Genomic DNA, 56,105 nt, shown 5'->3' with positions numbered 1-56,105 from the left:
AAGGGTTACCCGTTTCGGATTTGTCATAAAAACCTGCATCAGTTAACCTAAATCCAGGATTGGCAAGGATTAAGTATTAATGTATATTGTGCATTAATGTTAATAAACTCGACTTTTGATGGAAGAAAGTTCCATACCTTTTCATTGCTAAAAACAAAGGAAAGGGTTAAATTTCTCGTATCGGACAAACGGATTTCTTCAAATTTACAGGAGAAATTACTTACCGAATGCAGTGTCTTTGAGGAAGTTTAGAGAAGTGTTTTCTCGCATCGTTCATTGAATTTTGCCGGTAAATCATCTATTTTTCGATATAAATGTGTGGCCGATGCACGAAAGCTCTTGCATCCATTTACTTCCAGGTGGATGTAGCCTATGTGTGATGACGTAATCCCGGTCAGTGTTTCCAAACACGTGTTTTTGTAACTGAACAAGGTACGTTTCCGTAAATGGTTTGTGGGGCTATGTGTCAATGGTTCGTGGGGCTATGTGTCAATGGTTCGTGGGGCTATGTGTCAATGGTTTGTGGGGCTATGTGTCAATGGTTCGTGGGGCTATCTGTCAAAGGTTTGTGGTGCTATGCGAGAATGGTGTGTGGGGCTAAGCATGTTCATTTCGAAACCAATCTTTAACAATTGTAACCTATACGTGACCCTACCTAACCTAACCTTCCCAGAAATGGTTCGTGGGCTATGCGTCAATGGTTTGTGGGACTACCTAGGTATTTTTGGGTGCAGTGGGGGTGGAAACACTGCATGCCGAGTACGGTAGTGAAACTTTGACCGCCATTTTGCGTGTTTCTGAAGGCAAAAAGAAACGAAGAAAACTTACTCGATATGTCGCAAATAGAGCTTATTTCCGTGAAATAAGCAAACTGCCACCTTCAGCAATGTTTCTCAATGCAGAATACGTTAGTACGAATATTCAAATTAAATGAACTAGCAAATTTCAGCCGTTTGTCCGATACGAGAAATTTACCAGGAAGGGTATTAAAATCCCACACCAGTGACCAGGTTAGGGTCTGTAAGATAGTTACCCTAACAGCTATCTGAGCTATCGATCCGGGGTAACATAGTAATTAACGTAGACCCTAGAAGACCGAGAAGATGTGTGTCAATCTGAATGTTTACACTGTATGACAAATGTCTTGGAGTTTAAGACTTAATGCATATCATTATGGACGTCCAGGGGGAGTGCAGGCCGAGGGAGGGGCACAGCTTCTCTTGAAAATGGATGTCAATCTAAAGTTATATAATTTCATTTCAGTCAGTAATTTATGTTAATCAGTAGAGGCGATTAGGGGTGTAGTTACCCCCCGCTTTTTCCTATTATTGCCCCCGCACTATGCTAAACCTTATCTACCAAGAGAAAGTAAACTGTCCTTGCCACCCCCCCCAGTTTTTAAAGGTTGCATGCATGTTTTTTTCATTTTTTCAGCGTCGCCCCCCCCCTAAATTTCTTTCCGCACCCCCTCAGCACCCCTAGATGGTTCATCCTGGCGCCACCGCTGTCTCGCTAACTCCACAGAGGGTCCAGTTCTAAAATTTAGTTACCCGAGTTCGAAGAGAGTGACCAAGCCGTATCCTGCAGGGAGTCCCCCTGTACGCTGCAAGAGCTGTGCTGCCTCTGGTGTGTAAACATGAAACTAAATTACCGTATTTGCCGGCGTATAAAACGCAAGTTTTTATTTTAAAAATAGGTCTGAAAAACAGGATGCGTCATGTATAGTTACGGACACTGCCGGCATGTAATAAATACATTGACTTTCAATGGAATCGTTACAAACCGGCAGTGTCCGTGACTGTACGTCCATACTCAGTTTTTGATTATCTTCTTTCCTGGAAATCTTCTCCATTATAGGCGCCGACTCCATGGGGCTTGGGGGGGCTCGAGCCCCCCCCCAATGTTAACGATGTGGGGGCAGAGCCAAAATATAATTTTGCTTAACAGGATCTAATGTATTATTTTGAATCTCTTGTAAAGTTTACTCCGAATTGTGCCACATGAACTTAACTTTAAATACACATTTGAAATGTTCTAGACCATCAATTTGGGGGGCTGAGACCGCTAAACCATCAACTTTGGGGGCTATGACCAGAGAAAGGAAAACACATGACTTATTACTGCATACTAAGTACATAATTATGAGTATTGTTAACATTTTTACTAAAAAGAGTTTCAAAAGACGATGTGCATGAACTAGGAGAGTGGATGGGACGTTCGGGCTACAAATGGCTCTCACATGACATTCAGAACGAGATCATTGATATATTAGGGAGATCTGTTTTGCGCTCCGTGGTAGCAGATACTAAAAGTCTGGAATATTTTGCTATTATGGTTGACGAAACTTGTGACATATCCATCCGTGGACAATTGACATTTTGCATTCGAACTGTACATGTAAATTTTAATATTTTTGAGGAATTCATGGGCTTTTATGAGATTCGGAACACTGAGGCCAAAACTTAAAAAAGGGAGAGGGTGAGTCATTCATTAATTTAATTTATTTCAGTGATCAGAGCCCCCCAATAATTTTGACAAGTCGGCGCCCCTGCGGCTACATATTACATTATAAATTAATTATAAATTCAGCGATGAAAGTTTTTTCCATAAAGAAAAAAACAACAACAGGTAATTCGTGTTTTTCCCCCTTTGAGAACATACAAATGACGCCATTACAGAATACTATTCAAGTAGAAGAAAGAATTCATGTTTTCTCTCCCTTTCCCTCTTTCTCTGGCAAGTGGCATTTCCAATCATCCTCATCGTTGCGATTAAGAGAGGCAGAGAAACGATACGAAATAAGCTAAAATGCAATTGCAATGCAGGAGCTGCGGGGTGTTGGACACACACACGGGACACGCGGGTTCAGTTCCTTTTATGGATAATCTCTGGTTTATTCTTTATATCTTATTGAGTGCCTCGGTGATGGTGCAGTGGTAATGCCGTCGCCTTGTAATCAAGAGGTCCGAGTTCGATAGCCGATGTGTGCACATTGTGGATAGGATCCCACTTCAAACTGTAGGTTCAGACCCAATTAACCTAATTATGAATAAAGTGGACCTATTACACTGTACAAATTTATGTTAAAGCGATACAATGGTCCCAGATTAATTACAGCCATTTGTGTATTATTTTAATTCATTATTTATCAGTGAAGTTAAATGTTGACAAAAACACGATTTGGACTTTCTGAACCAATGACTGTCGCTATAACACCAGTGTTTCTTTCTTCTTCAGTGTATCATCCTTGCTTAAGCCTCTTAACAACTAAGAACAACCCTGATGGTAGGGTTGATATGGGTGCATCGACACATATGGTCATTTGCACCCTTCAAAGTGTACGAGGAGAAATCTCGTTATTTAAAATCCTTACCTTAAAGTTAAAAAGGGAGTGTAAAGAGCCCTTTGAGAAAAGTTTTAAGTGTAAGGTTGTGAAGAGACCTGCAGAGGACAAACACAACACATTAAAAAGGTAAGGTAAAAAATGGTAAAGTGCTACCCCGTGCTTAGCACCACGCCATGAAGGCGTATAGGGGGTGTGGGGGTAACGCCCCACACTTTCTTGATCCGGTCGTGAGTGGGGGTGATGTGATCAGCATCACGCCCTTAACCGCCTTTACCCCCCAGGGTTTCCCCCAGGAACCCATGTCATTCGACGCTGGGTGGGCGCCAGGGCCGCTACAAACGTTAGGGTAAAAACACAGTGAAGCACATCGCTCATCGCACGTCGCCAGAAACTCGCAGGGACAAGTTTCCAGTAATTCAAAACCATGGAGTTAAACGAGGGAAAACATAGCGGAGCCCCGCTCATCGCGAGAGGTTCCCGAGAACAAACACGGTTTGATCTTGGGTCCCTTGTTTCAAGTGGAAGGCTCCGTGATTGGTCCACTCAAGGTCAATTCTTCCTTTTTTGGAAGACACCCTCCTTTTTCCCCACTTTTTTTTGACAGAGTTGTCCTTTGCAAGCTTGTGCGATGGTGTTGAAGGTGCCTGTCCGACAGCCGGTTCATTCATTATATCCTGACATTTTTATGACTTGACCGGACTGCGTGCAATGAGCAAGGGTCCCTGGGGCTCACCGTGTTTTTACCCTTAGAAAAGTTCCCGGACTTGAACCGGCCGGGGATCGAACCCGGGATCTATAGCATGGTAGTCAGAATTAAACACATTAAAAAGGTAAGGATAGGCTACACTAAAAACTTCTCCAGAGACAGTGTAAGAGAGCCACTTCTCAAAAAACATTTGTTAAAACACTGTTACCATCTCCCAACATGGATGATAAACAGATGGGAAGATTAAAACTTGAGAACAGTGCTGTTTCATCACCTTCACCATGGTCGAGACCGTCAATATGTGGGTCTATTTAACACCTGCTGTACTTTCATGGCAACGTTCAGTGCACATGGTAGAACTTTGCAATTGCAATACAAGTAGCTCATTGGCTGAGACCAAGACTTGGACTAGCTCACTACGACACGTGGTCCTAGGCTATGGATGAAGAGAGAAGACTAGGCTTACGTAAACGCCCAGTATAAGTGGTTAGACACATCCATTTTGTTAGCTCTTAACGTCTTCAAGGAAGCCACGTTGCCATCCCGTCGGCAGCCAGGTTGCAAACTCTTAAGAATTCGGGTTGCCAACTTCAGAATCGCCACGCCACTATCTTCTTATTGAAATTAGTAAATTTATTCACAGTTTCTAATGTTTGTAATTTTTCTTCTGGATTTTACTCTCTAGGCTTCAGGCTTCGCAGATAGCACGTTCCTGATAATGACTTACATTTGATTTCGATCTAGCATGACGGGAAGCACCATACGTCAAAATGGTTGACACAAATATGTATACTACTAAGAAAGTCAACTTTGAAGTGAAAATCATTGTGTACTATTCTTTCGCATTCTCAACCTGCAAGAAATGTGTCCCAATATCAACTCCCATGCAATACGAGTAAAACAACCATTGGAAAAGAAAATAGCGATTTCTACATGTCCAGTAACGATCAACATTTAACCACATCGTAAAAATACGTAGTTTAATTTGTTTTCTTTACACCAGCGGATATGATTAAATGTCGAACATGTTGCTTTGAAATAATGAAATTAACTTCTGCGTAAGAGTCTAGGAAGAAATTATTTTAAATAATGTAATTGCTTTCATTATTTCCCCCCTTATTATCACGACATATTCATTATGGAAAATAAGTTTCAACGAAGAATGTTTCTACACAATACACCTAACAATTTTCATACCATTATTTTCCCATATTTTTAATATTTCTCATTGCTGCATATTTAACGGTTTTATGTGAACATAATATTAAAAAATCACCTGATTGTCGTTTGTTTGTGTAATCTAATGCTTTGACATGAGCAAGATGTAATAACTATTTGGTGTTGGCATGATTTACCAACCTTGTTTTCAGTATAACGTATATTTTTCTTCTCTTTTTTTAATGTGCACAGAGAAACAGTTTGTTTGAACAGCCAAAATAGCAGTTTGGCAACCAAATATTTGTTTAAATGGGCAAAAATAAAATGATTGTTCACCAGAACTAAATTCTTCTAGTAATCTATTTTAAGTTGAATTACCAAGGAAATACCAAATTTAGTAAACGCTACTAAATGTTTTGTTCGTATAACTTAACCCACAGAACGATCCTTTCAAACAAATCAGTTTTCTTTCTGTGTTGCAATGAATCCGTATGTCATTTACATGTATGCTCAAGTTCGAGTTTTAGAAAGCCGTTTTCTTAGATTGCTTTACGTCACTTTCCTACCTCTTGAAGATGACTATGATGATGAATCATGAAGTGGATTAGGCCTATGGGACAAACGCAATGATACTTATATGGTATACGAGGTGTGGCAATAAAGAAACCGGACTGTTTTTTTTCCCTCAGTTCAGGTCACGTGACTCGCAGGCAAAGTTTCACGCACGCGTAGCGGTTAGTCTGGCTGTGACCATTGTTAGAAGAGGATCGTGTGTGTGAGCTCCATCGGAATCATGCTAAGTGCTAAAGAGGAACAACGTGTTAATGTCACAAAACTTGGGAAATCCGCCACGGAAACTTACAATTGAAAGAAATTTTGTGGGGATCAGTGTTTATTTCGCACACGAGTTTTCGAGTAGTTTAAGAAGCTTAAAGAGGGTAGAGAAGGCGTCGGGGACGATCCACGATCAGGCTGCCCTTGCTCTTCGAAAACTGAAGTCAGTATCGAGAAGGTCGCTAAAATTGGTCGTTGGTTGGGTGCCTGAAGGTCAGACTATCAGTCAGTTGTATTTTAAGAATCTCTTGGGAACCCTTCATGAACGGGTGAGAAGAAGGAGATCAGACATGTGGACACAACGGGATATCTGTGAAGAAGTTTTTGGTAAAACACAACATTCCAGTGTTAGATATATCCACCGTACCCGCCGGACCTGGTCCCGTGCGACTTTTTCCTCTTCACAAAAGTCAAGTCTGCGCTGAAAGAAACCAGGTTCGAGTCCGTGGATGCGGTGAAAGCAAAACCGACGCAACTCTAAACAGCATAACACAAGATGACCTGCAACACCGCTTCCAACAGTGGAAAATTCGCATGGAGCGGTGTAGGGATAGGGAAGGGGACAACATTTCAATTGTCTGACTTTTTTCATTAAAGGGTTAGAGCATGAGTCCGGTTTCTTTATTGCCACACCTCGTATAAGCCTTACCAAGTGTTCGAATCTGCGACCCATGACTTCCTAGCGCTTTGTGTTGATTATTCTACGACAGGGATCGGCCGCAAATGTTCTGAAATTCTACTACATCCCCCCCCCCCCAAGAAAAAACTAAATATTCAAAAAAATAAATGTAACTATATTTGGAATTATATTTATTTCTTTAAATTCAATATTGGATTTAAAAAAATACATCCACTGCTTATTCTATCTTGCCGTTCATCTCGAAGCAAAATATCTTTTTTCTTTGGTGTGTACCTAGAAAGGTAATCTTGTACGATCCTTTTCCAACAAAGGAAGGAATGTTCTGTTTGGAGATAGCATATTGCATATCCTTCAGCCAATATGTACCCTGGAAAGAAACCACAAACATGTGTTTTATATTCTGTAATTAATAAAATTATTATTATTTATTGTGAATATAAATTAAGAGTATTTGAAAATAAAATCCTTAGAAAATTATTTGGACCTAAAAGGGATGAGGAGGCAGGTGAGTGGAGAAGGTTGCGTAAGGTAGAAGTGCATAATATGTACTCATGTCCAGATATTATTAGAATAATTAAATCAAGATGATTTACATGTGGAACGAATGGGAGAAGAAAGAAGAGTTTGCAGGATTCTTGTTGGGAAACCTGATGGTAAGATACCGGTATGAAGGGCAAGACGAAGATGGACCTAAAGGAAATTGGTAAGGATGGAAAAGATTGGATTGATCTTGCCCAGGATAGGGACAGATGGAAGGCTTGTGTTGCTGCAGCCATAAACCTTTGGGTTTACCAGAATTTTCGCACCAAAGGAGAGAACCAGTATATTATTCAAATGCATGTACAAATTAACATCGAATCCCTAAAGACAGGGACGAAGAAAATGTTTACGAATCATGAAACAGTAGTTAAAGTGTCCAATTCAAGACGAATCAACAAGTACTGAACGTCTCTAAAGAATAATAACATTCACGTCATATCAAACTATCATTTACAATATATTACAAACCTGTTCATTCAATGAAAGAAGCAATTGTTATGTAAGCTTAGTATTTTTAGCTAATAGTATGGGTAATCTTCATACCTTTCTAATGGGGCATTTGCAGGGGAAAATCTGTTTATTTCCTTTTGACTTGCACATCCACTTAAACGGAGATTGTCTACATATGTCTTCGTAATAACATGAACCTTCTCCTTTCTTATTACATGCAACTTCAGACTTTCCTTTCAATACGGTAACCGCCATCTGGAACATACATAATGGTGAAAAAGGATGATGCTTGTGAAAAATACTTTGTTTTTATTGCAATATTATGTTAAATTGGGACTTCAATTTCATATATATGTATATTAACAGTTGTGTCGCCCCTGTCAACACATTCTTTTCCAAGCACAAAACTGCCCGACCCTGTGGCCGAGTGGTTAGCACATCGCGCTGCGACGCCAAGGGTCCCGGGTTCGAATCCCGGTCGGGCTTGGTTGTTTGTGAATGTCCATTCATCAATTTCATCATTTCATCACTCATCCCCATCTTCGCAAATTAGCCAAAAGGCACAAAACGCGAAGTAAAATAAACTAAATCAATCAATCAATCAATCAAACCAAGCACAAAACTGTTCAATCTGTATTGTATTAATCTATGTTGGAATCTTTTCTTTAAAAATGTGTTATTGTTAATGTTACAATAGGTAATGAATTGTTTAACTTAAATCAGGAAAAAAATGCTGAAACTATGGAAATATAAAACAACTATGTAGTAACCATGGTAAATTGTAAGCAAAATTATGATATAAAAGAGCTAGACTTTTGTAAGCCTACGGGACATTCTCCTGGTTGCCGTAAGGCTGATGGTTCAGGGGACGTTGGGTAATATCTTGCTTCAATCTTCGGATTGGCTGGTGTACTTGTACTCCATTTGGCAGATATTCCACAAACCCAACTCTGAATAAGGCGTTCTCCTACATCATCAAAAAGACCAGGGTTATAAACTTTGGTACAACTAATAGGTTTAGGCCAACAAGTTGTGTCGGGTGAATTGTCTGTTTGAAAAAGTGTTTGTATATCATCGGAAGTTTAAATAAATCTTCGAGTAAATTATCTTAATGATCTTTCATTTCAAACCTACATAGGTGATAATTAAAAATAAATCCTGCTCCACAGACCTCGCAAGGGCTTGATCCTACCAACCCTTAGTAGCCTTTGAGAAGTCCGATAAAAGGGTTGTAACCGACTAACATAAAGCCCTAAAGGCAGAAGGTGCGTGTCACAGTTATGTCCTTAAAACATATTTATTTCTGTATTGTGATAAAACCCTTGCACTGAAATGTTAAGGGTTTCCATATTTGAGCAGTGCTTAAATAATAAATAGAATTTGAACATGTTCTAACTGTTAGAACTTTTGAACTCTTTTAAAAAAACACCTGGAAAGAGCCCATCTCCACACGAATACTTTCAGGGGTATGCACTTATACCCTGGTACTTGAAAAATTTTAAACCAGTTTTTTTCTTTTTTGTCGAATAATGGTCTCCTAATTTTTTGGTTGCCCTTTATTGTTTCATTTTGGGCTATGCATTTGCCAGTTGTAGTACCTCGCTTGTTCTATTAGTGTTAAAGTACAATAGATACGATTGTATTATAGTTTAGTGATTATAATAACAACTTATGGTTGTCTGAAAATTGTACGAAAGACTTACCCCTATAGGACCATTGTAGTTCTTTCTAGCTAGTATTTCGGCTGAAATAGTATAATCTCCTGGGATTCTTGCAGGCTCTGGATTAACATAAAGATTTATAACACCTACAGGAGTTGACAAAGGTCCACAGTTAGACCAAGAGAACCCCCGAATTCTGAGCGCTGTACCCTGAAACAAATCATAAAATGCAGGGAAAATGGGTTTTTATTTACTTTACTGCGATTAAATTTCAATATGTATATACAAATTGATAGAAAAGACGGTAGTATACAAGCAAATTTTTGGTCGGTGTCACAGCGTAAATTCTCCCCCTTGGTAAACGCTCCCCCTGAAAAAGCAAAATGCCCTCCTGGAAGAAATACTATATCAGATAGCACGAAAGCTTACTTGTAGATTGTCAAAGCCAATTTGCAAGTTTGAATCAAGTTGAGAGTTGGCTTTGAAGAGCTTGTTTCAAGTATGCAGCTTTCTGTGACAAGCTTGTAGCCACTCTACTGTCCAGATTTATCCCCGTGATTATTTCCTGTGAAGCTGCTTCTGCCGAAACAGGAGGGGGGGAGATGGGCCCGGACCCCTCCAGGTTTTGTTTCGACGTCCCCTACAAGGGGCCCAATGTATAACTTTCAACATGATTTCATTTTATAACTGAATATTATTTGTGGAATGGAAATTTCATAATTTAATTAAGGATTATGAATGAGAACATCTTAAGACCTTATTTCTTCACATTCTAATTTGAATTACTTACATTACACATAACTTTGCATACAAAGCTTCAAGAATTAAAAGAAAACTCAAAACAAGCTGTGGAAAACTTCTGCACCAGCATACATAAAAATCCATCGCATAAAAACACATACGATGTAAGAGAAAATTAATGAAAATAATAATGGACAATTTGCCGAACAATGCTAGTGGATCCCACTGTACGCTTTAATGATCTATTCTGTATTACACCTTTCATGAGATACTATTACCAAGACAAATTAATTCAACTTACCTGATTCACTATTATAAAACAAACAATACACAGGATAATTTTGCAGTGCCTCATTGCAATGTGCTAGAATATGCACCATACGTTCATTCTGATAATGTCCATCTCTTCAAAATTATAACTTCGGGTTTCTTCAAGCTGGTTTGTCATTCGATATGAGCATTTTTATTGCACATTAACGACCATGTACATGTTTTACTAGAGATTGCATTACCATTTCTGCATCCGTGATTGCCCAAAGAACACGTACGATCAGTGTTGTCGGTCTGGGTATTAAAATACAACGGTAGATATTTTCGATTTTACACTCTGTGAATACCTTTCAATTGCATCGAAGTAAGGAAAATGGCCTTTGTATTGTTGCTAGCGCCTTTGTTGTTTCAGGCTGATTGTCAGCACGGTAATAATTATAGATCTTGTTCAATTAGAGAATATTAAAGTAATTACTGTTTCTTCATTGTTCTTTTGTACCTGATGTTCACACGTAATCGATTTACTGTGATCGAGTGCATCATTAATAGTGATATGTTACGTTGTTATCCTTTGCAAATAACGTTCAAAAAATCGTGCAAAATCAACAATGTACTTAATAGGACGATTAAAGTACTCTACTTATGTCAGCTTGGTGTGATTATAAATGCAAAGATGGGTGATAGAGATCATTAAATTGTACGGTTGACCGCAAAGGTTAATTGAATTGATTTTTTACTTCGCTTTTCTGCCACTTTTGGCTAATTGCAAAGATGGGGATGAGTGATGATATTATGAAATTGATGAATGGTCACTCACAAACATCCATGCCTAGACCGGGATTTGAACCAGAGACTTCTGGCGTCGTAGCGCGTAGGCTTACAAGGATAATGATAGGTAACTTGTCCATTAGTGTATTCAAACATTTCTTCTTAGAGAGATTTCACACCGAAGTGACACGTATCGGTGGAGGGGTTTCACCAATAGAATGCCGGCTTGCGCAGTCTGTCATGCTACTACGGTGTGAAACTTTGCTGTCAATTGGACTGTTTTAAAGCGACATGTGTCGCGTGCCGCTTCGGTTTGAAACCTCCCTTATATCTCATGTCAGGAGATTTCAGACCAAAGTGACACGACAAGTTTCACGTATCGCTCGCCCTGGGCCGTTTTTCAATACCGTGCATCGTGTTGCTTTGGTCTGTTGTCTGCGAATGTGCAGTGAATGTCTTGCTTTAGGAAGCAAAACAGATCGAAGCGACACGAGACACATGTCGCTTGGGAACGAACCAATCTGTGTATAGAGCGACCACAAGGAAAAAAAACCTTGGACGCAAAGTCCCCGCGCAGCTTTCCCTTCTTCCGTTCAGCTCGGGCCATAAGGAAGCATGGTCCACTCCCCCCTCCCCTCCTCGCTGGAGTACGTTGCACAGGAGTCGCGGGTCTGCGCAGGTTTCTTTGCTTGTGGTTCCACTATAGCAACGCCGCGCATAACGGCAGTGAATGTGGGAGAAAGTGAGTAGGCGGAGCAAAGCAGTGCGCGTTGCTGCAAACGATTGGTAGCTGCAGTCGCGTTGCGCCCTCGATGCATTCCGTATCCCTCTCACGCTTTCATTGGTAGAGCTCTCTCGAGTCACTACTTACGCAGAGGACTTCGTTCGCTTACTCCACAGACTCCTTGGACAGAGCATAGAAGAAGAAGAAGAAATTAAAAATTTTAGAAGGGTAATATTTAATTTATTTCACACAATTGATAACATTCACAATAATATTATAAGCAATACAATACTTTATGTATCTAAATGATAAATGTTTCACATTCAGAAATGATTGAAAATGGTTAGAGTGCCTAGAGTAAAGTAAATATGCCATATTAATGAAAAATAGAGCCTTAACTTGGTAGTAACAGCAATCTTTCAACAATCAGTTTAGTAGTTAGAACTACTCTATTGTTAGAAGTATTTTTTTCTGAATTTAGCCTCAGAAATAAGAATTTTAAAGTTGAATCGAGAATTTAGAACCAGAACTTAAGTTTCCCATGTATGATGTTGAATACTCGTATGTACGGACATCATCAAATTTCACAACTTTTACAAGTACTCAGCACCCACTAATGATTACAATTTCATATTCCCATTCAATTCTTGTGTTTACGGAAGGAAGAAAGATAGCAAGATATCCACTACATACACCTTTGTGTGAAAATCTATCTAGACCTGGATTCATATTGAAAAGGTGTGAATACATGTCGCTGCTAAACAGTAGATTACAATTATTTTCTGTGTCTCAGTGCAAAGCATATGCTCAAATTATTTAAACATTAAAAAACGTAAGTTATGGTGCTTTATTGCGAGAAATACCAACCTATGGTCACTATATTAAGATAGAATTGGTATTTTAGTTAATCAACATAAGCCTGAGTTTTGGAAAAATAGGGAAAATGCATTTGGAATCGTTCATTTTTGAACAGATCAAGGCCATCACTTAATCCTACTGCAAAGTGAATCCAAATCTAAAGCAAGCAACGTTCTGGTCGCCTTGGAAGTACCTGACGCGTCCTCTGTACCTTCCGGACATCATGAATGCAACCGACGTTGTATTCACCTTGAAGCGGGCGCCAGATACGGAGTACTTGCCCTACAAGAAACAAATAGAAATATTAAATGTTCTCTTTTAAATGATCGATTCATTTATTTTACTTCGCTTGTCTGCCAATTTTGGCTAATCGTGAAGATGAGGATGAATGATGCTATGATGAAATTGATGGAGGGACACTAGCAAGGAACATTCATGGCCAGGCCAGGATTCGAACCCGGGACGCCTGGAGAAACATTGCTTAACATGTTAGCACAGACTACATCCCTAAAAGAAAACTACCCCCACTCGTCCTTCTTGGTAATGCCTTTCTGAAGCAACAATTTTTAAAGATTTCTGTGACTCTGAATATATAAAGTTGGTGGAGGAAAAAAGTAATGTAGTTGAACTAGCATTCAGAAGTATTGCTAATTATACTTATTATGAACATATTAGGAAATATGGCTAGGAAGTCATTTCAAAGCTAATTACAATGCGACACTACACTCCGTCCCAGGAATGTGTGGAGCAAGTTAACGAAAACACGTCTCTGCACAAGTAATGATTCGAGAGGGCTCTATAGTGGAGCCACAAGCAAAGAAAGACCTGCGCACCGTACTCCCGCGTGGAGGGGAGGAGCAGTGTGGACCATGCTTCCTTATGGTCCGAGCTGAACGGAAGAAGGGAAAGCTGCGCCGCAGGTTCTTTTCCTTGTGGTCGCTCTATACCAAGGAACGCGCGAGAGGGGAAGGGATTGCAGGGGGGAAACACAGCTGCAGCTACCAGTCGTATGCAGCACCGCGCACTGCATTGCTTCGTCCAATGGCTTTCTCTCCTTCACTACCGTTATGCGCGGCCTTTCTCCACAACTCCTGGGACATAGTATAGTGTCGTCGTGTAGAAAGCATTACTCCAAATCTAATTTATTATAAAATATTGCTGAAAAATATTGAAGATTTCATCTTCTAATATACGTATAAAAATGGATGTATGTATGTTTGTTCCAGCATAACTCTCGAACGCCTGGAGCGCTTTCAACCAAACTTGGTACACATATCACTTAAAATCTGGAAAGAAATAGTGTTGGGGTAGACACCCCTGGCACCCCTAGGGGTGGGGTGAAAAGGGGTGACATGTAAAAATAATCGAAAACGACCGATATTAGTGTGGAATCCATAGTTTTCGGGGTCGCTAAGATGAAGAGTGACACTCCCAATGCCGTTCAACTCCAAGTTCATTTTACACTATAGTTAGAATTCATTATAATTATCATTATCCGGGCAACGCCGGGCAATGAGCTAGTATTTAATAAAACGTTACGAACACCGTCATTAGGGGAACACAGGCGAAATTGGCGATTAACACTCACTCTATTTGAATCTTTGTATGTAATGGCATATTTGTGTGTGTGTATTCAGGTTATTTTACTTCGCTTTTCTTCCACCATTGGCTAATCGCGAAGATGGTGATAAGATGAAATTCTTGTAAGTACAATCTGTCGAACACATGGACAGGTCACAACAAAGGCCCCACAGATATAGCTTATGAGTCCAGACGCCAGAGCCTCGATAGTCTGCAAAATGCAGTCCAGGGTGTACTACGTGGAAGGAAGATTGATAGTTAGGTGTCTTCAAAAAGGGTGAGCCCTTATACCCCAATTATGAACTGGGACCTACATTATACAATAAACACAATTAAACGTTCATATCTTATTTGAGGTTCGCACTGAGTTTTAGGTCATAAAAAAATATATAAATTAATATAAAAATGCATTTGCAAATAAATACTCAGTCTATTCATAACTGGTGCATATTTTAATGTTTTCATGCACACTGAGAACTTTACCTGCGGTACAGGACAGCTACAAGGTAGTTCATGCTCCTGAAGAATAGGCGGGCAGCTTCCGTCGGGAGGGGAAAAGCTGCACAAGTCATCATATGTGCAGGAGCCAAACATCTTCCTCATGCATCGAATACCAATCCACCGGCCCAGTATTTCTCGTTGCATGGTTACAGCGACCTGCGGAACAAAAATGGAGAAAACTTCGATTAGGATAGTACATGTATGTATATCTACACACACGCGCGCGCACACACACATCAGAATTGCATATTTCACGTCAGCTAGGTTACGTGCGAAGCCTGAAGCCCAAAGACTAAATTACAAAACAACATCAGATTAGAAATTGTGAATAAAATTGTCCATTTCAATTAGATGATGAGTTGGCAACCTGATCTCTTATGAGTTTGCAACCTGGTAACGTGGTTTCCTTCAAGACGCAGAGAACGAGGCAAATGGATGTGTCTAACCACTTGTCTTCACCCTTTCTCCATAGTGGTTGGGATCTCAATTTAAACTGTAGGTCCAGTCCCAATTTGCCTTACTGTGCATAAACTGGACTTAAAACAGCAAATCAACCAAGCAACCTTTCTCCATAGTCTAGAGCCACGTATCGTAGTGACATACGTAGTCCTGATCTTGTACTCAGAATACGCTCATACTATTCATCAGAATGCTACTGATATTCTCTCTCTCTCTTTCTCTCTCTATGTATGCCTTTATTTATCATGAAATCTTTGATTCGATCTCTGGTCCAGTCACACAGTGTTTCACTTTAAACTGTAGGCGCAGTCCCGATTAGCCTATCTGAGCATAAATTGAACTTAAAAGAAACTTTGACCTTGTGCGCGATTGATTGATTGAGTTTATTTTAATTCGCGTTTCTGACACTTTTCGCTTAATGTGAAGATGGATGAATGATAATAAGATGAAATGGATTAAGAGACAATCACAAACACATATGGACAGAACACAACACAAGTTCCAAAGAGAATTATACTGACCATGGATCCAGACGACAGAGCTTCGCTAGCCTAAAAAATGAACTCCTGGGTGTACTACTGGAAGGGAAGTTGACATTTTGGTGCATTGAGAAAGGGCCGACCCCCTTACACCCCGACTTTGTGTACGTAAATGTATATGTATGTATATGTGTGAATATGCAAGCCTAAGCAATCCGCTTATGATTGTTGTGGTAATTTTACGCCGCACCCATACCTGTGTAGATTAATAGCGGTGTTGAGGATAAATCGTGAACTGGTGGAATACGAGATGGACACTATTTGAACTTCCATATCATACTTGGGACTCGAACCTATACACCCAGGTTTCGTAGCACGATACGCTAATCACTCCTCCACTTTTAAGCTATCTCAATGTCCGTATTTTTTTTTCTAAAAATTTCAGGTGAGGATTTTAGTTAACGTTTTTTTTCCCTCGTACACTTTCAATGGTGCAAAGTGGACATATATTCTGTCAAAAAAGTACCGGGAATTGTTAAATAAAACGCACAATTTTCATTTATTCATCACTATTTATTTTGTCGTCTTCAAAGTAGGCCCCATTTGATGCAACACACATATGCCAGCGTTTTTTCCAGTCTTGGAAACACTTTTTATAGGCTCTTTCCGGTATAGCCTTCAGCTCCTTCCACGAATTTTGCTTTATGGCTTCAATCGAGTCAAAACGGGTACCCCGGAGCAGCAATTTTAGTTTTGGAAACATAAAGGAGCCAGATCTGGTGAATACGTTGGTTGATCGATGGTATTTATTGTGTTTTTGGCCTTAAATTCGGTCACAACTGTCGCTCTATGCTATGGCGCATTATCGTCGTGTAAAATCCACGAATTGTTTTTCCACAAATCTGGCCGTTTCTGACGGAATTTCTCACGCAAACGCTTCAATGCGGCCAAATAGTATTCTTTATTGACCGTCTGTCCCTCTAGAACGAATACATGATGCACCAACCCACGAATATCGAAGAAAACAATGAGCATCACCTTGACTTTTGAGGACTTTGACGTGTTTTTTTTCGGTTTCGGCTCGTCTTTTGTCCTCCGTTCTGATGACTGTTGACTTGTTTACATGTCAAACTCGTAAACCCATGTCTCGTCACCAGTTATGATGCATTCCATGAATGTGGGATCAGAAATGGCGCGATCCAGCATGTCTAAAGAGACCTGCTCACGGTACTGTTTTTGAAGAAAATTCAGCTCTTTTGGAACAAGCCGTGCGGCGACGCGTCTCATGCCCAAAATATCCCAAAATCGACCGAACAGACCCGTGAGAGATGTTAAGGTCAGTAGCTATCTCTCTTAAGCTGGAATGGCGATTATCGAGCACAATTTCCTTCACTTTTTCGATGTTTTCATCGGTTGAAGAGGTGGAAGGTTGTCCAGAACGAGGCATGTCTTCGATGATCTCTCGGCCCTCCTTGAACGCTTTGTACCAATTGTAAACCCGTGTTTTTGATAAAACTGATTCACCATAAGTCTTTTCTAACATTTTTAGCGAGTCAGCACACGAAATTCCGTTCGCAACACAAAATTTAAGGCAAACTCTTTGTTCAATAATTTATTGAAGTGGACTGATTCAAACAGCTGCTGTAAACAAACTGGTTGATAGATTGCACTCATGTTTAGCATAGTAATTAAGTACAGAGCTACCAACTTACGGAAAAAAAGATTTTAAAAAAATCATTTGCGCGGGCCTTTTAAATTACAAATTCCCAGTACTTTTTTGACAGAAGGTATATGCTGAATCACACCCAAAAGCTTAACGAGCTCATTCATTTTCAATTTGGAAATACTGCATTTGATGCAGCAAGGAAAAATACGTTACACGGAAATGTGTGCGACACAACACGGTGCTAACACGATGGGATCATGGTGGAAATGTGGCACATTATGTGGAAATGACCTGAAAATATTACGCATCGAGTAGAACGGGAGACAGGAAAGGAAACTTACCTTCAGAGGAGCTTCAAGATCTCTCAAAACCATGGCATTCCCAGACACAACCAAATCGCCATTTTTCGCCGTGGATATGCTAGCGTTTCTCACTTTGATGACGTCATTATTGTCCGCGTTGCAGTTGCTCGCGCCAAACTTCTTGATTTTGATGTTCCTCTGTGAAGAGATATAACTCAATTTCAACATATCCTCTAACAGCTACAGGGTGTTCAATAAGTCACTCTCCAATTTTATTTTAATTTACTCATATTGAGCTACAACACAACATATACTACTTTTGTGAGCATGGACATAAAGCTTTAAAATTTCATGCAGACGGATCAACGGCTGACGGAATTCCCTGCTGAAGACGGACCTTCCATCCCCACAAGAACAACAGGAATAACTTTCATGAAAATCATGTAAATTTTCTCAGAATTGTGAGACACATCCAAGCCATTTGTTTCAATATCCGAGGGGGTATCAAGAAGATTTGCCTGTTCAGGTATAATTTGTTTAATGATGGAAAGATTGAAACAATGAACATGCATATAGTTTGCATGTAGTGCCCTCTACTCAGAGTTACCCTTCCATACAGTTGCCATCACGTTCGATGCATTTGTGCCAGCGTTTTATCCAGCCCTCAAAACCAGTTTGGAAAAAATCCACAGAACACTCCCTACCTCACCGTTTCAAAGCTGTTTTAACCCCTGTAGGTCCTCTAATCTCATGCCACGAAGCAAAGACTTAGCTCAGACTTAAGTAGTTAAGTTCAAAGTGGGATAAACCGAAAGTGTGGACATGACAAGGAGTGGCAGGCCATCAACTTCGTTGACCGACGACAACCGCCGCAGGGATGATGAGCTCATTCGAGAGGATAGACGCATCACCATCCAGGAAATTTCTGATGCAGTGCACATGTCCTGTGGGTCAGCAGATGCAATGATTGAGAGTTTGGGATACCATAAAGTCTAAGCTAAGTCTGTGCTTCGTGGCATGAGATTCGAGGACCTACAGGAGGTTAAAACAGCTCTGAACAGTGAGGCAGGGAGTGTTCTGTGGAATTTTTCCAAACTGGTTTTGAGGACTGGATAAAACGCTGGCACAAATGCATTGAACGTGATTTCAACTGTGTGGACACTACATGCAAACTATCTGTATGTTCATTGTTTCAATCTTTCCATTATTAAACAAATTATACCTCAACAGGCAAAACTTTTTGATACCTCCTCGTATTTCATATTGGCTCTTGATCAGTTCTCTTCAATCAGTTGTGGATGGCCGACCTCCATGGTGGGGTGGTTATCACAGCGCGATAGGACTCCCGAAATCCTGGGTTCGAATCCCAGCCTGGTCATGGGTGTGCCTTGTGAATGTCCCTTCATCGATTTCTTCAAATCACTCATCCTCATCGTCGCGATTAGACAAGAGAGGCAGAAAGGATGAGTGATGGTGATGTGATGAAATTGATGAAGAGGCGCAAAGAGTACCCATGCCAAGCCATGGATCTCATTTTCATATAGGCAACTGCGTTCTTTGTTGTATTCTACATCTTTCGCTTCTTCCAGTTTTCCATTGATTATTTCGTACTGTCCGAGTTTTATGTAATTGTAGGTAGTCTTTGTCCCGTCCACTTGGATTTATCGAGACTCGACTGTACTTGTCACTTGCTTACCTTCAAAGCTGAGCAGTGTGACAAGTTATCATATTTTGTTGCCAGATTGAATGGAAATGTTTGTTTGTTTTCTTTCTTTCTTTATTTTACTTCGCGTTTCTGCCACTTTTGTCTAATCGCGACGATGAGGTTGATGACGATAAGATGAAACACAAGAAGGGACAATCACACACACAACGGTGCAGTGGTAGCGTCGTCGCCTTGAAATTAAAAGGTCCCGGGTTCGATACCCGGTGGAGGCACATAGTTGTACGGATCCCACTTTAAACTATAGGTCCAGTCTCGATTAGCCTTACTGGGTATAGTGTGGACTTAAAACACCAAATCAATCAATCAACAGACACAAATGGACAACGAACAACACAAATCCCACAGAGGCCTTGGGCCCAGACGCCAGAGTCTCGTTAGTCTGCAATTTGCGGCCCAAGGTGTGCTACGTGGAAGGGAGGTTGACATTTGAGTGATATGGGGAAAGTCACCCATTACACCCCTGAATGGAAAGAGATAGGCTCTTGCAACAGTTGAGCAAATGCACAAGGCAGAGAGATACTTTGTCTGTTCGAACACTACGGTATGATGGGGAGATACAGAGAGAGATGAGTCAACTAGTATGTTTTGAACGCAGCATACGTAACCGTGAACGCTCTATTACTCATAATTTCCAAAGAGTTCAGGCATAGTTCTGTGACTTGCCTGCTGAATTTCATTATAATGAGGCTTATCTGTTCTTCCTGGCAGGATATTTCGCAAAAAACAGGAAATGGGGAAGCGAAAGTTTAAAATCGCCCTTGTATTTTAGATTTATTGTCATCTAGATTGTCTGGAACTGCATCCTGGCCTAACAAACATTGCTCATACAACCAGGGCTAATAAATAAGCGCCACAAGAGCTTGTGTACTTGTGTGTAGACAGTGGAAGATCGTAAAGCATCATGGGAAAAATGGCGCTGCCCACTCTTCTTCTCTTGGCCAGCTACTCTGCCGGCGTCTTCAGCGCGCAAGATCCCGAATACTACAAAACAAAGTCCAAGGTGAGTAAAGCTTATCGCCCACTGAGATGCCGAAAAAGTGCCATCCTGAACCTTGGAGTGGAAAATTGCATGCCATGTGCCTTTCCGAGGGTAGGTCGCCCATGTACCGCGCCGCCGAGGAACATTTTCCATGCTCGGCAACAGCAGGGCCGAGCGTAACGCTTGCCGGAGCTAAACGAAGAGACGCGGAATTACACGAGAGGGCATTTTGGAGATGCGGCCCAACGGCCCACCCTAGAAACCTGCAGACTTCTGGCACGGAAATACCGCGCTTCGGTTCAGTAAGTTTCGCTGTAGAAGCAATAGAAGCAGACAACAGAAGTTCTCTTGCCACGTTTCCCCGCGTCTCAGCGAGCGTTAAGCTTAATCCTGTGTGGCGCTCTTGTTGTGTCGTCCATATGAGTTTGTGTTTGTAGCTTCATCCATTTCATACTATCACAATTCATCATGATCTTCGCGATTAGCCGAAGGTGGCAGAAAAGCAAAGTAATTTGAAACACATATATGAACACACACACAAATATACGTATATGTACACACATGAACATGCGTGCTATTTTATTATTTTTTGTTTCAGTGTGGAGACTACGAGCTGGAGATAGAGTCCATCAGCTTGTGTGACGACATAGAAAATCCACTGATTGAGCTCAATGACTTCAGGGTGAGACTGAAGGACTGCATCATCAGCCCAGAGGGAAAGCTTAATCTTACTGGAGAAATAGACGAACACGTGGCAAGTAAAAAAATTCTTATCCAAGAACGTTTTAGTAAGTCATAAGTAACAGTGGTCTACACGAAGCATTTGCAACTACGATTCTATCACTGCATAAACGCTTAGAGCTTAATGCAAACAACATTTTCCTAATAACATTGCTTTGTTTGGTATCTCTTTTCGAGGCTACGAGCCCTCTACGAACTTTATCCCGAAGGTGTATGCAACCGCGCCAGGTGTATGCAACCGCGCAGCACAGGCCCACATTCTCCACTAATGGATTGATTTTTCAATTGCAATATACAAAATGTACTACTTTTCTATAAATAACCAGGTTGCTATCCGCCTGGTACCAAAGTTAACCGGGAGCCTCTGACACTACGGACCAATCAACCAAGAAAACTTCAAATTTCTCGTTTCTGTCTTTTATGCAGGTATATTCTACAGTAGCTTATATCTGTTTGTTCCCTCGGGCGTTTAGTGTTTAGAACTAATTTACATATATTTAGAGCTAATTTACATATATTTGAAACTAATCTATATATGAATGGCTTATTGCAGAAAGGGACCTGAGTCACATTTTTGAGGTATCGGAGTTACAACCTTTTCATCTCCACTGTCGCTAGCAGCATACTGCAGGGGGGCGTATTGAGGGTTGCAAAATTAACTATTCATTATGCTGAAAATGTGAGCCAACAACGGCACATTTCTTTCTTACACTATCAATATTATACGATTTTTCTTGTTTTTTTCTCAGAATTGTGCAAAAGTGACTCAGGTCCCTTTCTGCAATAAGCCATTCATATGTTTATAGTATTTTACATATTTTATATACATATTTATAAGTTTTATGAGTCTATGAATATTAATCTATGAAAAATATGTAAATTATTATAAATATATGTAAATTAGTTCTAAATATATACAAATTTAATATATGTAAATTAGTTCTAAACATTAAACGCCCGAGGGCACAAACATCCGTTAACTCAGATATAAGCTACATACTACATGTCAATTTTTGTCTTTTCTAGATCATAGCGAAAACCGAAGGCTCGATCGAATCGGCACATGAGTTCGAGTACGGCTGCAGCTCCATGCAGCAGATTGACGATTCCCAATCCAACCGTGTGAAGCGCCTTATTATTACTACGTTGGGTTTCTTTCCAATTGGCCAATGTCCGATCCCTAAGGTGAGTCAAAAATGTACAGAAGGGCAGTTAAGTTCTTACATCGCCGAAGAGTCAATGCGGTTGTAGGCACCTTACATGCATGTAGAATTTCTTGTCATTCCACGGAATGGCATTTATCCTCCTTTCGTCAAACGACACTTGATGTTGTTTCGCAAATGTAATTAACCGAACCACATTTCCTCATAAATCAAAGCAAAATATATGGTTCAATTAAACATGGAGATAATGAAACTACGCTCCGCTCCGGGAATCTGTGGAGCAAGCAAACGTAAACAAGTCCCTGCTCAAGTAGAGGTTCGACAGGGCTCTACCAGTGAACGCGTGAGAGGAGAAGTGAGTTCATGGAGGGGAAAACGCGGCTAGTTTTCTCCCCTTCTTTACCGTTATGCGCGGCCCTACTCCACACATTCCAGAGACAGAGTGTAGATACATTTTCTTTACATTTCGCCACTTTTGGCCAATTGTGACGATGAAGATGAGTCGTTGTTGTTGTTGTTGAGTTGGCATTTTAAGTCTACTTTATGCACAGTAAAGCTAATCGGGACTGGACCTACAGTTTAAAGTGGGATGCGAACCACTATGTGCCTCCACCGGGTATTAAACCCGGGACAACTTGATTACAAGGCGACGACGCTACCACTACGCCATCGGGGAGACCCCAATGATGAAGATGAGTCGTTAGATGAAGTTGATGATCACAAATAACACCCATGTCCAGGTAGTGATTTGAACCTGGTTCCTCGGAGTGAATAGATCTAAAGTAGACGACTTAACACTCTGTGCCACCTAGATGGCCCATTTGACACATTTGAGGATCAACACTTTATTTATGTTTCAGGGACTGCTTGAGAAAGACGCCTACCATGAGGAGGATCTGACAGACTTGAAGAACCAACTTGACATGTTGGTGGGGGAACTCATTTTCCGAATTCGAGTATACGAAAGTGAAAACAAACCCTTATCGTGCATCAAGGCCGTTTTCCATGTGAGCAGCATGGAACCATCTGCAAGTGCTCGCTAGAAACTGAAGTTTCTTCAATTTCTAGTTATCCAATGCCAGATAACGCTGGCTTGATGACACACAATGGAGAGAGATTGAACGCTTGCAATTTAGTTCAATTTTCACGTGTTTGTTCTTTGATATTCTCGCACTAATAAAGTTGAAGAATATTTCTTAAGCACTACATAAATGGCCTTCTTTCTTTAATTTACATTGCCAATATGATCTTACAGTGTAAGAAAGTTGACGTACAGCCACGGACAGTTTTGGGTTGTAACAACTCCATCAATGAGATCATTATAACCCAGAAGTGTACGTAGCTATACAATAACATCAAATATGATTAATTGGTAACACTCCTGGTGTTAATCGGCGTTGTACAGTCACGAACAGTTATTGCCTGTAACGATCACATTGAGTTCCAATGGGTTGGTACAACACAGAAGTGTCCATGACTGTACAACACTATACTTGGTGACTTCTTACGTCATTACCTTCAAAGCAGCACCACGTGAGGAAGCCTGTTGTATTCAAATTGTGTAACACTGGTGACTACTATGTTGTCCTAACTATCGTTGAATATTCTTTAGAGTATAGTAGAGGAACACAAATTAAGGCTATTTGAAAATAAAATTCTCTCAAAAATATTTGGACCTAAAAGGGATGAGGAGACAGGTGAGTGGAGAAGGTTACATAATTTATTCATCTCCAGATATTATTAGAATAATTAAATCAAGAAGACTTAGGTGGGCAGGCCATGTGACACGAATGGAAGAGGGAAGAACAGTTTACAGGATTCTTGTTGGGAAACCTGTTGGTAAGAGACCTCCAGGAAGGCCAAGACGAAGATGGAGGGATAACGTTGAGATGGACGTAAAATAAATCGGTAAGGATGAAAAAATTGGATTGATCTTGCCCCGGATAGGGGAACATGGAAGGCTTGTGTTGCTGTAGCCATAAACCTTCTGGTTTATGAATGCTAGAGAGTTAGTTAGTTATAGTAGAGGATGTCTTAGTAGGCAAGATTATGGGAGAAAATTAAGAGAAAATTTAGTCTTGGGATTTTAGAAACTAATGGCTCAGACTTTATATATCTTTGGAGAGAAAGATTGGTATGAACTTGGTGAGTGAATGAGTGGGTGAGTGAGTGAGTGAGTGGGTGAGTGTGTGTGTGTGTGCCGAGACAGGAAGAGAGATACCTGCTTGGCCGGCCTATGAGAAGTCTCAGTGATACGTGAGAAAACCTAGTTCGATTCCCAGCGTGGTTGTTTTAGGTGGGAACTTTCCCAACAATATCTCGGCATGAAGTAGCTCTGGGGTTCACCTAGACTCTAATAAATAACTATCTGCGGGAACTCTTGGGGTTAAAGGCCGGACGGAGCGTGATGCTGATCACATTACCTCCCTAATGGCCGAGATCATGAATGTGTGGGGCTCTACCTTCACATCTCTCCCATACGCTTTTACGGCATGATGCAATGTGATGGACTCTGTGTGTAAGCCTTTCCACCCATCTGCCTGCGAACTGAGGGCATTGTCGAACTTTTTCTCTCATTAGTATAAACTTGCTGGTGTGCTAAGCATGCACAGAGATATTGAATTTTCATTTGCCGAGAAATTTCTGTAAGCTTTAGACTTAAAAAAGGCAAGTGTGTACAGGAGGCGCCATCTTTAAAATAACAAAAATGGCGTTTTGAAGCTCACTTGTTGCAGCCTTGAGGTCGTTTTGTAAATAACAGTTAATACCTCGTGTAAATTTGAGCTGTACACAGTCTGCCCTACAATTTTTATTGTGATAACCACTCTGCCAGGAAGGTCGGCTTGTATATACAGGGTGTTTCTAAAGTTCGTTTCCAGCGCGTAGGAGGTGTGAAGTGAAAATAAACACAGAAGTTCATGTGCCGAAAACGGTACCCATTCGGATTTATTGAAGTGGGAAAAAGTGCGAAAATTATGTTTACAAGGAAATAGTGGCACAGCGGCCAACCATACGACCGCGGCGAAGGGCGTTCCACAAAGAAATGCGGCATGCTCTATTAAAAAAACGCACATGGCAGATGTGTGAAGTTGATGCGCAAGGGCTTACCCAAAGGAAACGAATGGGTCTGTTGAAGTAACGGGGGTAGGGAAGGGTTTTATGGAGTGATTAGCATGGGCGACCCGGGCGATGTTTTTGGTCGCGATGTTGTGTTGATATTTGTACGTACAGAAAGGCCGAACCGTGACTTTGACTTTGATGTTTCCCGCTAGGGGCGCTAACGCAGTAGTTCTCTTCCGGCAGGAAAGCACCGAGAGCTGCTTTTCGTTCTTCACGTACTGCGATATCAGAATCAACGCGCATCAGGTTACCATCACACGTTTGCGGTTGAATACGTACGGACAAAAGACGCGAACTTGCCGAATTGGACAAACCTCGCATTAGGCACTGTTAGGCGTTATCGATAGGCACTGCCCATTGTGTACAGTGCACTAGTGTTCGTCGTCTACGGGTCGGCAGATATCCAGAAATAGGGATGGCTGCGTACACCGCAGAGGAGCTGGCAGACATGCATCTTATTTATGGCGAGGCAGGAAGTAATAGCCATGTCGCACGATGTTTGTATGGGGAACGTTTTCCAAATAGGAGGCTGCCGTCGCACACCTTCCTTCAAAGAGTGTAGTGCTGCTAACACTGCAACCAGTCCACAGTGGTTAGAGGAGAAGTATACCCTGTTCCATCTAACTCTGCAGAAAGGCCGCACATAGCGTCAAGGAAGGAGAGGAAAGCGAGTGGGCAGAGCGAAGCAGTACACGCTGCTGGGAAGGCTGGTGACTGTGGTCGCATTCCCCTCCTCTCACGTGCTCATTGGTGGAGCCGCCTCGCGTCACTACTTACGCAGAGACTTGTTTCCGTTCGCCTACTCCGAAAATAGACGGAACAGGGTATAGAAAGAAAGTAAAGAAATTATTCGCGAGCGGGTGGGAACCTTTACCTTGATGCGCTTCTACTAGCATGACGCAGTATAAACATGCAATGTACGAAACACAGTAAAACCTCGTTAATCCGGACTAATGGGGGGGGATAAGTTGACCGGTTTAACGAAACTCCGGATTAACTGAAATAACCTAAAAGAACAGTAGAAAGTGCAATAAAACTCCGTTTATAGCAACAAAACACGTTTAATATGGTGAATTTAAAGGGCGTAGGCCTAAATACACTATACAGTACAGTAAAATGTAAAGCAATACAACAATGCCGTATGTACATATGCGATACCCATATTATGATGATGTGCCCGGCGATTGTTGACTTCTAGCCACATTTAAAACATTACATTTAGCTTTTTGGGGGGCCTTTTGTGTGTCTGGATTAAGCGAAGTCCGGCTTAACGAGATTTTACTGTACAATGTACTATTCTAATGCAACTTTTTAATTGTAAACCACCTGTTCTTACACCAGAACATACTTACATAAGCTAGCTATATCTTACCTCGCCAAAAACCCCAGCACAATCACAGACGGACAGGATGTTGAGAACAGCAACAATGATAAGCATAGTTGTGAGTGACGTGGTCATCTTCGACCTCCAACAGCCGAAAAACACACTTACACCCAGCACGACTTGCTCCATTGCAGCAGACCTTGGCATGAAGCTAAACAGAGCAAATGCAAAGCATTGTTGTAAATAACATGAAAATAAACAACCAACTTCCTACTCTATTGCGAAGTTTGCTAATGCTTGCGTGTCTATCTGTTAGCATCGCCGCGAGCAGCGTTTTCGTGATGGTCAGACATCAGTCTACAGCAGTTGCATTAGTTTGGAACTACATGATATGCAAAGTATAGTTGTTCCTCATCCAAAATGATGTTTTAGTTTTAGTTTACGACTGTATTGAACGATCTTAAAACCTGTTTTTCTTCTAAATACGGAACAGCTGACATTTTAAAAGATTTGGTATAAAAGTACACAGAAATAAAATTATTGAGTTTGTAACATCTGTTGTTATTATTATTCACTTGACGAGTATTGCGTTGAAACGGCGAGTAGCTGGTTATCACGCGCATTACGATGCCAGTGGTCCCGGGTTCGAATCCTCGCCTGGGCATGGGTGTTCCTTGCGAGGTCCCTTCACCAATTTCGTCATATCATCAATCGCCCTCATCTTCGCGATTAGCCAAAAGTGGCAGAAAAGCAAAGTAAACAGAACTAATCCGTCAATTTTCTATTCTTTCTTTCTTCTCTTTTTCTATATTTTCTCTTCATCTTGCTTCTTGTTTCCTTGCCTCTTTGTCGGTTCCTATTTCTTTTATTTTCTCTTATTCCTTCTGTTTTATTCCTGTGTTTGTGTGTGTGTGTGTGTGTGTTTAGTATCGCATTCATAGGCTTTAATTATAGGATGGAATAAAACCCTGTTGATCACATACCAAATAATCGAAGACTTTTCACAGGTATGAAAATTTAACGTTTGCATCTTGTATGTTCAATAATAATTTATTAGTTATGAAACTGAATTATGATTATGTAAAATTTCGAAAGTCTTGCCGTTTACGTCTAATGGAGGCTATGAGAATCGTGTGATATTTATTGTAACCTTAAATTCAATACGTTATTTTGCTACGAAATGTATACAGTGGACTTTTTTGTAATTCGAATTCCAAGGGGACACAAAAATGTTCGAATTATCCTAAATTCGATTTAATAAAAACATCACGTCTTTACAGATGATTTCAAGGCCAATATAAACTAGTAATTAGAATTATATAAGTTCGAATTAAAGAGAGTCCACTGTGTGTAAATTGTGAAAGAATACATTTTCAAAACCACATCTCGTTTCTTTGCAAGTTTACTTCTAAATAATGCAGGTTTCTCAAATATTTTCTTAAAATTTATACAGTGAAATCTCAGATTTATGCTGCGAACACTCCTTCTTACTAAATGTTGATTTATCTTTAAATTCGTCGGATAATTTCTATATTTCACATCCATATTGGCAATTTCATTGTGAGCGAGAGTTACAAAGCAGCCTAAAGATGTGCAGAGACACAGATAAACGTATTATAATACGTGTATATGTGACAACGTAGTCTTGAGAATCCGATGTTCCGTATAATCCAAGGCAAAAGAACTAAACATAACTAAGACAAAAATACCTCGGTGTATTTGAGGCGCCAATGCGCTACAAAGAAAAGTAGCGAGAGACAATACCTACCTACAGTGGCGGACATTACGGGGGTCTTTGGGGCTAGTCCGCCAACTTTTTGACACTTTTGTTTCCGCACTATGTTAAACCTTATCTACCAAAGTAAAGTAAACTGTACTTGTCCCACAAGTGTTGGCACCTTGAGCCCCCAGTTTTGAAACCTAGTTGCCGCCACTGTCTACCGACAATTTGTTATTGAGACAATGGCGTGACGTCCCGAAGCAGAATACAATTGACCATTTATTTAAAGTACAAGTTCAATATTGTATTTTTGCTAACAACTTTGTACTGTATTGGGCAAATGTTCATAACAATTAGTGTTGCCCACGGGACGAGACGGGACAGGCTTTTGAAAATTCGAGACGAGACGAGATTGATCATGTGTCCCGAGACAAACGAATATTTTCGAGCAGAGACAGCATTTCACAGCATTTCCACGAGACGAGACAGGCCAAAGTCTCGTCTCGTGGGCAACACTAATAACAATACTGGATATCCCGTTTTTAACATACTGTAGCTAGTTGTTTATATTCTTTTTATATATCCCGAGGATCTGTTTGTCTTCTATTTGTAATTCAAGGTAGTCTGGTACCCTTTATTCAACCATTAGCCTGAAAATAGTAACTGAAATCTCTATCCAACTATTGCATACTTTCTGTTAGTTCACTTACTTGCTAGCAATGTACGTTTTCCCAGTGTACACCTTTCTGGTTCGAAACGTTCTGTCGACTCTCAATCAAGTGTTAGACAAATCGAATACGTAAACAAGATTTCTCATAATCACTTTCAATTAGTGTAGCTTAACCCACTACATGATGCGTTGCAACATAGTTACAACCACAGAAGAATGTATTAAGGTCTTGAAACATGTTGTGACATGCAGGTCTTGTAATTGTGTCCTACTTAGATATGAACTTTTTTGTTCCTTGATGATAATGTGAAGAAGTTTCGTTGTGTTCCAAATAAACAAATTCGTCTTTCCGTTTCAAGAGATTGAAAAACATAGTTTAATGGATGATATTCAGAAGCAACTTCCCCTACAATTCATTGCGTCATATTTCGGGCAAACGGATCAGATCCTGCTTTGAAATCATGCCGGGTAAGTATTGTACGCATGGCCTGTGTCGAAGTAATTCAAGGTAAATTACCATTATGAGGCAAGTTTACTTTCCACAAAACTATTAAAGTGTGAAATGCAAATTTTCTCACTGTAAGAAGGCTTCTCATGTGCTTTCCTTAACACAAGCGAATTTGTTTGCCCGATTTCTTTCCAGAGTACACTGCGTGGCGACGTCAAGTTGAATATCATCCATTACATTAACTTGGGTATTGAAGTTAAAAAATAACCTTTTATCCGTAGGTGCACATAAAAGAACAGTCAAGATATTGTACTCGTAGAATATTCGACATTGTATGTGTTATAGGAAAACACAAAATTACGTATATGGTGCTCATCTCACATCCAAATTGACTGAACACTGACCGGTTTAAAAGACTGTTTAACACAGATGTATTACATACAATTCAGTGTCGCTAACTTCACTCTCACATGAGACCTTTTAATTATTTTAATAAGAATCTTCGTTTGGAAATAGTGTTTGAAAGGAAGAACACAACACGATTTTAATCAGTATCTGAACCACTTTCACTTACAAGTTCTTATCTGGACGAATGGTTGGTTCAGATGAAATTTGAAAGTTGAACATCATTGTTATCAACTCTAGTAAATAGAAGAGTTCAGAGCTTGCATTTAAATTCAGAAAATATTAACATAATCTACTTAAAACTAAAATATATACCTCATAAGTTGTAACCCAGCTATGCTCGTGTTACTGGTGTTTATAACAAAAGACAGATAAAATAATAGTTGATCCATAGACATGTAGTAACAGAACGGAAAATACATAACATCATTTCCCTACTGTTATCAACTAGAAGTCACAGATTATTTAGAATGATTTCAACATGCCCGCTTAGCGCATTAGTAACCCTAATCTGTGATTTCCACTCAAGGATTTAAGTAGAGCTTTGAAAATATTAACAGAATTTGAAATCTGTGCAACGTAGAGGAAATATGTTTTTCATCTTCTATCTTGAAATTCTTTAATTTATTTCTCTTAAACGCAATACTTGAAGTGGAGACGCTAGAATAGTGTTATAGGTGGCGCAAGGTGAGCCATAGTACATGGTGGAGGGTCCTCAGATATTCTCTACTAAGGTAGTCAATAACATTTTTATTTTGTAACAATAACACAACATTGCTGCTGGGAAGATGAAAGGGGGCTGCTTTGTTCGATGACCCAAGACGGAACCGAATGAGAAAAAAGGAAAGAGTTGGAAAAAATAAACTACTCCATGAAAAAAATGTGTGACCTATTATATTAGTATTGATTTCGATTTGCAGTATGTTTACTAAAATAATTCTTCCTCGCTCCGCTAGTAATGGAATAAACTTTTCTTGAAGAGTTACTTCAAGTTTATACTCATTAACAATAATTACTATAGTTGACTTGTTCTTGATGATGTGCCGAGTACTGACCAATAGTATGTGAAGGTAAGTTTTGAAAATGGAAACAATAAAAATCGAAATACGCATGTTCGGTGATTGATGAAAACATTATGAAGATCTACACTAATGGATTTACGAGGCATAAAAAATTTAGTATTAATTCATAACAGCAATTAATATTGATTGATTGATTGATTTGGTGTTTTAAGTCCACTTTATACACAGTAAGGCTAATCGGGACCTACAGTTTAAAGTGGGATACGAACCACTATGTTGCTCCACCGGGTATCGAACCCGGCACCCCTTGGTTACAAGGTGACGACGAACAGCAATTAATAATAATACTTCTTGAGGAGTTATATATTTAAAGACCATAAATATCTTTTTTTCATTAAAAAAATATATTGTCCTTGCAGAAATGAAATATTGTACTCAATAGCATCACAATGAAAATTACTCAATAAAACACAGAGTTAATAAACAAGAGTGTTGTTGTAGAGGACTGTGTGCTTTTTAGATTGGAGTAATTTTGGCTGCGGATTTTGAAAAGTAAGCTACTGTTAACGCGCAAGTATTGTGGCCCCTGTGAGAGCTTAGAATTTTGGTTCAAACTGTAAGTTCCCTCCCCAGTCCCGATTAGCTAATTATTGTTATGTAAAATATAAACTACCATTTAAAAAAATTTTTTTTTTAATCTTACGTATACTTGTTCCAGGAGTCTGTGTAGCAACCGAACGAAAACAAGTCCTCTGCTCAAGTAGTGACTCGAGAGGGCTCGATCAATGAACGTGAGAGAGGGAAAGGGATTGCATCAATGCGCACTGCTTTCTTCCGTCCGCTCGCTTTTTCCCCATCTCTACCGTCATGCGCGCCTTACTCCACAGACTCTTGGTACGGATAGTAGGTAGACACAAGCATCAAAAAGATTTTTAACAGAATAATGAATTAGTATTTGTGCATTTCCTACAACGTTTTAAGGTTGTCAACAATACAGGTGCTAAAGAAACACAATTTTCACACTAGGAATTATTTTTCCAAAGAATTCTGACAACATTTCATTTTATACTGCTTTATATCCATTTACATTAGCAACACTGGTGAAATAATACTTTGGAATATTTACTTTTTAAAGGGTTTATCGGCGTCCTAACCCACCAGCACCGCCAGGACCGCCAGGACCGCCAGGACCACCTGGTTTACCAGCGCCACCCGCTGCTGTGGGGTCCAACCCCGTTATAACCCCTTGGGCCGAAATGCAACCCCTGACACGCTCTTCTCCTTCAAGTTCAACGAATCTGACAAGCAGGGTCAGGTTTCCTTTCAGTTTTTCAATTTTGTCTCTGTTGTTGTCAAGGTTTTCCACGAAAGGATTATCGTGCACCAATTCACCCTGAAAATAGCGAAAAATTATTTCACTACAACCACAGCACAATAGTCAGGCCGATGTCGGTCTCACTTATCGCAGAAGCCTCAAACAATTTCCCCGCCCTTCGCATTCTGATGGAAGTGTGAAATACCTTCGTTGTTAGGATAAGGTTTTAAGGTTTAGATCTCTTGGCATTGGGGCTTGACCACAAAGGTATTAGTTATGCTAAGAAAGCTATACCTCACAAGCCTAACTTAACAACGAAGTCATTTAGGCCTAATATTCACATCATTTCAGCTAACGCCAAAAAGCGAAGGGCGCGGAATTTGTTTGAGGCTTGTGCAATAAGTGAGACCCAGTCGAAATAAGGTTGAAATGTAAACACAAGTGGGATATACATCAAGCCTCATTAAAAAATCACCAAAAGTTCACCAAAACCCATTCTGGCAAAGTAACCCCAAAATTCAAAGAACTTTCGGTAAATATGTAGTGGAGAGGTTGGATATGTGATCACAGTATGATTGAATGCAACTTCCTGACCGATGCAAGAATTGCAACTCTTTTCAAACGACGGTGTATGTTAGAAATATAAGGATAAAAATGGATAGTGCAGGATAGGGCAGATTGTAACAAAATGCGTGGGTCTGATTGTAACATTGAATTTAAGTAAATTTAACTTATGAAGCAAGTGACTTCCTTATATTCAACAAAACTCTTAATTTCAATCATAAACGTAATTGTGTGAAGGTGTGTTGAACTCGTGATCTATTTTAAAAGTTACTGTGAATCATTTATCGACTTTTATGTTAGATATTGTATTCTGACAAGTTTCTCTAATATATCACTTTCCCCTTGTTTAATTTATAATCATAGACATAAGTAAAAGTTTTGTGTTTTGTCATCGATATTCAGATAACCCCGTGTGCTCATGTATGAAGGAGAATAACACAACCTACCGAACTCTTGGTGGAGTGGGTTGTAACAATTGAAAAGTTATTTTTGTTCTTTAATTTCTCACAAACGACTCATAGTTTGCAGTTATTGTATATATTTTTGAAAACTAGTTATCAGTATAGTTGATACTGCTTTATACGTCACTCAGTTATGCGTAATTCTGTTTTATACGTAAATTACTGTAGGTCCAATATAATTATAAACGTGTTAATTTAACCTTATTTGTACGTATTGCATTTATACGTAATTCGGTCTTAAAGTAATAACATGAAACTAAATATGTGCTTACAGGCCGAATGTTAGGTAATAATCAAAATCTAATTATTGATAACAACTCGTTTGAACCAGTTTCCAAATTCAAGTACACTTAGGATAATACTAACAAATGAAAATGACATTAAAGAGGAAATGAAAAGCAGGCCTAATTCAGGAAATGCATGTTACTTCTCTCTTCATAAACTTTTGTATTCTCGTTTAATATCTAAGAAACTAAAAGTTAAAATATACAAAACAGTAATTTTGCCTGTATTATTATATGGATGCGAAACTTGGTCCCTTACATTGAAAGAGGAACATAAATTGAGAGTATTTGAAAATAATATCCTTAGGAAAATATTTGGACCTAAAAGGGATGAGGAGACAGGTGAGTGGAGAAGGTTACATAATTAGAAGTACATAATTTGTATTCATGTCCAGATATTGTTAGAATGATTAAATCAAGAAGACTTAGGTGGGCAGGCCATGTGGCACGAATGGGAGAGGAAAGAGGAGTTTACAGGATTCTTGTTGGGAAACCTGATGGTAAGAGACCTGTAGGAAGATGGAGGGACAACGTTGAGATGGATCTAAGGGAAATCGGTAGGGATGGAAAAGAGTATATAGATCTTGCTCAGGATAGGGACAGATGGAAGGTCTGTGTTGCTGCAGCCATGAACCTTCGGGTTTAAGAAGGCTAGAGAGTTAGTTAGTTAGTAATAACATGGAATTTACATAAAATACAGTTGATTTGTAACCAAGCTGCAACGATGTCACAGTTTTCAGTTGCTACTGGTGGACCATGGAGAAGAGTAAGAGGAAAAGTTACTCGCTTGACCAGAAAGTAAAATTTATACGGGAAATGGACGCTACTCCACATAAAACTAAAAGAGCTGCAGATTTAGGCATCGCTTATACAACACTTTGCACAGTTATTAGTAAAATAAATGCTATTTTTGACGAATTTTTAAAATTGGGTACTATAACTATAAAACTGTAGTGTCTACGGTAGTATTTCAGCATCAAAGTGTTCACTAATAAAGTGTAAGTACATGTAATGTATTTAAGAATCACATTTTTAGATTCGTTAATTATCCACTTTATGTCAGAAAGAACATGTATTACTTATATCTCGTTCCTCAAAATAGATACAATTACAGTATTTTAATAATGATATGACATGGTATCTAAATCTGATTTGTACGTGAAAAAACAGAGGTCTGTCCCATTGGACACTTTTATGCAGGACACAGTTCCCATTCAAGTGAAGAGTCCTCTAGGACCTCATCAGAGGGTAGGAGGGTATCATCTATTCGATACTCTACTGTATCTTTCCATGATGTAATGTGTGTCATATTTTTCTTCGTAAAGTTGTTAACGCCGGAGTAGATCTAACCTTCTTCCCTGCCAGCTTATACGGAAGCCTCCATGGATTCCTGGCAAGTTCCTTTCGAAGAAGTCTTGCCCAGGAGTTAATTCGATATTGCCTAATGAGATCTACATAGATCCATTTGGATCTCCTATATTCTTCAAGGTATCACATCCGATCTCGTTACGTCCTAAAATTCTGATATAGCTTCCTCAGCTTCCTAGTAACGGACCTGCGTTCAATGTGTAGGTTAGCCAATGTTATTTCCTTTTTGTATTGGGATGCTGTGGTGATGTTCCATCCTATCATATTGTGATCACCCTCAGTCAGATTTCTCACCTACAAATTGTCCAGAGACAATCTCCCTAAGTTGTTGGGAAGTATGATATCAATATTGGAATTACATCCATATTTATTGCAACAGATAGGTACTCTTGATATTCTGTTGATAGCATTCAGATCCTTACTTGCAATGTATTCTTCAAGCTCCAAGCCCCTGTCGTCTGCTTCTCGACTAAACCATTGATAGGACATACTGGTTTATCTATCATTCCAATGAATGGCTGGATAGGATCCTTGAATTGGGAATAGTTATTCACAAGAATCCAAATGTCGCTAAATATCTTTGCTTCTATTACAACATAGTGTGAAGTAGAAAAGATCCGTAACCATAAGGTGTTGATATTTTGATTAGCAACGATTGTTACTACTGTTGCGAGTCTGTCATCAGATAGGATTTCATCTTACTGGGTGAACCCAGTATTTTTCCTTTAACATGGTAAGGTTCCTGGACAAGGACTATATCTATATTGTTGTTAAGAATATAGTTGATCAACTCATTCATGACCAACTTTGTACCTTGGGCATTCAGTTGTATGAGCCTAAACCTCTTCAAGGTATTCCTATTTTGGTCCTTGACTGGTTTCTTATCCATAGTCTATCCTTGCTATTAATCTCTCATTTAGTTCCTTATAAGTTGGACATCCTTCTTTCTGACAGTTTGCACTAAGCACTTCACATGGCATACAGATAAAGATCTGTATGGAAGAACATTGCTGATCTTCATGTTTGTTCTCGCATTTATTGCATATTTTATCCTTCTTACAGTATTTACTTACATGACCCAAATCATTACAGAAAAAGCATTTAGGTAGGGAGATGTAATCGTTCGCATTAACCATTGGAAAATTAAGATATAGTCTTTCCTTTTTAAATATTATGTTCCTCATAGCAGAGATGGTTTCCAATACAACGTGTGAGGAGGCTTCATTACGTTTCCCTGTTCTGAAGCTTATCCTCATATTATTCCTCAGTTCTTCATCCGTCATCATATCATTTTGCCATTTTCTGTAGTTCCTCATGTGTTGCAAGCTCCAATATGAGTGTGTCCCGCGCGGACCTCACCTCTGTCACCGTGATTTCGTCTCTACTTGGTAATATATTACTAGTTATGATGCCTTGTATTTCTTTAGGGGTTTTCTCCCTTGATTTGATTAATAAAGTCGGTTTAACTGGTTTAGAAGGTTTTGTTCTATTCCCATCAAACCGCTTCGGATGAGATTTTAGTTTTCCTGCATAGGAGATGTTGTCCCTGTGGCACTATCATTCGTTTGTCTCCTTAGCTCTTCTTGCAGGAAGGTCTTATCTTTTTAGGTCTTCGTTTAGTGCTGTAGCTACTTCATATTCTAGCTTCAGATCTTCATACTCCGTAACTATCTTAAATACTATTTCAGTCATGAGCATTTTCGTAGATACAGTGAGTTTCTCTTTGGAATTCCCGCATGTAGTTCCTTAATTAGAAATCTGAATGCATTCATAGGAATCCTATCTATTTGAGTTGCAGTTTCTGTATCTGCTTCTATTATCATCCTATTTGTTTATTTATCTTTCTCTTTCCTCTATCCTCCTCTTGGGAGTGGGAAACTCTATACTCTTCATTAGTCGTTTCCTTTTCTCAGTATCCATTCTGTCCTGACAATGATCCCTGTAAGGGGAATAAATTTCACACAATTGCACATCTAAAATTCTAAATATCATAATCTTGCGTAGTTAGGCACTAACACATTAAAATCCCTCCATCTGACTATAGTGATCACATACAGGAACATCCAATTAAAAGGACCCGAGAGACGGCTACCCACCCCCAGGGCGCCAACCTGATTCCGTCTGACCTCTTCCTTCTCACTTGAACTTGCCTAGGGCTCCGTGGTATTGAGGATGCTATATTATTCTATTCTTCAGGCTTATACCAGCCGGAGATAACAGGACAGGGGTCGGGACATAGATTATTCTAGAAGCTTCGATTGTACTTTCCAGACTTAAATTAATCCTGGTCCTAGTATACAGTACATATCCTAATCCCAGATTTTCATTTCTGCCCACAAGTCCCTTTGGTATGACTGAAAACAGCCGATTTCGTCCTTCTTATCTCCGAAATAGCCGAGGTCCGGAATCAGAACGTGTTACTTTCTATGCTCCCTGCACCATAAATGGGCTTCACTCTGTGTAAAGTTTGACAATCAGTATTTACCTCATCTAAGGAGCCAGATAACCTTGCACAATATGTGATTTTCTTCCATAAACCATAATTTGGCTAATTTTTTTGTAAATTTTGTACTTAATTTGTATTTTTCAAATTTCTAGTAGAATTGTTGATTTTCACGAAAAACTGAGAACAATATAAATTGAAGGTCTTATTTAGAGGATTCAAACGAAAAAAGGAAAAATTGAAATTGGTTGAAAAATAGCCTAGTAAAAAGCAATTTAAAAATTTGAACTCCTGCATCTTGAATCCAATATGGCGGCTAAGCGATCAAAGATCAAGTCATGTGACCAATTTTTTTCCCACATACTAGGACCAGCTATTGGATGTTCATGGATTCATCCACAAGAGTCCAATTGAAAATGTAACCAATAGTTCCAACATAGACTTACATACTGGATACCATCTCGCATGTCATATCTTTTATGTCACTTGAGTGGAATTTTTAGTATCATTTTATGATGATATAACATTATTTCACAATATCTCATGTTATTTTTATATTGTAACCTCAACATGTTTTACTGTTGTTACTCTTATGTAATAGACTGTATCACTAATACGAGTACACTCCTTACAGCATAAAAATGTAATAAGCTAAGGCAGTGATTCGCAAAGTGGGCGCCGCAACGCCCTGGGCCCGAGGCTAAAAAAATGGCCAAATGTTCCAATATTTTCAGTGAAATGATATGATTGTTCAAAATATGTGCTTGTTTAATACTTTTTACATGTAAAATGTTTCTGAATTTGCAATAGGTGTTTATTTTTTAACTTAAGGCAAACAAGCTAACCACACTAACTGACCGTTCCAAGTGTTAGATAAGCCTAGATTCTGACTTAGGAAACATCTTGAAGCTCTAAGGGAGCCGTGAAACGAAAATGTTTGGGAACCCCTAGGCTATAAGGTATTATGTCATTGTATCAACCCACTATATTATACGTATTATTGTATTTCATTGTACAAGGTGTCCCACTCGAAGGTAGCCCCAGAAATTGTTGTGTAAAAAGGGTAGGTGTAGAGGAAATGAAACAAAATTCGTACCTGATAAAACTGTATATGTGAGAAATGAAATGAAATCACCTGAGGTGCTGGAAATGTCCTCCCCCAGCGTCTAAATACTTTTGAACACGACGTTGCAAGTTTGTGAATGTGTCTGCCAGAACGTCGGGTGTCACTGCCTGGATTTCACGGCGGATGTTGTCCCGTAACTCATGGAGGGTGCGTGGTTTGTCACGATAGACCTTGCCTTTCAGGTGACACCACAGGTAAAAGTCTGGTTGGGACAAATCCGGTGACCTGGGAGGCCATAATCCTCTTGAAATGACCCTGTCAGGGAAAAAGGATTCCACCTCAGCCATGCTCACTCGAGAAGTGTGGCATGTTGATCCATCTTGTTGGTGTCAATTCCTGATCATCCAACTGATTCACGAACTCTCGAAACAGTTCACTGAAAACACGGCGCCAACAACAACGACTCGCGAAACTTGATTGTTGCCGCCCTTCCTCAACGGCTACGGCGTACAGTGTTGCCGCGTCACCTTTCTCATGGAATACAGTAAATTACATTCTCTCAAAATTTCATCGCAAACTGTCATATATTTACGCAATGACATGATATTTTGTGGGGCTACTTTTGAGTGGGACACCAGTTATTAGTATGTTGTAATGTGAACACAAATGTTCGATATCACAGCATGTAACTGCAAACATGTGATTCATGGATGAAATAAATCTAATCTATTCTAATCTGTTTCTAATCTTACCACTGTAACAGGGCAGGAACTCAAGGGAAAAATCCCCACGCAACTCGTTACCAATCTCTTGACCATGTGGTGGGGTTGGTCTGTGATTTGCATAACCTCGTCACATCCACCTTCCAGCACTGTTTTCGAATCCAAAGAACCCTGTGTAATTATTTCAACCTGCAAAGAATGAAAAGAATAAAATGAGTCACAATGCCAGTCAAAAATTAATAAAATTTAATGTAAAATTGGTCGCCATTTTCCAACAAGGTTGTCGGTGCATAACTTTGATACTTTCGATACGGTCATGTTCTAAACAAAGACTACATAAAAATCGTGTTCAATTATTTCAATCAAAAATAGTCAATATGCACTATTATTATTATTATTATTATTATTATTATTATTATTATTATTATCAATGCTTCTTCTCTGCAAAGAAAGATTTTTGTACTCTTCCAGTTGGTTTATACAAATAGTTATTCGCAATTAGTGTGTTCAACATAAGAACTACTCTATATATTGTGGTATGTACAGTGGGATCCATGGGAATTGCTCGGCAAATTGTCCATGACTATTTTCATTCATTTTTCTCTTACATCCTATGTAATGTGTTTTAACCCATGGATTTTTTTGTATGATGGTACAGAAGTTGTCAACAGCTTGTTTTGAGTTTTATTTTAATTCTTGAAGCTCTTATTTATTTATTTATTTATTTATTTATTTCACCTATAACAGAGCTTTCGCTCAATTACAATAGGTTTACATATATTATAAACAATTAAAAATTACAATTTCAATAATACAAAACAAAAAAAGAAGAAAGAGAGCAAAACTACACTAATCATTGATTAATGAATACGTGCATTAGCACAAATTTTATAGAAAACCTAAATCTAAAAATGACATTTACAGAAGTGTAACAAGATACATATCTATATGCAGACATTGATATATTTACTTATATAAACAAATATACACACATATGGACATAATTATACATACATTTCTTTCGTTAAAATACCTAAAATGTTTCTAGTTTTATTCTTACTCATGAAAATATGCGCGTATCGTTCCGTACAGCCAGAAAAAAAGCATTGATTATTATTACTATTATTATTACATCATATTCATATGTGGGGCATTCCACGTGAACATATGTATTTCAATCAAAAATATTTAATATGCACTTCTATTGTTATTATCATTTTTATCCATTAAGAAAGATTTCTGTACTCTTCAAGTTGTATTATAGTTATTATTATTATTATTATTATTTGTTATTGTGTTCATCAAAAGAATTACTCTAATCCTCGATTAACCAGTAAAATTGATCTGCAGTCACTCTGAGCTCTGATTTTGTGTTGTATAAGAGTTGAACTGAGATTAAGTCCCGGCGATCGGAGATCAATGTTAACCCGCGAATTTTCTCCAATCAGAAGAAGTTGATTGTAGTTCAGCTGTTGTAACATGGCTATACTAACGAATCTTTGATTTAAAAATGTGTTGCAAGTGAACGTATGTGGCAAGATTCAAAGATAGGAGAATCAACTGATAAATCCTGTTTACACAATATAATAAAGAAGCACCATGCATGCACAACGAGGTGAAAAATGATAAATATTTCTTCCCATTTACCATTATTTCCATATTATCGTGTGTCATTGTTATTAACTGTTTGAAATATTGGTATTTTTTCCTTGGAATTTACCTTAAATGTCTGCTAGAGCATTTAATTTCATGATAAGCGAGAGGTAAATTGAGAGCACTGGCGGCGATCAGGGGGCTGAGGAGAGGCACTTGCCCCCCACTTTTCGCCACTTTTCCCCCCACACTGTGCTATCTAAAATATCCGCTAATTTTCTCCGATCAGAAGACGTTGATTGTAGTTCAGCTGTTGTAACATGGCTGTTTGATTTGAATATTTGATTTAAAAATATGTTGCAAGTGAACGTATGCGGCAAGATTCAAAGATAGGAGAATCAACAAAGTGAAATATACTGTCTTTGCCCCCCCCCAGCAGTTTTGGCACCTTACCCCACTCCCGGTTTTGGAACCCAATCGTCACCTCTGATTGAGAGCAATCAAGTGTTGATATGAACAGAAAATATGAACCGATTACGTTTTTTTTTGTTGATATTATTGTTTTGTTTTGTGATGAAGAGAAAGTTTAAAAATACTACAATTTTACTTTATTGTATCCAGCCTAGTGTTAATGCAATTCAATTTTGTCCGCAGAATGACACAGAGCTTAGCTGTAGTGTATATATCTACTGTTTTATGAACTGAACACGTTGCATTTTAGTTGGTAAAGCTTCCTCTCCTCCCGATATGTAAACTACACACATCTTCTTTTATTTCGAAGTTATTTGTTCTATCGTGTAGCTAATGAAATAATATTTTGGGCATAATTTACTTCCGAGAGGGCAAACGCCTCTTTTTTTTTATCCATTCGGGAAAACGCAGACATCTCAAAACTTAAGTTATTCAATTAAGTGCAAGGAAAATTCCGTGTGTTACAGAAACGAATGATCCACTTGTAACAAGCTATGGTTCAAATTGATGAAGGGACACTCACGGGATTCGAACCCAGGACTCCTGGTATCGTAGTGACAATTACTATTGGGCAGGGTTGTTAAAGATCCTGAAACCCATAAATTCCAATGGATTCTATTGGGTTCCGCTGAAGGACCGGAATATTTTTTCTCGTACAATTTAAATTCGTTCATATGCATATCAGTTGCATATTGTTTTATTGAAGAAAGGATCACGGACCGAATTTTAATTGATCCGGATAAAAGGTTCCTGAACCGTATTTAAATTGATAAAAAAAAGAGGTTCCTGGACCGAATTGAAATACTTTACAGATAGAAAGGTTATTTCCGGTACAGAATCCATTTACGCTTGCTGATTTTCTCTCCTGGACCAGAATTGAATTTATTTAAAATTCCTGAACTTTTAACAACCCTGATATGGGGTATTTGTATTATCTTACCTTATACTGATCATCAAATTCATGAAGCATTTTGAGAGATCCTTTGGGCTTGAATTTGCATCCATCCATCTCAAGTTTCAGGGTGTTTAGGACGAAGATTGGGTCTTCAGCTTCGCAGGTTGAGACGGTTAAGATCTCGATTTCGTAGTTGCCACACTGTAAGACACAAGAGAACAGTAAGTCGCCTGCAAGAAATGTAGAGTGAGAATATTTCCGTAACGTCTCTGGCTGCTTTTTTACATTTGCAACTTCGGAGCGAGTCATGACTCCCGGCGCCACCATTCAGCAACCGAGCCGATGACGTCATCTCCAGTATACACCTATCGTTAACCCTCTTCCTCACGCTCTACACTGTTGGCAGGCTCGCTAGCCAACTGGGGATGTTCCGAAAGTAACCTAACTCTATTAAACAACAAGTTTACTTCAAGGTGGTGATTACCCCGTGGTTCTTAATATATAGGCAAGCCAGCAAGTAAGTAGGTCACAAATGTTTATTTTTTAAAAATAATACTAATTGAGATATTGACTTGAAAACAGTTTTCATTTTTCAACCCGTCTACTTCGTTGAACTCTTTGACACTAGGTCTAGTGCAGGTGTATCACGGTGTCAGTCTGGTGTAATGAAATGTTGAACCAAGTAGACGAATAGCGGTGTTCAAGTTGAGGAGGTTCAGCATGATATGATCCATATTTTTGTGTGACGTCATCAGTAGAAAATGTGTCACTAATATATTTATTTTGTGAAAGAAAGCGTAACCTCCTTGTTATTCTATGTAATATTGCGCCTTATTAGTAATTTATATCTTTTGTTTAATGTTTATTGTATTTTATGCTACATTATGGGTAATTTAATGTATCTTCATGTTTGCGAGAGTTCACTATACGAATTTGTATTTCTAAACATGTATAGATGTCAGTTTTGTTGTAGTATCCTTTTGTAGATAGTGAGTGATTCATCTGTACTTTAATCTGTGTTCTCAAAAATAGTATAAAAGCGAGGATATCGCGTAAGAATCATCACACTTTTTAACTTAAAAAGAACTCCTCGGTGTTGTGCATACATCCTGGTATGGTAGTTCGGGGCGCAAGCTAGGCCTATGTGAACATAGGTACGCCGATAGCCATGCATTGATGATATGCACAATACTGCAACCATTCTACGTTAAATAATAAAGCTAGCCTAAAGATTAATTTGGAAATAAAAGGCTAAAGAGCAAATATTGGCTCAGTTATCATTGCATATCTCTTGGTGTGGTAGTTCGGGGCGCAAGCTAGGTCTATGTGATCATAGGCTTGCCGATAGCCACGCATTGAGTTTATGCGTTTTAGTTGAGTCAATTCATCGACAAAACGAAATCCTCGCTTTCATCTCAAGTATATTTGCATTATAATTGCAATGAATAAAGAATAAAACCTTTCAGTTTATATATACTGCAATAATGTGATTTTATTTCTCTGTGCTGTGAATATTGTCTTTGCCTAACACTATCCCTGTACCTGAGAGGAGTCTGTGTACTTCACCGAGTCTCACCGTTCACCGCTGAGTATTATTAAGTTAATATTAATAGTATAATAATACGACGCGTACGTCAAATTACCAAGAACGTAACAAGCAAATGCCTGTCTACTGCTTTAAACGTTCATTTGATTAGTTAGCACTAGACCTCGGATATTTAGGTTACAAAAAGTGTGTTTTAGGTTCTAAAATAGGCTCTAAAAATCCTAAAATAGGTTCTAAAAATCTTAAAATAGGTTCTAAAAATCTTAAAATAGGTTCTAAAAATCTTAAATTAGGCTCCAAAAATCCTGAAGTAGGTTCCAAAAAAAACTTAAAATCGTTCAAAATCACTGAAAAAATTAATTAGGTACAATAGTTAAAACACAAAATTTCAAAAGAGCGGTAAGAAATTGTAATATATGTATACATAACAAACAAATATTAATTCTCTAACCAAATTTTCATTTGTATACATCATTTTCAAAATAATCCACAAATTATTGTAATACTATACTTGTGCTTTAGCAAAAGTTACTGTTATGTGAAAAATGAATAATGTATGCATAATTTGATGCATAATACCAGGGCGGCTACTCACTGGAAATTCCTTGAATTCCGGGGATTATGCGTGAATTTTTCTCCATACATGCGAAAAATTGCAACTTCTATTAATCCAAATCCCATTAAATTTATACATATTTTTAAATGCTGAGGCAAGTTTTTCACGAGGAGGAAAAAGAAAGCTACATGGAAAATAAAACAGAATTCTCTCAATCCGTTTACTTTGTTAATGTCCTTTACAGAACAATATATCTGACAGACTAAAGATTATTGCAAAATAAGATATACTGAAGTTGATTTGGCAAATTTGAGTTTGAAATTATTATGTAGTTAACAATTATTCTTAGATTTGACACTAAGAATAAATATTCTTAGATTTGACACATCTTAAGTGCCGACGCACCCATAAATTTTAAATCAATCAATCAATCAATCATTAGATTTGATACGTCCTTTCCCATATTTATTGTTATTAATTACCTTTTCTCTTGTACAAATGTTTATTGTTCTTTAATCTTAATTTCTGTAATTTACGTATCACTGATAATGTCAGGATAGTGACTAACCTGTATATACTTATCTTGTAAGGGCTGTTACCATGGCAATTACGAGTGTGTTTTGTCTGGACTTTGAAGTTGACGCTCGGTTTCTGAATAGAGTGATCAAGTTGAATTATAAGAAGTTTAATTTCGTTGAGTGAAATGGATTATATGTTAGGCATATAAGTATTTAGTTTGCAAAGAAGTAAAATAGACTTCCTTTATCTTAGTGCAAACGTAACTTTGATTTTTATTTGACGAACTAGCAGAGAGATATTACCCCATACCCTGAGAGGCATCACGCGAATGCTTTCGAGTCTTTCATGTGAACTTATTATTATTTGCTCTTTTAATTAAATCATGTTCTTTTGACTAAAGAACGTGTCAGATTGGAATATCCCGTAACATTTGTGATGTGTTTGTAGATGTATTTGAAGCCTGAGTATGTGAAATGGCAAATGTAAACTTTACACCTTAAATAAAATATTTTAAATATAATACAATGCTGGACAAGACAAACCGGACACTTGCATCTTTTGTCATAACGCATAAATTCTGATTTGAAGGCTAACTAAATGTTGCAGAAATTATTGGAAATAAGAAAACCTGAATATATTAAACAGAAAGCAAATTAAAAGTTATTGTTAAGAAGTTAAATTAGAACATAAACGAAAGTTACAGAAAACTTCCAAAAAAAAATTAGAAAAAAAACTTAGCAATATTTTTTTTAATATTGTTAACTGGTATTGGTGGGGTATATAAGCTGTCTAGTAGGGAGTGTTACCTCCCCTGCCATCAATTACAGCTTGTAACCCCCGTGGCATACTTCGAATAAGGTTGGCAATCACTTCTTGGTCCAATTGCTCTCATTCTTCTTGAATAGCACGTCTTAGCTCTTCAATTGTTTCTGGAACTATTGCGCGGTTTCTGATATGTCGTTTCAGTTGATCCCAGACGTGCTCTATCGGATTTAGGTTCGGACTTTGTGGTGGCCATTCTAATCGCGTAATCCCAACTTCGTCTAGGTACTCCGTGACAATATTCGCAATGTGAGGACGCGCATTGGCATGCAAGTAAACAAAATCTGGGCCTATGAATGGTGCATATGGTACTACATGATCTGCCAAACATTCTGTAATATACCTGCGAGCTGTCATTGCCCCATTCTCTACAAGAACAACTCTGTACGTCCTTGTAAAGAAATACCTCCCCAGACCATGACACCACCGCCTCCAAAGGGTGTTATTTGAACGAAACAACATTGTGCATAACGCTCATTAGGTCTTCTATACACATGTTCACGCCCGTCTGATGAACGTAGGTTGAATTTTGATTCATAGGAGAATAAAACCTTTTCCCACTGCTCTACATTCTAATGTAAGTATTGTGTAGCAAATTCCAGTCTTCGCTTCCGGTGACGTGCTAACAACCTGAGACCTGTAGCCGGCCTCCGAGATGATAAACCACTTTCATTCAGTCTTCTACGAACTGTTCATGAAGAAACCACAGATCTATGAACATTTCTCAAACGCCGTGCCACAATATTTGAAGTCGTACGACGGTCTCTTAAGACTATGATACGCATGAAACGATCTTCCCGTGCTGTTGTGCATCTTTTCCGACCAGAACCCGGTCTTCTACCATAGGAACCAGTTGCATCGTACCGTCTGAGAGCTTCATGGATAGTACTTCGTGCTATATTTAGCACCCTAGCAATACAGCGCACACTACGACCATCATCACGAAGAGCTACTGCTTTTACTACCTCTTCAAGTCTCATTTTCAAGCTAGCAAACTTACAATATACTTGCAAGAAAAACACCAGCAATGACAATGTCAATAATATCTGTTACTATGAACCAAAATTCATGCCTCTCTAGACATTAAACAAAATAACATCAACAGGAATTGGAAATCAATAAATTAAAACAAAATTGCGTGAAATTAATTTTGAGCCTACTAGGTGTTCCAAATAAGTAAATAGGAGTAAATAAAAAAATAAATAAATAGATAAATAATAAACGGAAAAACTATGGAAAATGTTCAATAATGAATGTTCAATTGTTCAATACTTAACTGAGAGCGTAATTCATAAGTAATTGCAATTCAGATGTCAAATATTAAGGTGTCCGTTTTTTTCTGTCCAGCAGTATATATACAGCTTAATTGAATTGAATTAGAAATGTTGGATACATTGGAATCACACGTATCTTTTACATTGTTAATATATTTGTGTGTGTACTATGTTTGTGGGTGGTGAGAGGCGGTAATACAAAATGTTGATATATGCAAAACATCTGCCATCACGACTACATAATATTTTTCATCATATCCACAATCAAACTCTGCCTTTAGTCTGTAAAGATCATCTTATATGCTGAAAATTATCAGAAGCATTGTCAGTCGCACAAATTTGATTTTTTTTTTTTTTTTTGACATTTGAAGTTTGCACTTTGGACTGTGCAGGTAGCAGTGTTGCCAGACATCTTGTTTAGAACTTTCAAAATAATACATCATGGATTTGGGGGGGAGGGGAATCGACAAAGAGCGTGTCATTGAATGTTTTCGTCACCAAACAAGGTGTCCTGGGTTCGATACCCGGTGGAGGCACATAGTGGTTCGGATCTCACTTTAAACTGTAGGTCCAGTCCCGATTAGCCTTTTTGTGCATAAAGTGGACTTAAAACAACAAATCAATCAATCAAACGTCACCAAACAGAGCAAAAACCTGTGTGACATAAAAATCTTGCAAAACTGAAAAAAAATATATATATAAACCTAAAGAAAAGGTTTGATTTAGGTTCTAAGAAGCAAAATAGGTTATTTTAAGCAGCATAAAACTTCATCAGGTGTTGCATTTTTTAATGAAAAGTTGACGTAACTTATATCTTATTTACCTGCAAAGGAAAAAAATTGGTCAAAAAATCTAAAAAACGGACCACGTGACCACACACTACACCTCTCAAGAACGTAGTGCAACGGTGCAGACACCAAATACTCTACTGGACACCAAATGAACGAAGTTGAAGCGTTGGAGTTGCACCGTGCAATCAGCTAGACAGGCGAGTGCAGAGGAAGTGAAAAAGTGCAGGGAACTAGATAGGCTATAATCTCGACCAACATTGATGCATCTATCACATTGCTTTATCAGTCCCCCAAGATCCTGCTGCGTAAAAAGTATTTTGGCTGCTGTCCCAGTCACAGTCACACCTCACGTTCAACATCTTCATCATCCGCGAAACGGTTGCCTTCACCTTGAGCGCACTTCTCAGAAATTCAAACGATCATGTACATAGGCTGTCGCAGAGAAGGTGAGACTAATTCCTGTATAGGAAAACAGCGACCTGCATTGGCTAGCAAATGTACGAGGGTGAAAATATGGTTCATTAGCTGCCGATTGAGACCAAAATGAGCGCAATAGGTCAAAAAGTCGTGACTGCGTAGCAGTTAAAAGACAAGCATGTACATGAACCCCTCCAAGAATCATTAAAATGAAACAAAAATATTACAAACCACAAAATTTTTATTCAGAATCAGCCATATCTTGTAGACGTACATCTTTTTCAAAATAGGCACCATTGACAGCTAAGCAAGCGTCCATACGCTCCTGCCACTTTGTGAATGTCTTTGAAAATTCGTCGTCAGGTAGCGAACTGAAGAAAACTTGCGCTGCGGTGATCACTTCTTTGTTCGTCATGAAGTGATGACCACGTAAAGCGGCCTTTAAAAGTGGAAATAGCCAAAAGTCGCAGGGTGCAAGGTCCGCGCTGTATGCTGTATGCGGGAAAATTTCTATTTTTCTCTTCGTCGCGTAATCCTGAAAAGCCCGCGCGGTATGCGGGCGTGCGTTATCGTGGTGCAATATGAAGGAGTTCTTCAAATGCGGCCTCTTTTTTGCTACGTGCTGGCTTAAAGTCTCAATGACTCTTTGGTAATACTCTGCATTCACCGTTTACCAGGGAGGGACAATGTGTTGGTACACCATGCCTTTTCGATCTCAAAATGCGATTAGCATCACCTTACCAGCGCTCTTCTGTTACCGCACTTTCTTCATGCGAGGCGACTGTGGCGACTTCCATGATCTGCTTTCTTGTTTTGTACGCGGGTCAAAGGAATGGATCCATGTTTCATCGGCAGTTATGATTCGATCCAGAATGAGGGGTTCATCTTCCATACGTCTCTTCCACTGGGTGCAAACATCCACACGCTGCTGCATCTGTTCTGCTGTAAGAAAATGCGGTACCCATGCGGAGCATCGATATGCTCAAATGTGCACTTAGCGCTCTCACGGACATATGCCTATCATCACGAATAATTGCTGCAACAGTATTCAATAGCGTCTCGTTAATCACGGACGGTCTTTGTCCTGGATGCGGAAGCAAAGCGCCTGATTCGCGCCCATCTTTGAACAACTTGTGCCATCGGTACACTGTGGCTCTACTCAGTCTTGTCTTGATCGGCATATGCCTGTTGAAACATTGCACATGTTTCCGCAGCACTTTTACCTAAACGCCAACAAAATTTTATGGCATGTCGCTGTTCATCTTGAATACTCATCACGAAAAGCAATGTTATTCACAAAAACCTGGAGGGGTAAACGAAACACGTTCCACGTAAATCAACACAGCTGCTCACTAACGTGGTTTCGCAACATGTGACAACTTGCTACGGAATCAGAATGAGTCATCCTACACGACGTGACTAGTGCCGAAACCATAGGAAGTGTTGCCAAGCCAGGAAAAAATCTGTCTCACCTTATGCTGCTGGCTAAACCATGAGAACACCCTATTGCAGTCGCTATGTCTATCATCGTACCACTCCATCCAGAATGCGAAATCAAGGAGGGACAGGGGGGGATTTCCCATACCAATAATCCTGACCTCAAAAATCCCCCTCACCCAAAATTTCCCTGGGGGTAGTTTTTTGTTATAACAAGCAAATATAAGCAATTATTTTTGACTACTTACGTATTTTGATATATATATATATATATATATATATATATATATATATATATATATATAGCCTATATTATAACACCATTAAGCCTTGTTTCCATGATATGAAAAACTCAATATGCTGACCAAGGCAGAAATTTATTTTATTATAAAACATAAACTAAACGTAACGTTTCAACCTTCTAGCAAGGTCTTCTTCAGACTATGTACCAAGTACAAATGTAACAAGGTACAAGAACAGGACGATATATATACACAAAAATACTCCCCTCCAGACTATTAGAAAGTTCATGAAATTAGGCACACACAGGAGATGAAAACAGCGCCAGCGAAAATGCAGGGGAAGCCAGGCCGGTTCGGTAGCTCAGTGGTAGAGCAATGGCACGGATTGCCAGAGACCCGAGTTCGAGTCCTGGTCGAGCCTGCATTTTTCGCTGAAAATCTACATATTAGAAAGTTGTTCTGGAACATTCTAGCAGGTGGCTTTCCCTTGTCAACTTTACTTTCACCTGAAAGTGAAAGTGGTTGGACTCTTTTTCTTACGCTCTATTCTTCTTCCTTCTTCTCTCCTCTTTCTCTCTTGTTCTTTCCACTCTTTCTAACACCTTCTTCCATTCTTTGTTTATCATCAGTCCCCCATTCCAGATCATTGTGTCTTCTTCACCTTTCTTCTCTATTTCCTTGGCCTCTTTCAATTTTCTCACTAGCATTCTCTTCTCCCTTCCTATATGCTTAGCCTCTTCCCACTCTATGTCATGTCCTGTTTCTCTCGTGTGTTTAAATATCACATTTCTCTCTCTCTTACCAAGGGAATAAGTGGTCCGAACAAATGGCAATGACGGGGTGAGAGTTCAGGGCTATGGGGAGGATGTTCCAGAACAGTTCAGTGCATTTTCGCAATTTTTTCGTAAGTTAAAGCGCCATTGTGGGGTTTAGCGTTGTCATGCAGAATAATTACAGTACGGATGTTGATGCCCTGTATTTTGGACTTGCATTAACGTTGTCTAAAAGCATCGACATTGGCTGTCACGCAGTTATGCGTCGATCTTCTTCATTCAGCTGTCGGACTGCTTGAAAGTGGTCTTCCGTCAGGCTTGCTTTGGGCCGCCGTGCTCGAGTCGTATTCTTCACGTGCTCACGTCCACTCACAAACTTAGTATGCCAGGCAAACACTTTGGTTTCGATAATGCTTCACTACCAAACTGATGCTTCATAATATTCGGCAAAATTTCTCTTGGCTTTACGCCATCTTTGTCAAGAAATTGAACAATATTACGTCGTGTAACCAGTGATGTGCCGTAGACTATAAGTTTACGTCTACATGCGTTGTCTACACGTAATCTACGCGTAGATTACATTGGCTTGTAGTTTACATAGACTACGTAGACAATCTAAAGTACATTAAAATTAATTTTCAAGGGTTTCATGAAAGGAAAGTGAAATTTTCAATTATATTGGTTCCTAACGAAATGAAAAGAATCCTATTTAGAACAAAATTCCTCTAGTCTTCTATTATCAACTATGGAAGAAGATAAATAGTATGCAAAAAAACAAGAACAGATGGCAGTCGTGAGGCAAGAGTGGTCATTTTCCCATAAAACACTAGAATATTTCCTATATTAGGTTTTTTCTAGGTAAAAAATTGTTCGAACTTGGAAGGAAGAGTATAAAAAGTTCTCCTCACACATCAGCAAGTGATACGCAGTATAATTTTCTTTTATTCCACGGCGCCCTTTGCTAAGTTATCACCTTTCGCCATGTTGTTTACATAGATTACGTAATCTACGTGTATAAAATAGTCTACGTGTAAAATGTAGACTTGTTGTTTACGCGTAGACGCACATCACTGCGTGTATAAGACTTGCGCTGCCTTATCACTCATCGTGTTCGCTACTGACTACACGTTTCGAAGGTGAACAGCATGGTACAGAACGAGTCTCACAAGGAGAGGGTACGGCTTGCGAAATTGAGTTTGAGGGGGGATTTGGTGTAGTGGTAGGGTACCCTATAAGTATTGATATTCCAAAGACTAGCGCGCACCAGCCAGTCATTTTTGAGAAAAATCGCTTCAAAGTTTCAAAGTTTTCCATGGACGCCACATTAGGCGAAGATATTGTTATAATGCTAAGTCACCCGGTGGCCAGGTTCTATCGTGTTAGTTTCGTGTGTCGAAGGGTCTAGGTTCGATATCAGTTTGTTAGCTAAAATCTGATAGCAGATTTCGTCCATGTACACAATAGGTCTAGGTCTCTCTCTTCTTATTTGGGAAGCTGGTATCGATGCATTACAAATATAACATAATTGGTGTATCAATGTGCATGTAGAATTGATGGAACAGTTTTATATGTCGTGAAATCAATATATTTCTAGCAAATAATTGGTTAGAAGGTACGATATTAACCATTTAATGTAAGATTCAATTACTACATTTAATTGCTGGCTTCAAGTTACTCACGTTTTCGATCTGTGATTAGATGTCTGTGCCTGAAGTGAATTGATTCAAGCTTGTGCGCTGCGCAGATCGTTTTGTTGCAAGCTTCTCCACGCGAGACCACATTCCAAGGGACTTCGTTGTTTTGTCGCAAACCGTCGCAACGTGCCTCGAGGTGACTCGAGTCGAATGTTTCGTCCAGTGAGCGGCTGCCCAGAGTAAAACCATTGGAACTAATCGCAAAATGAACATGCACTGTTCGACCACGGAAGGCGAGGCCAGTTCGAGTGAACTAATCCAATCGTGAAAAGGAAGGGAAGTAGATGAAATCTTCCCTAAAAGTACACTCAGAGTTTCAGATCACTACTTCGTTTGTACACGTTCGGTAGTTTGCTGTTCTCGGTTTTTACCACAGTGACGTTACCGCAGCACGTTTGAAACTAGTATGTACCCTCAGTATCAGGCAATTTGCACAGAAACTCATTGTCCAACTACGTTCCACTAGCAGCTGTCGCCCCTATTCTGCTATTGGACTCGTCCAGTTGGCACATGCGCGTTTCTGTCGATGGTCTTGACTGAGGCAAACGGACTATATAGTTGCCCCGTCTAGTTTGCTGAGCATTTTGACTCTCTCTGCCCTCATGTCTGTGAGGAGGCTTTTACTTGTTTTTTTCTGACCTTTAACCCAGCGTCGAATAACATGGGTACCTGGGGGAACCCTGGGGGGTAAAGGCGGTCAGGGACGTGATGCTGATCACATCACCCCCACTCACGACCGGATCAAGAAAGTGTGAGGCGTTACCCCCACACCCCCTATACGCCTTCATGACGTGGTGCTAAGCACAGGGGAGGACTTTACCTTTTATCTGACCTTTAAATGTGTTGTGTTTGTCTTGTGCAAGTCTTTTTACAACCTTGCACTTTTAATTTTTCCCAAGGGGCTTTTTACACCCCTTGTTTTAATTTCTTAAGTCAGAATTTTAGGTAAGAGGATATTTCCCCGGATATATTGAAGGGTGCAAAATGTCCTGAAGTGTCGACGCACCCAAAAAAAATAAATCATTCATTCATTTGATGCCATGTAATGTGTTTGGTGTCTACACAATTTACACTACGTTCTGGGGTGACGTGCAGTGTGCTGTATGAACACGTGATAAGCGATAACCAATCAAATGAACGCTCAAAGCAGCAGACGCAAGATCCTCTAGATGGCGCTAATTGCCCCGATCGACTGATGGGATTTCACATTTTAAGTTTTGATCTGAAACACGTAAAATCGAGGTTCCATTGTGTCTATATTGTGCAGGAGAATTTCCAAAATAATGTAATCAATTTAGGTGATATGGAACTGTGTGTACGAAACTGTTAAACAAAATAGTACCCACTGTTGATTTTCGGATTCTCCTAAATTATGGCTTGTATATCAATTATGCTACTTTAGTAACTGTACAGGTATATAGCGTGTGATTGAGCTATGTACATATAAGCGGGATCTCCGTCCCGTGCACCCTTTCAGACCACCTCCTAATGTTTGTATGTGGTCCCCAGTATCTAATTGGGTAACTTATTCTTAATGATGTGAGTTCATTTTTGAGATTTAGAGTATAATAAAATATTATGGTTACATATAAGATTACATCTAAGATAATAAAATAAATATAATATTTAGAATTCAAGAAATTTGAAATATGAAATATATAAGTATGAGATATAATATAATATTTAGGATAAATAAAATATTTAAGAATTTGAGGGTGAGCGAATATTGTTTATGAGGTATTGATGGAATCTTTAAGGTTCCCTATTTAACTTATATTTGGATTTTGTAATGTTGAATTCTAATGGAATCCTTAGATTCCAATGTTATTGAGTCCTACTGTAATGATGGTTTCTAGTTGAAATTTTTAACTACTATTTTCTAAACCTGGTTTAATATACCTGCTATTAGTTAGTTCTTTTGAAAATAGCTAGTTTCTGTTGAGAGAGAGGAGATGGAAAGTGTTTGATGTTTTCTCTCTTTTAATCATCTTCTTCCATCTTCTTTCGGCCTCACTCTTCCTCCTTCTTCTCCTCTTTCCTTCGAAGATGTCTAGCAAGTCATTCCTCTTTTAATTCTTCTTCTTCACGCTATGTATAGTCCGCTTACTTTCAAAACATCTCCAGCTTCCTGTGCGAGTCCAGCAAGCGAGCCTACCAACAGTGTAGAGCGTGAGCGGGAGATTTGGCGATAGGTGCTGGGTTGAGATGACGTTAGCGGCTCGCTTCTTGATTGGAGGCTTCGAACCCTTTGACTCGCTCCCAAGCTGCAAATGCAGAATACCCAGAGATGTTACGAAAGTAATCTCACTCTACACGTGCAACTGCTGGAATACGTGGGAAAGTGCTTTTGGTAGTTGTTGCGCACTGTACGAATTAAGATTTCTGCTTTTGGGGGGGTGGGGGGTGCCCACTCACTGGCGTATTTGTGATTTCATTTCGAGATGTATGCTTTTGGGGATATGTAAATTTGTATATATATTACCAGTCACTAAAGTATTTTCTTAGAACAGTAGTTCTACCCTAGGTCATTAAATCCTTTGATAACATTTAAGCGTAACTTAGAGACAGTACATATATTTACATTCTAAGAAAACTCATACATAAAAAGAGCTACCGAAACAGTAACACCGAAACTTAACTAAATTTGAATTCTCAAGTTCAAACTGAATGTCCTACAAACCTGCCTACAAATTCCTTGTGAACACTTTAATGCATAGAAAATATGAGTACCATGTCATGCAAACTTCAGTGTGAAAACAACATGCTGTTGTCTCTGCTCGCCGAGTTGTTCAGTTCCAGAATTGTGTCCTTAACTGAACCATTAATGGACACGAATCATTATTCAATTGAATTTGATACATAGTTGAGAAATGGTATACTGTATCCCGTTGTTTTATTATCTTTGAGTGGGGTATAAAAAATCCCTGGCAGGAAAAAAAGCAATTTTTCTTTGCCGGGGATATTTTTTTTGTAGAGGGACGAATCCCTGGCAGCCCCCCCCCCCCCCTCCACCGTTCCTTTGCACACTGTTGTTGCGTAATTTACAACTTAAGAGAAGGATCATTGTAGCCTGTGACGAGTTTACAGAGCTTTCTAAAATAATAACGTTTTGTGTATGTGGTTAAGTGAAATTGAAAAACGAAACGTCGCACCTTCGTGTCATAATTGTGAGATAATAAAAGCTGCTCTTGTACTCACGGTAGAAAGAGCATATGGTCCACCACTAGCATTATGGTGCAAGGTACAGAGTACCAGAAGTACTGCGACAACACCAAATCGTCCCATGTGTTCCATTAATCCTTGCCACTGTTAAACGTAGCAGAAAATCTGACCCTTTCTTACTTATATGGTTTTATATGAAACGCTAATCTCTTCATCTTCATAGATGGATATTGTTGGGTGTATAGTTATTTCACAACACAATGCATAAGCGGCCATGGAATTCGGGTGTCATTGTTGGTAATCCATTGAAACCTGAGTTTCCGTTTTCGTGCTGCTTGAAGGCCAAATTCACGCTATACACTGCGGCAGGAAACTGTGGTTCTAGCCATTTATATTGTCTTTGGCAGGTTGAAGCGGATGTTTGAAATTTCAAAGCTAGATTCACAAAAGGCAGAGGTGAGTGTTATGTCACGATGGGACACAAAAAGTGTATCGCTTCTGAATGAGCAATTCGAATCTTTTTCAAGGCAGATACTGATCTGACGTTTTGGATGACGTAAATATTACTTCGTAATCTCTTCCGTCATTTTTTGCACTGCGTGAATGCATGCGGGAGTCAAATATCTTCATTCGATCAGCATCTAAGTGGAACAGTTATTTCACAATATACTTGTCAGACACAGAAACT

The 56,105-nt window shown here is 39.1% G+C and overlaps 4 protein-coding genes across 4 annotated transcripts; 1 reads left to right on the top strand and 3 right to left on the bottom strand.

Moving 5' to 3' along the window:
* Positions 1 to 6,843: 6,843 nt before the first annotated feature.
* LOC145994221 (ganglioside GM2 activator-like) lies at positions 6,844 to 10,554 on the bottom strand. Its single transcript, XM_083130317.1, has 4 exons — positions 10,378 to 10,554; positions 9,378 to 9,545; positions 7,768 to 7,929; positions 6,844 to 7,051 (listed from the first exon to the last, which is right to left on the bottom strand). The coding sequence occupies exons 1-4, from the start codon at positions 10,429 to 10,431 to the stop codon at positions 6,902 to 6,904; spliced, it is 534 nt and encodes a 177-aa protein (XP_082986443.1). The 5' UTR covers positions 10,432 to 10,554; the 3' UTR covers positions 6,844 to 6,901.
* Positions 10,555 to 12,079: 1,525 nt separating this feature from the next.
* LOC145994220 (ganglioside GM2 activator-like) lies at positions 12,080 to 30,376 on the bottom strand. The gene is made up of 5 exons (XM_083130316.1): positions 30,296 to 30,376; positions 26,786 to 26,948; positions 17,724 to 17,882; positions 14,761 to 14,934; positions 12,080 to 12,978 (listed from the first exon to the last, which is right to left on the bottom strand). Exons 1-5 carry the CDS (start codon positions 30,370 to 30,372, stop codon positions 12,832 to 12,834), a joined length of 720 nt encoding a protein of 239 aa, XP_082986442.1. The 5' UTR covers positions 30,373 to 30,376; the 3' UTR covers positions 12,080 to 12,831.
* Positions 20,225 to 23,499, top strand: LOC145994444 (uncharacterized). Its single transcript, XM_083130580.1, has 4 exons — positions 20,225 to 20,410; positions 20,988 to 21,143; positions 22,157 to 22,315; positions 23,154 to 23,499. Exons 1-4 carry the CDS (start codon positions 20,312 to 20,314, stop codon positions 23,334 to 23,336), a joined length of 597 nt encoding a protein of 198 aa, XP_082986706.1. The 5' UTR covers positions 20,225 to 20,311; the 3' UTR covers positions 23,337 to 23,499.
* Positions 30,377 to 31,931: 1,555 nt separating the features above from the next.
* Positions 31,932 to 55,605, bottom strand: LOC145994219 (uncharacterized). Its single transcript, XM_083130315.1, has 4 exons — positions 55,454 to 55,605; positions 42,230 to 42,385; positions 39,256 to 39,414; positions 31,932 to 32,395 (listed from the first exon to the last, which is right to left on the bottom strand). The coding sequence occupies exons 1-4, from the start codon at positions 55,547 to 55,549 to the stop codon at positions 32,141 to 32,143; spliced, it is 666 nt and encodes a 221-aa protein (XP_082986441.1). The 5' UTR covers positions 55,550 to 55,605; the 3' UTR covers positions 31,932 to 32,140.
* Between the last annotated feature and the right edge of the window lie 500 nt (positions 55,606 to 56,105).

The sequence above is a fragment of the Lepisma saccharinum genome, chromosome 10 (assembly GCF_977018435.1).
Source record: "Lepisma saccharinum chromosome 10, izLepSacc3.1, whole genome shotgun sequence".
In the NCBI taxonomy this organism is placed as follows: Eukaryota; Metazoa; Arthropoda; class Insecta; order Zygentoma; family Lepismatidae; genus Lepisma; species Lepisma saccharinum.
This window is presented reverse-complemented; position numbering and strand designations above follow the sequence as displayed.

Excerpts from the sequence above, each read along its gene's own strand:
- LOC145994221 (XM_083130317.1), bottom strand. The coding sequence starts at position 10,431 with ATGAGGCACTGCAAAATTATCCTGTGTATTGTTTGTTTTATAATAGTG. Across the intron at positions 9,546-10,377 it reads GTTTTATAATAGTGAATCAG|GGTACAGCGCTCAGAATTCG; the intron begins GTAAGTTGAATT and ends GATTTGTTTCAG. Across the intron at positions 7,052-7,767 it reads GCAAATGCCCCATTAGAAAG|GGTACATATTGGCTGAAGGA; the intron begins GTATGAAGATTA and ends GTTTCTTTCCAG.
- LOC145994444 (XM_083130580.1), top strand. The coding sequence starts at position 20,312 with ATGGGAAAAATGGCGCTGCCCACTCTTCTTCTCTTGGCCAGCTACTCT. Across the intron at positions 20,411-20,987 it reads ACTACAAAACAAAGTCCAAG|TGTGGAGACTACGAGCTGGA; the intron begins GTGAGTAAAGCT and ends TTTTTGTTTCAG. Across the intron at positions 22,316-23,153 it reads GCCAATGTCCGATCCCTAAG|GGACTGCTTGAGAAAGACGC; the intron begins GTGAGTCAAAAA and ends TTTATGTTTCAG.
- LOC145994220 (XM_083130316.1), bottom strand. The coding sequence starts at position 30,372 with ATGGATCAACTATTATTTTATCTGTCTTTTGTTATAAACACCAGTAAC. Across the intron at positions 14,935-17,723 it reads ATCTTGAAGCTCCTCTGAAG|GTCGCTGTAACCATGCAACG; the intron begins GTAAGTTTCCTT and ends TTTGTTCCGCAG. Across the intron at positions 12,979-14,760 it reads GTAGCTGTCCTGTACCGCAG|GGCAAGTACTCCGTATCTGG; the intron begins GTAAAGTTCTCA and ends TGTTTCTTGTAG.
- LOC145994219 (XM_083130315.1), bottom strand. The coding sequence starts at position 55,549 with ATGGAACACATGGGACGATTTGGTGTTGTCGCAGTACTTCTGGTACTC. Across the intron at positions 42,386-55,453 it reads GACCATATGCTCTTTCTACC|TGTGGCAACTACGAAATCGA; the intron begins GTGAGTACAAGA and ends TGTGTCTTACAG. Across the intron at positions 39,415-42,229 it reads AATTTGATGATCAGTATAAG|GTTGAAATAATTACACAGGG; the intron begins GTAAGATAATAC and ends CATTCTTTGCAG.